Raw genomic sequence first — 72,089 nt, 5'->3', positions numbered from 1 at the left:
TAGGATTCCAATTCCCTTTCCATAACCCTATAAATATGTGGCCTGGGTTCACAATTTATAACGAGTTTCAAAGTATTCAAAGTGAGTTTTTGAGAGAAAAATTCAGCCACACATCTTGCTCAAAAGTGCCGAAAATTCTAGTACCTTAAGGGCGATTCTAGTTGGTCAATCTTAAGGCGGATCCGGACGTGCTGTGGACTATCTACGGAGGGACGACACTTGGAGTCCTAAAGACTTGTTCTGGTTCGGTTCGGGCGCAGCTAGGGAGGGCACGCAACAAAGAGTATGCATCTAAATTATGCTATATGATTATGTGTAAATAATATGTAATCCTGGGTTAATGGTTGTTTCCGCATGATTTATGTAATATCATATGTATCATAACCTAACAGTGGTATCACGAGCCCCTTATTATTTTCATAATCTAAATTGCATGAACATGGTTAAATATTACAAATTTGCATGAATTAAAAGGGGTGATTAATTTTCGTAATTGTTAATTAATTGCAAATTGCGTTTATTTAATTATACGTACGCAGTTTTTCGGCAGTTTCTTCGTTACTCATCCAAATCGAGTGATTTTTGTGTCAATTCCGCATGTAAAAGGCATTATAAAATTTTGACAAAAATAGTATTTTTTTGCCGAACCCAGAATTCTCAAATTCGAAGCCTAACTATGACTTTTCGAAGGTTTTAGTTTTTCGAATGCAAAATTTCGTAAATTTAAGATGTTAAATTAAATATTTGCGATTCTTGTTGATAAATCTTGAATTTTTGATTGACCTACTGCATATGTTTAACAAGTTTGAATGCCTAGTCTTGTTAATTATGCAATCTAATTTGTAATTATGATTAATTTGTTGAAAATTAGAATAATTTAGAATTAATTTGATTTTCATAATTAATTGTAATTTAATTAGAAACCTATGATTAAAAACCACCATAAAAATTGTAAATTTATGATAAATTTTAAGTTTTTATGACCTAGACTTGAATCCATGTAAATCGGAAATCAATTGGATAATAAATTTTCGATTTTTCGCCCTAAAATTATGAAATTAATAATATTTATTAATTTGTCATTAATTTTATAAATTTTAATTTTTTATGTGATTCGTTCATATAACTTGCACGCACAAAGCAATGGACGCTTCGTGTTACCCTTAAGGGGTGTTGTATAATGCGGGCATGCGACGACGAGCAAGGGAGCTCGTCGCCCGTGCGGCACGAATGCAATGAGCAAGGGCGTAGTGCACGAGCACAAGGCAGCAGCCCTGCCTTGTATCGTGGGCCACGAGCAATGGACGAATGGGCATGGGCGAAAGGCAAGCCAAGGCAGTCGCGTGTGGGCAGCAAGCGAGCTGCGCCACAACGCGCGCTGCCTCGCGCAAGCTCGCGTGCCACGAGCGCTGCGCCCAGCGTTGCTCGCGCGCACAGCGAGCGATGGCTCGCGCGCACAGCGAGCGATGTCGCGCGCCCAGCGAGCGATGTCGCGCGCCCAGCGAGCGATGTCGCGCGCACAGCGAGCGATGTCGCGCGCCCAGCGAGCGATGGCTCGCGCGCACTGCGAGCGATGGCTCGCGTGCGACGAGCGCTGGCGCGCGCGCAGCAAGCACCACAGCGTACGATGGCTTGCGATGGAGATGCAGCAGCTATGCGACGAGCGCATGGGCTGCGCGCACATGGCCAGCGATGGCTGTGTGCGTGCGGCCCATGGGCGTGCAATGCGTAGGGTGTTTACGTTACGATTAGATCGTTTTGAATGTTTAATTTGAAAATTTCAGTTCACGTAATTTTAATTAATTTAAAATTAATAATTTAAATTATTTTCTTGGATTTTAATTTTGAATATTGTAATTATAATAAATGTTATTTATTCTAATTATTTTACTAAAATTAAAATCATGAATTAATTTAAATACGACTGAAATTAAATTAAACTTTTTGGATTCAATTATAAATTTATATGAGCTTTAAATTTTAATTAAATTTGTATGTTTCCGGTTAGACTAGAAATACATTTTTATGTTTAAAATTAGTAAAGAATATGAATTTATTGTTTTAAGTGGGAGCACTTTTAGTCATAAACTCTTGATTAGGTCTACAAATCCTTAAGGTTAAAACAACTTGATTAGAATTAATAAGGACTGAATAATTGGTAGATTATTGGTGCCCTTGATTAATTGCTGCAAATGTTTACGTGATGCATAATGTGTTTAACTAACCAGCTATGTGGGCCATTCATGATAATGAATGGGTGAATGGTATATATTGTATATGTACTGTTTTTGCAGGTTATGAAGTGACTAGTATGGCCCAAATAGGATAGAAAATATGGTCTGCGTACCATTAATTTGAATGTAATTGGTCTGAAGTACAAAAGTTATTTTTCAATTCAAATATGGTCTGCGTACCATCAAATAGTTGTAATTAGTTATAGCTTATCCTATTTGAAGAAAATGGTGCCTCCCACGGAGATTTTCAAGACGGACTTTGAAGTCAAAGCTTCAAGATGAAGTCGGGCCATACTAGATCACAAATATCTTATGCATGTTTTAAGTTATTTATTGTTTTTAAATATGTCTTAAAATGCATGAGATCAAAAGCTTGATTATGTTGCATGATTAAGGATTTTAGTTCACTTAAAATCTAACCAACATAGTAAGAGCCTTAAGTTCCAAACTTAAAAAATTGAGTTAAAAGGTGCCATGCCAAAATATACACTTGCTTGGATATCCTTTACATCAATCTAGTAATAGTTTTCGCTCAGCGAGGTGTTACTTATTGGTCCTAAAGGGGCAAGGTACACAAATAATTGTGAGTACATGTTAGTTTTGGTGAAACTCAACGATATAAGTAAGGAGTCCTTTTATGTCGTGGCAAATTCGATAGGTTTACCTAAAAAGTTCTTAGACGTACCTATCAACCAAGAATAGTTTCTAGACTATTAGCAAAAGGCTTTTGCTTACCTAAGATGTTCTAGGATTAAGTCGACAAACTGTGCTTAGTTCTTCAATGATTTTAGGATCTTGGAATCATTTTATTCACACCTGCCGGAACACATAATTTGAATAAAATGCTTAATAAACATTGAATTATGCATGTATGCTAGAATTTAAGTTTATTAAGAGAAACTGTGAATGGTTATTTATTTGTTTATTCTTTTCAATTGTAGTTTTTAATATGGCAAACAACAATTCATTCAACATTCGATCAATTCTCGAAAAGGAGAAGTTGAACGGGAAAAACTTCCTTGACTGGCAAAGGAACTTGCAAATAGTTCTTATGCAGGAAGAAAAGGAGTATGTCCTAGATGAGGCGATGCCCGAAGCTGCAGGCGACGGGGTCACTCAGGCAGCCCTCAATCGTTGGATTGATGCCAACAAGGATGTGAAATGTCTAATGCTCGCCACCATGAGTGCAGATCTGCAGAAAACGTTCATCAACTCAGATGCTTTCACAATCATCAGTGAGTTGAAGAACATGTTCCAAGATCTGGCTCGAGTCGAAATATTCGAGACTCATAGGCAAATTCTTGAGACCAAACTTAAGAAAGGCGAGCCCGTAAGTCCACATGTTCTCAAAATGATTGGACTCATTGAGAATATGAGTCGGCTGGATCAGCAATTTTCTCAGGAAATGGCTATAGACACCATCCTCCATTCTCTTCATAGCGGGTATGATCAGTTCAAACTGAACTACGGTATGAATAGTCTGGACAAAACGCTCACTGAGCTTCACGGTATGCTGAAGACCGCTGAAAAGACGCTCAAAAGTGATAAGCAGGATGTGCTTATGGTGCGTGGGGGCAAGTTCAAGAAATCTGGAAAGAAGAGGAATGCTAAGAAAGGTGGCAACAAGGCCAGCCCAACTAAGCAAACTGGTGCCAAATCTGCAAAGAGGAAGGTCAGTCAACCCACTTCTGAATCCGAATGCTTCTACTGCAAGAAGAAGGGGCATTGGAAGAGAGATTGCTTGAAGCTAAAGGAAGATCAGAAGAACGGAACAGTCGTTCCATCTTCAGGTATTTTCGTTATAGACTGTATACTTGCTAATTCAACTTCTTGGGTATTAGATACAGGTTGTGGCTCACACTTATGTTCCAATCCACAGGGACTAAGAAGAAGTAGAAAGTTAAGCAAGGGTGAAGTCGACCTACGAGTGGGAAATGGAGCACGGATTGCTGCATTAGCTGTAGGAACTTACTATTTGTGGTTGCCCTCCGGGCTAGTTTTGGAACTGGAAGAATGTATCCATGTTCCAAGTCTTACTAAAAACATCATTTCAGTTTCTTGCTTAGATGCTAAGGGATTTTCCTTTTTAATAAAAGACAATAGTTGTTCGTTTTATTTTAAAGAGATGTTTTATGGATCTGCTAGATTAGTCAATGGACTTTATTTATTAGATCACGACAAACAAGTATATAACATAAATACCAAAAAGGCCAAAAAGGATGATTCAGATCTCACCTATCTGTGGCATTGTCGATTGGGCCATATAAACTTGAAACGCTTAGAAAGACTTCAAAAGGAAGGAATTCTGAAGCCATTTGACTTAGAGGATTATGGTAAATGCGAATCATGTTTACTTGGCAAAATGACAAAGCAACCTTTCTCTAAAGTTGGAGAAAGAGCAAATGAACTATTGGGTTTAATCCATACAGATGTATGTGGACCAATGAGTACAAATGCTAGAGGTGGTTTCAGCTACTTTATCACTTTCACTGATGACTTCAGTAGGTATGGTTATGTCTACCTAATGAAGCATAAGTCTGAATCCTTTGACAAATTCAAGGAATTTCAGAGTGAAGTAGAGAATCAATTAGGCAAGAAGATTATAGCACTGCGGTCTGATAGAGGCGGTGAATATCTGAGCTATGAATTTGATGACCATCTGAAAGAATGTGGAATTCTATCAGAATTGACTCCTCCTGGAACACCACAATGGAACGGTGTGTCGGAACGGAGGAACAGAACCTTGCTAGACATGGTCAGGTCAATGATGGGTCAGGCCGAGCTTCCATTAGAATTTTGGGGACATGCACTAAATACAGCTGCACTCACTATAAATAGAGCTCCGTCTAAAGCTGTCGAAAAGACTCCATACGAATTATGGTTTGGAAAGCCTCCAAATGTGTCTTTTCTTAAGATTTGGGGATGTGAAGTATACGTCAAACGATTAATTTCAGACAAACTTCATCCAAAATCTGACAAATGTATCCTTGTGGGCTATCCAAAGGAAACAAAGGGGTATTACTTCTACAATACATCTGAGAACAAAGTGTTTGTTGCTCGAGATGGTGTCTTTTTGGAGAAAGATCACATTTCCAAAATGACAAGTGGGAGAAAAATAGACCTCGAAGAAATTCGAGTCGAACAAAAAACTCTAGAGAATGCTCAAGATGACATTCAAGATGAAACTCAGAGATCTTTAGAAGAATCTGGTGAGAATCATGGTCAATCTAGAAATGTTACCCCGCGTAGATCGCAAAGATATAGATCTCAACCGGAAAGGTACTTAGGTATTTTGACGAACGAGAGCTATGACGTTCTATTACTTGAAAGTGATGAACCTGCGACTTACAAACAAGCTATGACGAGCCCTAGCTCCAAGCAATGGCAAGAAGCCATGCAATTTGAATTAGACTCCATGTCTGAAAACCAAGTATGGGATTTGGTCGATTTGCCAGATGGCTACCAAGCCATTGGAAGCAAATGGGTTTTCAAACTGAAAAAAGACAAGGATGGGAAACTTGAAGTTTTCAAAGCTAGATTGGTTGCAAAAGGTTACAGGAAAGTCCACGGTGTGGATTACGATGAAACCTTTTCACCAGTTGCAATGCTAAAGTCTATTCGAATAATGTTAGCAATCGCTGCATATTACGATTACGAAATATGGCAGATGGATGTCAAAACTGCTTTCTTAAACGGCGTTTTAACAGAAACTGTGTTTATGACACAGCCTGAAGGTTTTGAGGATCCAAAGAATGCTAAGAAGGTATGCAAGCTAAAGAAATCAATCTACGGATTGAAGTAGGCATCTAGGATCTGGAATATACGTTTTGATGAAGCAGTCAGTGACTTTGGTTTCATCAAGAACGCAGACGAATCTTGTGTATACAAGAAGGTCAGTGGGAGCAAAATTGCTTTCCTAGTATTATATGTCGACGACATATTACTTATCGGAAATGACATTCCTATGTTGAACTCTGTCAAGATTTGGCTTGGGAAATGTTTTTCGATGAAGGATCTAGGAGAAGCACAGTACATATTGGGCATCAAAATTTACAGAGATAGATCTAAAAAGATGATTGGACTTAGTCAAAGCACTTATATCAATAAGGTGCTTGATAGGTTCAAGATGGCGGACTCCAAGCGAGGCTACCTACCCATGTCTCATGGAATGACTCTAAGCAAGACTCAGTGCCCAAAAACACTTGATGAGCGTAGACGAATGAATGGGATTCCATATGCATCATTGATTGGTTCAATAATGTATGCTATGATATGTACACGCCCGGATGTTGCGTACGCACTCAGTGCTACGAGCAGATACCAGTCAGACCCAGGAGAGGCGCATTGGACTGCTGCCAAGAACATTCTGAAGTACCTGAAAAGGCACAAAGATGACTTCCTGGTCTATGGTGGAGATGATGAATTAATTGTTAAAGGCTATACGGACGCAAGTTTCCAAACCGACAAAGATGATTTCAGATCACAGTCTGGGTTTGTCTTCTGCCTCAACGGAGGAGCAGTAAGCTGGAAAAGTGCTAAGAAAAGCACCATTGCGGATTCCACAACTGAAGCGGAGTACATTGCTGCACATGAAGCAGCAAAGGAAGCTATATGGCTAAGGAAGTTCATAGGTGAACTTGGTGTAGTCCCCTCCATTAAAGGACCAATAGCCCTGTATTGTGATAATAACGGAGCTATTGCACAGGCAAAAGAGCCTAGACACCACCAGAGAGTCAAGCATGTACTTCGTAGATTTCACCTTCTACGAGAGTTCGTTGAAAGAAAAGAAGTCGAGATAAGAAAAATTGGAACTGATGACAACATATCAGATCCATTAACTAAACCTCTGCCGCAGGCGAAGCACAACTCGCACACTGCAGCTATGGGAATCAAGCATATTGGAGAATGGCTTTGATGTCTCTATTTAATGTTTTAAAGTTTTAGAGTTTAAATCTTTGTAAAACATTGGTTAATCATTCACAATAAATGAAAAGAATTCATTTTTCCATTTAATTTGTGGTTTATTAAATGATGAGTCCCTTCAATTTGACGATATATTCAAGATAGACTGTCAGGACCAGTCCTGTGACTAAGAAATGTCTATCAAGTGAACTTGAATGTCAAAGGTTGAAAATGGTCCCTAATCGGAGTTTTCTATAAAATTGGACGCATAGAAAACGTTAGACGATTAGAATGCAAGATGACTAGTAGTTCTGTTTCTTGAACTATGTGGACATGGCAATGTCATAATCATTTGCATAGATACTTACTTTGGGAAGACTAGTATCGGACAAGACCTATGAAACTTTACTGTAAGAGATGAAAATCTGTCATAAGTAAATTTCATTAAATTATTAGACACTAAATCCTCAATACCTGAGTGATTTGAGATTACTTGTTTGAGAACTGGTTGCTTTGACGTTGACCAACCGTCGCACCGTAAAAGGAGGCTATAAAGGCAACGCTCAGGTAATCACCTATCAAACGAAGTCTGAACTCAAGATCGCAAGATTGGGATTGTCCTCCCATAAATCGGGATGAGATGCTTAAAAATTGTACAAGGCCACTCGGAGAGCTAGAAACTGTGAAATGCATGGCCGTGCTCGGATGAATCATAGGCTATGATTATCTGTTTATTTGATCAGTTGAACTCTGAAACCGAGGAACACCTCTGGACATAATAAGGATGACAACTCTTACCTTATGTTCAAGAGCAAGCATCGAGCGACAAAGGAATTAGAAAATGCACACTTGTCCCTAAGGACAAGTGGGAGACTGAAGGAAATAATGCCCTTGGTCCAAGTATGCATTCTATGTTAAGTCTAATAAAAGCGGTTCAGTATTAATTAACAAGTTAATAATTCAGTGAGATCAAGTGAGCTGAATGCCTAGCTAGAGGCCGCTTCAGTTCAAGTGGAATTAATGATATTAATCCACAGCTTACTCTTGACTGAACCCGTAGGGTCACACAAATAGTACGTAAACGGATCAAGTATTTAATGGCATTAAATACTCTATCTATGGATATTCGGAATCGACGGATCTTGGTTTCAGTGGGAGCTGAGATCGTCATAGGCAAGAAATGAATACTCCGGAAACGATGATATTACCGGAAACGGAAATATGGATCGTATCGGAAATATAAATATTATCCAAGTCGTAGATGTTGCCGGAAACGGAAACATGGTACGTATCGGAAAATATTATCGGAAATGGAAATATTACCAGAATCGGAAATATTGCCGGAAACGGAAATATTGTCAGAATCGGAAATATTACCGGAATCGGAAAATAATTCCGGAAACGGAAATATTAAATATTTGTTCGAAACAGAAATTAATTCCGGAATCGGAAATGTTAAATATTGTTCGTATCGGAAATGAATTCCGGAATCGGAAATTTAATCGGAAGCGTATCGTACGAATAAGCATCGGACGAGGCCTGCCGGACGAGGCCCAGCACGAAGCCAGGCCATCGCCCAGCAAGCCAAGCGCGCCACACAAACAGCCACGCCAGGCCCAGCGCAAGGCCAGGCCCAGCAGGCCGTGGCAGCGCGCACAGCGCGCGCAGCGCGCGCGGGTGCTTGCGTGGGCTTGTGGCTCGCGCAGGCCTCGCTGCGTGGGCTGCTGCTCGCACGCACGCATGGGCGGCCCATCGTGGCTGCCGTGTGTGTGTGCGTAAGTGTTTGTGTTCGTGCACGTTTCCTAAAACGTGCAGAGTTCGGTTAATGATTAAATTCCTAATTCTATTTGATAAATTAATTAAATTAGAGTTCTTGTAGGATTCTAGGTTTAATCAATTTGTATCTGAATAGGATTCCAATTCCCTTTCCATAACCCTATAAATATGTGGCCTGGGTTCACAATTTATAACGAGTTTCAAAGTATTCAAAGTGAGTTTTTGAGAGAAAAATTCAGCCACACATCTTGCTCAAAAGTGCCGAAAATTCTAGTACCTTAAGGGCGATTCTAGTTGGTCAATCTTAAGGCGGATCCGGACGTGCTGTGGACTATCTACGGAGGGACGACACTTGGAGTCCTAAAGACTTGTTCTGGTTCGGTTCGGGCGCAGCTAGGGAGGGCACGCAACAAAGAGTATGCATCTAAATTATGCTATATGATTATGTGTAAATAATATGTAATCCTGGGTTAATGGTTGTTTCCGCATGATTTATGTAATATTATATGTATCATAACCTAACAGGTGCGTCACGGTTCTCAGAAAACTAACCACTTTGGCTTTGCTATTTCTCCTTTTATTTAACGAATCTCAAGTTTCCGGGCAAGGTTCCAGTATCTGGGCTTAATTCTTCAGCTACAAGGGTCAGGATACGTTCTGTTCGATTTTTGGATCAATTGCGACAGAACGCGGGATCAATTTCGCAGCGTGGGCTTAGGCTTAGGGGTTGGAGTCAATACTCGGGATATGAATTGTGTGTGTCCTTTTCACGTCAAATTTGGGGCTGTATTTATAGGAAAGAGTTCGTGGAAAGATAGAACTTTAGAGCACTAATCCAAGAAGAATTAGGAGAGAACACGTACCCAGGTAATTTCAGCGCCCAAGGCTGGGCGTTAAAGATTTCGGCGCCCAGCTCTGGGCGTTGAAAATGGGATCCAGGCAATTTCAGCGCCCATGGCTGGGCATTGAAAATTATGTTTGGGCCGAGTTCTTTGTCAGATTTGGAATCTTAGAATCCGGAGTGTTTGAGACTTATCCGAGTCTTTTAGTGCGTATTAATTTTATGACGGAATGCGTCTGGGCCCGTTACGAACTCTAGGCTCGTTAGGATTTTAATTAATACGTAACTCTTATTTTCGAATCATACTAGGAATAGGATTCCTCTTGCAAATTCTATCTCCTTTAGGATTTATGTTGGAGTGCAACACCTAATTCTGACAGGTTTCTATCTTTTATGTCTTGCCACTTTTAGCAACTACCCGTTACGGCAGTTACTATATTTAGCAGGTTTCTGTAAATAGCAGGTTCGGGTGAAATGAAAAGGGTGATCGAGATTCGTTATTTTATAGGAGATGCGTTGCCAAGTGGAGATTTATGTTCTCATCATCGAACCTTCCCTTTCGGGAATGGGGACAAAAGTAGGTGGCTACAGTTAGCCCCCACTTTGACTGAGTCTCGGGATGAGACGATGGTCAAAGTACTGGACGGAGTGCGTCACACAAGCCATAGTGTATGTGACTTGTTTTGCGAGGGTCTCACGAGCCCCCGAGTGATAACATTTAACTTAAGGGTTATCACTTGAAGTGTCGACATATCCCTCACGTGTCATTGGGATTTGTCAACGGATAGTATAGAAACTCCCTCACTTTGTCATTGGAAGTATCTAAAGATGCATAGAAACTCCCTCACTTTGTCATTGGAAGCAGCTATAGATGTTTTCGAAATCAAAGCTATAAAGTGTAATTGGGCCTGGCCAAGCCCAATCACGAGGTAAAATGTTTTTTAAAGATTCTCATTTTCAGGGTTTAACCAAACGAGAAAACCCCCTTGTTTTTATAGGACGTAAAACGAAGGAAAATCCAGCACATCGCTCTTTTTTGGAAAAAACGGAAAACCCAGCACATCGCTCTTTTTTGGAAAAAACGGAAAACCAATCCTTTAATTTTTGGCAAAAGGGGAAACCAGAAAAAGTTATCGCTGCAGCGACTAAGGACCTGCGCGGTTTGTGGCGCAGACCCCGCCGGTTAAAGAAAAGAGCCTGTCCGCTAAGGGTGGACACCCCGTCCGATAGGAGTGGACGAATCTGTTTTGAAGTTTGTTTGTTTTTTTTTGAAAATAAGGACCTACGCAGTTTGTGACGTAGACCCCGCCGGCTAAAGATGGCGAGCCTGTCCGCTAAGGGTGGACACCCCGTCCGATAGAAGTGGACGAATCTGTTTTGAAGTTTGTTTGTTCTTTTTTGAAAATAAGGACCTACGCGGTTTGTGACGTAGACCCCGCCGGCTAAAGATGGCGAGCCTATTTTGAATTTGAAGATTTTATTTTTCAAAAACTGAGGACCTGCGCGGCTAGTGACGCAGACCCCGCCCGCTGAAGGTTGGCGAGCCCTGTCCGCTGAGGGTGGACGTCCCTGAATTCGTTTTTTCGATTTGGAACTCGCGTGGTTCGTGGCGCGATCTTGCCCGATTGAGGTGGGCAAGACCCTATTTCTTTTGGTCATCGTGATTTCTTTTGAGAATTTTTTTATTCATTCTTGCAGGAGCGAATTCTTTCGAGGGATGCTCAGACTTAGTTGCAACCTGAATGTGGGTTGACAACGGGCTTAGACGGACCTTTGTCTTGTGGTCATCTTCTTTTGTGGTTTTGAGCTAATCTTTACGGCTCGATTTTGCCACCACTTGGTCTTTGATCAGAGGACCATGTACAAGTATCGACGGCGACCTTTACTCTGAGATCGAAATCCGTTTTTTCCTTGAGATTATCCAAACATGGGACTGTGTATTGCGTAGTCCGGGAATATGATTTTAACTTCGCCCACTCTTCGTTGGAGTATATATTTTCTTTCGAGCCCCCAAGCACTCGGGCTTGACGGTCAATTCTTGCCAAGAGAGGTACGTATTTTATAACGTCCTTTAATCATGTTTGGGATCGTGCTCGTATGTGCGAGCGACCTTTATAGTGGTATGCTATTTTGACGAAGTCGTGGAGTGCGACTTCGTTTTCCGGGCGACAAAGTTTATTTTTCAATAATACCAGGTTTAGCTTGGCCCGGATTAATCTTTTGACAAACAAACATTTTTTATTTGAGAAACCAACGACTTAATAACATTTTTTTGGTGTTTCGAAGAATGACCTTGATATTTATTTTGCTTATATTCGCGCCGAAAAAATGTACACATATATTCTTTGAGACGAGTCTAAGTTTCGACAAGTTTTAACATTCATTTTCACTATTTGGGTGCTAAAGGTGCTTTTGGGCTTGATCTTGATTTCAATAGGGCCTCGTGTCTACCAACACGGTTTTAAGTCCTTTCCTGTTCCGCGTTTTGCGAGATCTGGGCCTTGGGCTGCATTTTCGGCGCCCAAAGCTAGGCGTTTAATCATTTAGGCGCCCAGCCTTGGGCGCTGAAAGTTTCATCCTGGCAATTTTTGGTTTTTGGATTTCTTAACGCGTTTCCGAATGGGATCAGGATGTCACTTGATGTCTTCAGGTATATACAGGGGTTAGATACGTCCTTCTTTTCCATCACTCTCAATTTTCTTCTCTCTTGTAATTGTTTAGCTTTAATCCTTCCTTGCTTTTGTCATGTCAGTTCCTCCCTTCTCCCTCCAACGAGCTGTTAGGCGTTGGCTAAGAGCCCTTATTCCTACAGAAAAGGCTTTGTTGAAAGAATACCACTTAGAGGCACTTTTAGGCTTACAACAAATTAATATTGATTATAACTTTCTGTATGCAGCCCTGAGCTTTTGGGATTCCGATCACCATGTTTTTGTCTTTCGGGGCAATGAAATATGTCCTTTGCGAGATGAATTTGTTGCGATCCTTGGTTATCCTACTAATGCTACTCCTGCTACCCCTAGCACCATTGAAGAGGGAAAAACAACCATAGGGGCTTTCCTAGGATTAGATGCTAACATGCTCGCTGAGATTGTTGTGGGTGATGAGGTTAATTTGGCAAAGCTTGTAAAACATCACTTTAGACCTAGTAAAAATATGACCGAACAGAAATTGAACATTCGAGCCCTTGTATTTTGCTTGTTGAATCATTATTTGCTGTCGAATAACAATGGCGAGTCCGGTGACATAAGGTTGATCCCCTTGATTAGCCAGATGGAAAGTTGCTATTCTATTATGCCGTTGGTTGTTGCCGAGACTTTGCTGAGTGTGGATGAGTTGAAGAAGAATGCCAAATCTGAATATTTTAAGGGGAGCCTCTTATTGCTGCAGGTAATCGATCTTTCCTTTGCGCACACATATTTTTTTACATATTTTTGTTCGTCCTTCCTGGAGCTGATTTTCAGCGCCCAGGGCTGGGCGTTAGAACTTTCGGCGACTGGTCTTGGGCGTTGAAATTGCGCCCCAGGTTTTGTTCGTTTATTTATTATTTTTTTTTATCTGATCGTACCCGTGTTTTGCAGATTTGGCTCATGGAACGACTTAGGCTTTAGAAATTCCTGCCGATCCTAATTAAACATTATCGTCCTGTAGCCTTGGGTAATCGAAAGTATTTGCACCGAGGCCAGGACGAGGTCGAGTGGGCTTCCTTTTTTACTCATGTTATATGTTCTATTAAGTGGGTGGTACCGTGGTGGGGTTTGACGTACTACTATGACGGGGGGTTCTGATGTGTCAGTTTATGTATCTTTGTTGGGGCTATCTCGGCCCATTTACATCTTTCCTTACCGAGTCATGCGTCTATACGGCTTAAGGCAGACTATCCATTTTCTGATACAGTACCACCTAAAGTAGCGGCCTTTTCACAAGCACGGGTTCAAGCATGGGCTAAGTATTATGATGGTCTCCCGCGTTGGGCCGTGGCTGCAAATGGCTTTGTGGGTCTTTCTGAAAACTACAAGTTGTGGATGAGTTCCGATGATAAAGTTGTGAGGACCGAGGCCCGAAATGGGGAGCCGGCTGAGCCTTTGATACCTCGTATTCGGGTTAGGTATGAGGGCCGTGATTCTGCCAATCCTCGCACCCATGGTATTAAGACTGTGAAAGCTCGTCCTGATCGAAAGCGAAAGGAAATTCCTCCCCGTTCCAGTTCTAGGCCTAAGAAGATGCCTAACATGAAGGGGCCTGCCGTTGCTAAAAGAAATGCAAGCTCTCGCGGAGATCGTCGCCGGAACAATGTATGGGTTAGGAAAGCTCAACCGCTAGTAAAACCAGTGACTAATCCAGTTGATGTTGACAATCCTTCCCCCACCATTGTTTGTGCCCTTGAGGCTGAGCGGGCTATAACTGTTCAAACTGAGAATGTTTCTGAGGCCTTGGCATCTTTGGAAGTTAGTGTCCAGGAGCCGGTTCTTATGGAGGTTGATATAGGGGCAGCGCAGAAACCTGTGGGGGTGGACCCTGCGAACATTGCCCTCTTCAAGACTTTATTTGATGATCCGGAAGAACTAGAGTAGTGTAGTTCTTGCTAGGGTGTAGGTGCCCTTTATTTATTTCAGTTGTGTTTGTCTTTCATTCCTTAGCACCTTTGTTTTCCTTCTTGCTTCCAATGGCTTGGTAGCCATCTGGCAAATCGACCAAATCCCATACTTGGTTTTCAGACATGGAGTCTAATTCAGATTGCATGGCTTCTTGCCATTGCTTGGAGCTAGGGCTCGTCAAAGCTTGTTTGTAAGTCGCAGGTTCATCATTTTCAAGTAATAGAACGTCATAGCTCTCGTTCGTCAAAATACCTAAGTACCTTTCCGGTTGAGATCTATATCTTTGCGATCTACGCGGGGTAACATTTCTAGATTGACCATGATTCTCACCAGATTCTTCTAAATATCTCTGAGTTTCATCCTGAATGTCATCTTGAGCATTCTCTAGAGTTTGTTGTTCGACTCGAATTTCTTCGAGGTCTACTTTTCTCCCACTTGTCATTTTGGAAATGTGATCTTTCTCCAAAAAGACACCATCTCGAGCAACAAACACCTTGTTCTCAGATGTATTGTAGAAGTAATACCCCTTTGTTTCCTTTGGATAGCCCACAAGGATACATTTGTCAGATTTTGGATGAAGTTTGTCTGAAATTAATCGTTTGACGTATACTTCACATCCCCAAATCTTAAGAAAAGACACATTTGGAGGCTTTCCAAACCATAATTCGTATGGAGTCTTTTCGACAGCTTTAGACGGAGCTCTATTTATAGTGAGTGCAGCTGTATTTAGTGCATGTCCTCAAAATTCTAATGGAAGTTTGGCCTGACCCATCATTGACCTGACCATGTCTAGCAAGGTTCTGTTCCTCCGTTCTGACACACCGTTCCATTGTGGTGTTCCTGGAGGAGTCAATTCTGATAGAATTCCACATTCTTTCAGATGGTCATCAAATTCATAGCTCAAATATTCACCGCCTCTATCAGACCGCAGTGCCTTAATCTTCTTGCCTAATTGATTCTCTACTTCACTCTGAAATTCCTTGAATTTGTCAAAGGATTCAGACTTATGCTTCATTAGGTAGACATAACCATATCTACTGAAGTCATCAGTGAAAGTGATAAAGTAGCTGAAACCACCTCTAGCATTTGTACTCATTGGTCCACATACATCTGTATGGATTAAACCCAATAGTTCATTTGCTCTTTCTCCAACTTTAGAGAAAGGTTGCTTTGTCATTTTGCCAAGTAAACATGATTCGCATTTACCATAATCCTCTAAGTCAAATGGTTCTAGAATTCCTTCCTTTTGATGTCTTTCTAAGCGTTTCAAGTTTATATGGCCTAATCGACAATGCCACAGATAAGTGAGATCTGAATAATCCTTTTTGGCCTTTTTGGTATTTATGTTATATACTTGTTTGTCGTGATCTAATAAATAAAGTCCATTGACTAATCTAGCAGATCCATAAAACATCTCTTTAAAATAAAACGAACAACTATTGTCTTTTATTAAAAAGGAAAATCCCTTAGCATCTAAGCAAGAAACTGAAATGATGTGTTTAGTAAGACTTGGAACATGGAAACATTCTTCCAGTTCCAAAACTAGCCCGGAGGGCAACGACAAATAGTAAGTTCCTACAGCTAATGCAGCAATCCGTGCTCCATTTCCCACTCGTAGGTCGACTTCACCCTTGCTTAACTTTCTACTTCTTCTTAGTCCCTGTGGATTGGAACATAAGTGTGAGCCACAACCTGTATCTAATACCCAAGAAGTTGAATTAGCAAGTATACAGTCTATAACGAAAATACCTGAAGATGGAACGACTGTTCCGTTCTTCTGATCTTCCTTTAGCTTTGGACATTCTCTTTTGTAATGGCCTATTCCATCACAATAAAGACAGCTTGATGTGGACTTGTCCTGCTTTGATTTAGCATTGCCCTTGGACTTTCCACCTTTCTTGAACGGTCTCCTTCTAGCCTTGAGTAAATCTTTGGCTTCACAGTCCAGTATTATTTCAGCCTTTCTGACAAGGTGAACAAATTCCGCAACTGTTTCTTCTCTTGGTTCACTTAGGTATAGTTGCTTGAAGCGACCAAACCCACTGTGTAGTGAATTGAGCAAGATAGAGACTGCCATCCTTTCGCTTATTGGTGTTCCTAGTAGACTTAGGCGATCAAAGTATGAACGCATAAGATCCACATGGAACCTCAGTGGGACGCCTACCCTCTGTTTAGTGCGAAGGAGCTGAACATGTGTTTCTTGGACCTCCATCCTATAACACCTGTTGGGAGAACTAACCTTTAGACCAGACATTGATTCAATCAACTCATGAACGTTCAGGTCCCTGTCCTCCGTGCTTCCACGACAGGTATCCCTCAGATTCTTGATGAGCGTAAAAGGTTCATAGGCTACAAACCTTCTAGCCCAATCATCAGGGATATTGTTCAGCATGAGACTCATAACCTTTTTGAGATCCGCATCCCAGGCGTAAAATCTCTCAGGGGTCATGTCTCTGGCATAGTAGCTTGGCATGGGATGTGACAGTACATACTCAAGTCCATTGAGTTTGACTATTTCAACTAGCTTAGCTTCCCATTCAAGAAAATTTGCCAGGTTCAGCTTGACCATAAGCTCAGAACCTATGATGATGTTTTGATTGTTGTTTGCCATATTTAAAACTACAATTGAAAAGAATAAACAAATAAATAACCATTCACAGTTTCTCTTAATAAACTTGAATTCTAGCATACATGCATAATTCAATGTTTATTAAGCATTTTATTCAAGTTATGTGTTCCGGCAGGTGTGAATAAAATGATTCCAAGATCCTAAAATCATTGAAGAACTAAGCACAGTTTGTCGACTTAATCCTAAAACATCTTAGGTAAGCAAAAGCCTTTTGCTAATAATCTAGAAACTATTCTTGGTTGATAGGTACGTCTAAGAACTTATTAGGTAAACCTATCGATTTTGCCACGACATAAAAGGACTCCTTACTTATATCGTTGAGTTTCACCAAAACTAACATGTACTCACAATTATTTATGTACCTTGCCCCTTTAGGACCAATAAGTAACACCTCGCTGAGCGAAAACTATTACTAGATTGATGTAAAGGATATCCAAGCAAGTGTATATTTTGGCATGGCACCTTTTAACTCAATTTTTAAGTTTGGAACTTAAGGCTCTTACTATGTTGGTTAGATTTTAAGTGAACTAAAATCCTTAATCATGCAACATAATCAAGCTTTTGATCTCATGCATTTTAAGACATATTTAAAAGCAATAAATAACTTAAAACATGCATAAGATAAATGTGATCTAGTATGGCCCGACTTCATCTTGAAGCTTTAACTTCAAAGTCCGTCTTGAAAATTTCCGTGGGAGGCACCATTTTCTTCAAATAGGATAAGCTATAATAAAAACTAATTACAACTATTTGATGGTACGCAGACCATATTTGAATTGAAAAACGACTTTGGTACTTTGGACCAATTACATTCAAATTAATGGTACGCAGACCATATTTTCTATCCTATTTGGGCCATACTAGTCACTTCATAACCTGCAAAACAGTACATATACAATATATACCATTCACCCATTCATTATCATGAATGGCCCACATAGCTGGTTAGTAAAACACATTATGCATCACGTAAACATTTGCAGCAATTAATCAAGGGCACCAATAATCTACCAATTATTCAGTCCTTATTAATTCTAATCAAGTTGTTTTAACCTTAAGGATTTGTAGACCTAATCAAGAGTTTATGACTAAAATGGCTCCCACTTAAACCAATAAATTCATATGCTTTACTAATTTTAAACATAAAAATGTATTTCTAGTCTAACCGGAAACATACAAATTTAATTAAAATTTAAAGCTCATATAAATTTATAATTGAATCCAAAAAGTTTAATTTAATTTCAGTCGTATTTAAATTAATTTATGATTTTAATTTTAGTAAAATAATTAGAATAAATAAAATTTATTATAATTACAATATTCAAAATTAAAATCCAAGAAAATAATTTAAATTATTAATTTTAAAATTAATTAAAATTACGTAAACTGAAAATTTCAAATTAAACATTCAAAACGATCTAATCGCAACGCAAACACCCTACGCATCGCACGCCCATGGGCCACACGCACACAGCCATCGCTGGCCATGTGCGCGCAGCCCATGCGCTGCGTCGCATAGCTGCTGCTTCTACCCTTCGCAAGCAATCGCGCGAGTTGGTGCTCGCTGCGCGCGCGCCAGCGCTCGATGCACGCGAGTCATCGCTCGCTGTGCGCGATCGCCAGCGCTCGCTGTGCGCGCTCGCCAGCGCTCGCTTGATGCGAGCCAGCGCTCGCTGCGCGCGCTCGCCAGCGCTCGCTTGTGCGAGCCAGCGCTCGTTGCGCGAGGCATCGACGCTGGGCGCAGCACTCGTGGAACGCGAGCTTGCGCTCGCTGCGCGCGAGGCTGCGCGCGCTTGCGCGAGGCAGTGCGCGTTGTGGCGCAGCTCGCTTGCTGCCCACACGCGACTGCCGTGCCTTGCCTTCGCCCATGCCCATTCGTCCATTGCTCGTAGCCCACGACACAAGGCAGGGCTGCTGCCTTGTGCTCGTGCACCATGCCCTTGCTCATTGCATTCGTGCCGCATGGGCGACGAGCTCCCTTGCTCGTCGTCGCATGCCCGCACTATACAACACCCCTTAAGGGTTACACGTAGCGTCCATTGCTTTGTGCGTGCAAGTTATATGAACGAATCGCATAAAATTTTAAAATTTATATTTAAAATTAATGACAAATTAATAAATTAATATTAATTTCATAATTTTAGGGCGAAAAATCGAAAATTTATTATTCAATTGATTTCCGATTAACATGGATTCAAGTTTAGGTCATAAAAATTTAAAATTTATCATAAATTTACAATTTTTATGGTGGTTTTTAATCATAGGTATCTAATTAAATTATAATTAATTATGAAAATCAAATTAATTCTAAATTATTCTAATTTTCAACAAATTAATCATAATTACAAATTAGATTGCATAATTAACAAGGCTAGGCATTCAAACTTGTTAAACATATACAGTAGGTCAATCAAAAATTCAAGATTTATCAACAAGAATCGCAAATATTTAATTTAACATCTTAAATTTACGAAATTTTGCATTCGAAAAACTAAAACCTCCGAAAAGTCATAGTTAGGCTTCGAATTTGAGAATTCTGGGTTCGGCAGAAAAAAATTATTTTTGTCAAAATTTTAGAATGCCTTTTACATGCGGAATTGACACAAAAATCACTCGATTTGGATGAGTAACGAAGAAACTGCCGAAAAACTGCGTGCGTATAATTAAATAAACGCAATTTGCAATTAATTAACAATTACGAAAATTAATCACCCCTTTTAATTCTTGCAAATGTGTAATATTTAACCATGTTCATGCAATTTAGATTATGAAAATAATAAGAGGCTCGTGATATCACTGTTAGGTTATGATACATATGACAATTCATAAATCATGCGGAAAAACCATTTAGCCAGGAATACATATTATTTACACATAATCATATAGCATAGTTTAGATGCATACTCTTTGTTGCGTGCCTTCCCTAGCTGCGCCCGAACCGAACAAGAACAAGTCTTTAGGACTCCAAGTGTCGTCCCTCCGTAGATAGTCCACAGCACGTCCGGATCCGCCTTAAGATTGACCAACTAGAATCGCCCTTAAGGTACTAATAATTTCGGCACTTTTAGGCAAGGTATGTGACTGAATTTTTCTCTCAAAAACTCACTTTGAATACTTGAATAATCTTGTTATAAATTGTGAACCCAGGCCACATATTTATAGGGGTATGGAAAGAGAATTGGAATCGAATTAGGATACGAATTAATTAAATTAGAATCCTAATGAAACTCTTATTTAATTAATTTATCAAATAGAATTAGGAATTTAATCTTTAAACGAATCCTGTACGTTTTAGGTTTCGTATGTGAACACAAACACCCACGCACACACAGCAGCCCACGAGGGGCGCTATGCGTGCGCACGCACAGCCCGAGCATCGCAGCCCACGACTGCCGCAGCCTTGGGCGCGCGCTGGGCCTGCCTTGCGGTGGGCCTGGCGCAGCCTTGGGCTGGCGTGTTGTGGCGCGCGTTTCCCTTGCTGGACGTGGGCCTGGCTTCGTGCTGGGCCTTCGTCTAGCAAGCTCGTCCGATGCTAATTCGTACGACGCGCTTCCGATTAATTTTCCGATTCTGGATTTCATTTCCGATACGAACAATATTTAACATTTCCGATTCCGGAATTAATTTCCGTTTCGAACAAATATTTAATATTTCCGTTTCCGGAATTATTTTCCGATTCCGATAATATTTCTGATTCAGACAATATTTCCGTTTCCGGCAATATTTCCGATTCCGGCAATATTTCCATTTCCGATAATATTTTCCGATACGTACCATGTTTCCGTTTCCGGTAACATCTACGACTTGGATAATATTTATATTTCCGATACGATCCATATTTCCGTTTCCGACAATATCATCGTTTCCGGAGTATTCATTTCTTGCCTGTGACGATCTCAGCTCCCACTGAAACCAAGATCCGTCGATTCCGAATATCCATAGATGGAGTATTTAATGCCATTAAATACTTGATCCGTTTACGTACTATTTGTGTGACCCTACGGGTTCAGTCAAGAGTAAGCTGTGGATTAATATCATTAATTCCACTTGAACTGAAGCGGCCTCTAGCTAGGCATTCAGCTCACTTGATCTCACTGAATTATTAACTTGTTAATTAATACTGAACCGCATTTATTAGACTTATCATTGAATGCATACTTGGACCAAGGGCATTATTTCCTTCAGCAACTACATTCGATATTATCACCGCCATTGATAGTAATATTTTACTTAAAAAAAATATGTAACTTCCTTAAACATATATGCACAAAACTTGCGTAGTTTAATGTATATACTACTATACTACTATATTACTTAATTCCTCAATTTTTTAGAAACAACTCTTTGATTTTTGCACTATCTATTATATTCACACTTCGCTCTACTTTTTCTGTTTTGTTGGTGGTTGTTAATACTATATGATGAACATAGTCATGTATCGAGTACCCTGTAACAATTTTGTGGATTAGTATAAATAATTGCACAATGTTGTCATTTTTTAAAAGTAATTTTTACTTGCACATGGTCCTCTCTACTTAAAAAAGCTCCACCAAATTTTTTAGGCTAAACAATTGAATTATATTGTGGTCAATTTTTAACAACATCTGCATACATAATACTACACTACAATAGAGGCAAAACGATGTAGAGCTGACAAAATGATGTTCTCTGATGTGCCTCTCTTATAATATAAATAACTATCTTATGATAAAATAATTAATATACTTCAATTCGTATTTATTTTACCTACAACGTACCTTCTAATTACTTATGGTAATAATTGGTTATACTACGAATTACTTATTTACTTATGACCAATAAATGTGTGGAGATGCTTAAGTATTAGATGATTACTCATATGCTTAAGAATTAGTCATAATAATCAATTATACTACAAAGCACTTATTTACTTATTCTACCTACCAATGTTTATACTCTGTACTATAGTTTGTGGAGCTGACAAACTATATATGTGTTTATATCTATATATTTCTTACTATACCAAAAGAAAGTCAAATCTATGTGGAGATGAAAAATGTCGCTATATGATTTGTCTCTCTCTAGCTTATAACATAAATAATGACTAATTGTAAACTACTATATGCCTTATCAATTTTTTTTTAGAAATTATGTCATATACTTAGGGGTGTTCATCCGTCCAAACCCGGACCGGACCGACCCAGACCAGATCGAAGACCAAAATTTTGATGATTTAAGACCCGAAAACCGTACCGATTATGCTTGGACCGAACCCGGATCGGACCTAAAAAACCGGTTCAAAACCCGGACCGGACCTGTTTGGACTGGTTGTAGACCTATTTCTATATACATATTTTTTCGAAAAATTATGGTAAAAAAGAAAAAATATACTATAAAAAAACCAATTGTCTAAGGCCTTTTTTTTAAGGCTAAAATAAAATACCCCGCCCGTTTCTTTTTATTTGTTACGTTTGGACTTTTGCACGTTTATTAACGTATAATAAAGATTCTTTTTATTTTTATTTTAGATGCTTTAGATTCAATCATTAATCCTAATTCCATTTTTCAAAATATGACATTATTATCTCTTTGAATATAGTGCAAATCAACTTTCATTTTTATCAAAAAAATAAACCAAGTAAAACCTCAATCCACTAATCATTACAACAACCAATAAGATTGTTTTATTTATCAAAATGAACCAATAATGGAAAAGCACACAGATTGCTAGTTGGCACTTGGGAAATTGTAATGAACTTTAATGAGTTGAAAAAATTAATTAGACCAATAAAAAATAAAAGTTGGCACAAAAAATGATAGTATAATAAGTTTATGAAATGAAAGATTCTCCCATGTAAAAACATTGTGAAACACCCTAAAAGGAATAAGTAACAAACAAAAAGAAACGGAGGGAGTGTATCACAATGTAGTAACATTAACAACATATTAAAGGAGAGAATTAAAATTTTAAATAGATTATATTTTATTTTATTAAGGAAAAATCGGTCCGGTCCAAAATCGGCTTTTTGACCGAACCGGACCGGACCAGACCGAAGACCGAAAATTGATATTTCTCGACCTGAAGACCGGACCGATTGCCTTCGGTCCGGTTTGGGTCGTCTATTTTTCGGCCCCGACCAATTTTTGCACACCCCTACATATACTGGATGCGGATATGTGTAACGAATGTTTCCCTTTGATAATTTATTATTTGTAATCCAATAAATCTTTGCATGCATTTTTTGATAACCGATATAGAAAATCTTATAATAGTTGAACGTATACTATTAATTCTATTATTATAATACTATCATCTTTCTAAGAATTAGTGTCATATAATGAATACGAATATGAATAACAAACTTGAACTCTTGATTTTTATATTTTACAAGGTTGTCTCAAACAGTTTATATGCCCAATTTAATTAACAAAATGAGATCAATAGCCATATTTTTTTATGAGAGGCCCTAGCCTATACTTAATATAAAATATCAAATTTTTTTTGCCACATTCTCATTATTGTAATATTATTTCATATATTTAAAAGTTAGTTAAAAGGAAAAGTGGATTATTTATCGAATATAGTGATGTCATATTGTCCATGGGACAAGTTTTTTGGGAGACCCCGTGCATCTGCCTCCAAGTGGATTATTTGTCGAAAGTAGTGATGGGGACGAAGATAAATTTTAGATTGGACATGCACGTTAACCAAAACCTGAAAAGAACACTAATGTTTAAAAACTAAAGAAAAGGTACAAAAATGAAAAATAACATATTCTCTCTCTTGATAAACTATAAAAAAGAACAGCTATTTTTCAAAAAAAACATCATGTGAAAAATGCAACAGAAAAACAAAAAAAAAACATATTATCGATAATATTATTAAATATTAAAAAACAGTAAAAAAGTTAAAAAGAACACAACTTTCTTATAAAATACAAAGAACAAAATCAAAAGAAAATAACAAAAACTCAAAATAAAAAAAATAAAAAAAACGACAACAAAAAAGAAAAAAGAACAAAACACATGAAAAAGAATAACATTTTCTTTTTCCTTATCAAACAAAAGAACAGAATGAAAGGGACGAAAAGAACAACAAATCTATGTTCTTTTAATAGTTGTATTTGTTGTTTTCATGTTAGAGTAGTCTTTAAGAATGGTGAGTTTTTGTTGTTGGAAATTGTCCCACATTGATAGAATGAAGAACTAAATAGTTGTTTATATTAGTAGACCACCTCTTATGTTTGAATAGAAGTGGGCCTACTAGTTGGGCTAGTGTGTGCTTTGGGCTTGGGAGTGCTTGTGGTAGGCTATTAATATTACTATATATTAAGAGTATTAGTTAAACTTTAATTACGTTTTTGGGTTTATCACGTAATTAGCGGTTAATTAACTTCCTCTTAATCTTATTTTGAACACTTACGTTGTTTCAAGCCAGTTTCTCTGGCTATTTATATTACTAATTGTTCTCATTAATCTCTATCTTATTCTCTTCCTCTCTATCTCAAAAACTGCTTCTACGTTCATATTGAGATTATTGCTTTGCTACAATTAATCTCAGTTTAGGGAAATCTTGCAAGTATCTTAGCCGGTAACCCATAGCAAGAAATAGTGGGGGCTAATATTACTTTAAGGACAATGATTATCACGGCCCTAATTCTTCATCCCATAAATTATTTCTAACCTTTCAAACCACTTAGTGTTCTAATTAAAAAGACGAAAACGACGATATTTTGATGCACCTAATACTAGATCTATTATTTTTATTTAAATGTATTTTTGTTCTTGTCCCACGCATCAGATCTATGTTCTTTTATTAAGTGTTATTTGTTCTATTCAAACGATTTTATGTTCTAATTAAAAAGACAAAACGAAGATTTTTTGATGCACTTAAAACTAAATCTATATTTTTTTTAAAAGTAATTTTGTTCTTTTACCACAAATCAGACTATGTTCTTTTTATGTTCTTTTTTAAGTGTTATTTGTTCTTTTCAAACCATTATATGTTCTTTTTTTAACAATCTATGTACGTTGATATAAAAGAACAAACTATGTTGATTTAAAAGAACAAACTATATTGATGACACAGTAAAAGTAAGTTTGTGAAAAGAACATAACAACTTGAAAAGAACATTAGAGAAAGAACAAGGAAACGTACCTTAATCACTTGATCAACATTTATCAGGAACATCAATATCTTTTAATAAATCTTCAAAAACTGATCTCAATCCTCGGAAAATATCACGCTCTCCAGAGGTTCTCTTGCTTCGAAAACTAACCAAATTGAACTAGTGTTTTTTTTAAATTCACTCATTTTGAACGAACAAGAAACATTTAGAATGAATTTTAGAGAGAGAATAAGGAGAAAATGTTTTTTTTACTCTATCACTCACCATCTCACTCTTTCTCTCTCAAAAAATCTCTCTTATGTTGAGTGAATATAAATCATCTCTTCTTTCTCTCTCTAAAATGTATTTCTAAAATGACTAATGGTTATGATTCATGAGTACAATTATTATATATATAATTGCTGAAAATTAGAAAACGAACAAACAGGAAGTAGAATCAAATAATTGAAGAACAGAGAAGGAGAAAGGAAAATTTGTTAAAGAGTGCATAATGAGAACCGTGCACGTGTTTGTATTTTGTTCTTTTAACGTAGTATTATAAAAAGAACAAATGAAAAGACTAAAAGAACAAATATAGAGACTAAAAGAACAAGTCAAGTACTTTGTCCCACAAATAACATATGATTCGGAATCATCATTTTCATCATTCTGTTATGAATTATCAAGCACATTATTAATAATATCTGAAAAAATAATAGGTTAACATGTATAAAAACAAGAAAAAGAACGCAATCAAAAGAACAAAGGATAAATAAAAAGTAACAAGAAAAATAACACAATAAAATAAAAAGAACAAGTTATGAAACGCTAATGAAATCCTATATAATAATAAAAAAAAGTCAGTGGCAATTGTGAGGCCTTTAAAACTCTAATCCAGCAATGTCACGCACTCCCGCCAAATTCAATCAAACCCACGTAAACTGCTCCTCCTATCCAAAACTCAAAAACAAATGAAAACCCACCCACGTAAACTGCTCCTCCTCCTATTTTTGATTTGCTTTGGTATTTATTCCAGAATTTTATCTTATTCTTTGTTGATTTTCTTCGTTCAGGGTTGCCTGCTATCGGATTATGCTTCGCTACTTCTGCCTGTTTTTATCCAAGGTATGATGAATTGATGATTCTTCGCAAATGCAACAAACAAGTTGCACCCTTCATCCCATGCTATTATCACGTTAGTAACATGATAACTAAATACAGACGAAGGTAGCATTAAATTGTTAGTATATGCCAAGTGTTCTTCAACAATTGGGTAGTTGAATCTAAATTTGTCCAATATGAACCTTAATTTCCCCCTTTTGTAATTAATGGGTGTGCTAAGAATTTTCTGAGGTATGTGCATTTTGTATTTGTTCAAGTTGAACCATGGAGAAGGTCTACTTCTAGGGAGGCCCGGCTCTAGGCATAGGCGAGGGGTGCGACGACCTAGAACCCAGGGCCGAAAGGGGCCCTAAAATGATTCGGACCCCAGTTATTTAACATTAATAAAAAATGACGCAATAAGAGTTAACAGAAACATGGGTATTCCAGCGGTAATGGTTGTAACATGGATGCAAATGACATGGGATCAATTCCTCTTGCTATCATTTTCCGAGATTCTTCCTTTTTTTTTTACTTATTTCTATGTCTTACAAAGTAACCACTCCCCTTTTCCTTCTTTTTAAATTTTTTAGTACATGAGCTATGTTTTTTTTGGGGGGGGGGGGGGGGCAAATACAGGAGTTGTTTTTAGATATTCTTTCCCTAATAATAGGAAGTACTCATTTCCTTTCGTTTTTTTCTTTTCATGTTTCATATGTTTAAGTCTTTCTCCTGTACATTATTTTTTTTATAGTTTTATGTAATTTGATTTTTTAGGTTGTTTGTCATCTTTAATTCAACAAATTAAATCAGCTTATAATAAATAAATAAAACCTAAAATGAATATCTATGAAGTTTACTTTTAAAATCATGTTACATAGTAAAAACAACTTTGCCATACTCTTATTGCACGATCTACTATCAATTTCGTTCACATTCTTAATTACTCTCCGTGAAACACATACATAAAGAATAAAAAAAATCACTCCTCTTTATTATAACAAAAGTAGTAGAAAGAAGATTTTATAACAAAATCATGCGTATTTTTTAATGAAATTATCTGTCAAATAGATTTTGAAACTTAAAATTTTACGAGTATTTATTACGAAGGGGGCCCATATCTCATTTTTTTCCTAGGGCCCATTAAATGCCAGGATCGGCCCTGCTTCTAGGCTTGGGAAAGGGAAACTAGAAGTGGAAACCACTGACTGCAGATGATGAAGAAGGATTTACTAATATAGAATACCCATTAACAAAAGGTGTTATGATCAATTTGATCGGCGTCATCGCGATGTCGGCAACACATCTTTTAAGATCTTACTACCAATGGTTGTGGTTGCTGGAAGGGGATAAAGGGTGGGGATCGAGCGGGCCAGTGGTTGTGACTTGTGAGACAGACGCTGGGGTTGACGGTTGATTGTATGAGAGACGGTAGGATGATGGTGGGGTAGGTCAAAATAAAAATTGATAAATAAATACTTTTTAGTCAGAATATGAAAGTTTTGTTTTAGTTTTTAAAATTTTTAAAACTAAATCTAAAATCAGTTTCCGATTTTTAAAAGTTAAAAACAAAATAACATAAATGGTGTCGAACAAGCCCTTATGTGTTGGTTTTGTTTCAGGATTTTATTGTATTTAGTTTATGATTACCTTCGTCTTCCATAATCATACAAGGCCACTATGTATTTGGGTTTCATGTCGAAGTGTCGGAGGATCAGACACCCTCTGTCAACCAAGGTGTTGAAGTAGCTTAGGTACAAAGTATGTCATATGCGATGGTTTTCTTGAGTTGGGTTAGTTCGGCTTAACCGTTTTCATGTTTTTCACTTCTTTCTAGCTATTGTGTGTTCTAATTTATGTTAACTAGTATTTTATGCACGCGATGCGTGCGTGCATTTTAGAAATTTTATTGTGCCTAATATTTCTTGCGTGCGGAATTTTAAAAAAAATTGGCACTAAAAATCATTCGCAAAGTCCATATTTTGTGATATTGAGGTCATATAATACTCGTAGCTTTACATGACGAATGATCGAATCTTATGACCAATTAAAGCTATTTAAAAAACTTAACATTATTTTGATACAACTAACACATCCCATCGAAAAACCAAATTTGAAGTACTAAACTTATAGTTATTAAACATACAAAATAGCGAGTATCACTTTCTTCTTTTGCTCGCAATATATTTGTTTAACCACATGCACTCCTCCGCCCAATCGATATGTAACACATAACCAACCGTATACGAATGTTCAGGATTAAAAGCTCCAGTTGGTGGATGTAGCACCCATGAAAAAGCTCTGTTTCCGAAACATGCAAATACTTTTTCCATCACTCGATTACGTCCGTTAGGCTGCATGAACGTTAAAAAATATATTGAGATGTAAAAACAACATGAGTTAATTATATTAAAAAATCATGTTGTTAGAGTATTAGATTGAAACCTGTTGAAGTACTGATTTTACTTCAGTAGCTAAACAACCTAAAAGGTATTGTGCAAGATCGTGTAATATCGTGACTTTCAAATTACCACTTTTATCAAATATGGTAAGTCGAAGCAGCAACCTATAAGAAGAAATTAAAAAAAAATACTATTATAGATATTTACCAATATATAATGTGTGTTTAAGTATAATAGAGATTTAGATAGTTACCTTGGGATAGTTACAGTGTTGTTGATATTGCAAGATTGACATTTTAATAGTCCTTGAAAAATGGCAACCTTTTTTAGGCAACGATTGCATGCTTCATAAATGACGTTATTAACATCATCAACACGACATGCATATGCGGCAACTCGACAGTATTGTACCTACAAAAAAAAAACAAAGTTAGACAATTAAGTACATAATATCGTATTTAATATATTGACAACACTCAAACTTCAAGGTTAGAAACAATACATTTCTCACAGTTGGAAATTGAGATAATCGGATACGGGGAGTATTAGAAATATCAATCGATGACTTTAGCGAAAAAGTCGATGAACGAAACCAATCTCTCCTTATCCTTGCCAGTTTTTCCGATGTATACCTGTACGTGAAAAAAACTTGTGAGCATAATACTTAAGGTTATGTTGTACATTAATATTAAAACAATATTAAGGTTATGCGAAATTGTGCATACCATGTAGATAAGGATGTTGTTTTTTCATTAACTGGGTTAACATAAATCCTAGTGTAGTATCCCGTGGAAAGATATGTACCTGTTTGTAATTATCAATTAGAAATATTATCACATATGAATATTATACTTTGAACTACATATTAAAAAGACTTTACTATATAATTTAATTTGAATGATGTACCATAGAAGCTCTTGACATGCAGACCACATGCTACAATGATTGGACAAATCTCAACATGATTAAGATTTTCATCAAGAACGTGCGCAAAAGCATTCCAAAGTGTTAATTTAATAACAGTCCAGCTGCAAGTAGAAAGTAAAACAATATTAAGACAAATTTATCGAAATATAGGCAAATTCGATAAGTAATTAACATTTTAATAATGTAGGGGACTTACGTTGTATCCATTATTGCCACGTCTCGCTTGAATGAATCTACACCAATATTCTCAATTGGTGAAACGTATAGGACCAATCCCATTGCATCTAGAAGATCATCAATGTTTCAATTAATAAACGACATATGCATGATAACTATATATTGAAAAAAGGCCAACAAAAGTACCATAAACTCTACTGGTACAGTCGATGTGACAACTTAATCTGTTCAAATGAACCAAATTATAGTGGAATGAAGGTATGGAAATGTCATCCTCCTCTTCACGTATCACATTTGTTTCTTCTTTAATGATCATCTGTTTCCAATTGGGGACAATTTTGTTTTTCCCTTCAGCAAATATCACTTGTACAGCAAGGAGTATATAAATGAATCCCTCTTGAAACCGTCCTATAAACTTTTCAATTGCGGGCTCGTAAATATTGCACTTTATGCCCTCACCCTACAAAAGAAAACACATGTAAAAGTTATGATATAGTTCAGATTCAATGAAAAAATTGAATGAAGTGTATGGTCATTTACCTCAACATCGACAAAAAGCATTTTCCATGCTTTCTTAGTTGTTCCTTTGTGGTTGTAGTTGAAAATATCATAATTACGAATTAGTCGGGCTCGTACATCATATCGTTGTACCCCGCTAGGATATAAATGTTCAAAAGTTGGATAATGGTACTCTGTCATCCTGTAAAGTTAGTTCAGAATAAAATTAGAATTACATAAACCGATATTCACAATGTATGAATATGGATATCACATGATATGAAAGCTATGTACATGAATAAATTTAATTACTCCGATATATAAAAATCACATCCCTCAATTCGTCCGATATATTATAAAATTCATTGGAAAAAATACGGCTAACGCTGACGTAACACACTACTCAGTGTCAAGAGTACAATAACGTTTATTACAAAACTGGGAAATACAAAATAATACTCTAGTTTCGTATCTCTAATCATAAGACAACAAAACTTCTTTGTACACAATATTTTTAGTGAATATGCCTTCACAGCCTTGGACCTTTCCCTTTTCTATCACGATCTTTGTCGTGTTTTCTGAAATTCCTCGTGATAATGCCACATATAGCTGGCCGTGGCTAAATACATGATCAGGGAGGTATATGCCAACATGTGGAATAGTTTGTCCCTGAGACTTGTTGATAGTCAAGGCAAAACTCAACTTCACAGGAAATTGCTTTCTGACCATCTCGAATGGCAATTTTATATCTTCAGCAGTTTTCAAGGGAATTCTTGGCAAAAACACTCTGTTTCCCCTAGAATGTCCGGTTAATATCTCAGCATCAATGAAATTTTCCTTTAATGAATGGCAAAGCAACCGTGTTCCATTGCAAAGACCATTTTTAGGATCAATATTTCTCAAAAGCATTAAAGGTACCCCAGGTTTCAGGGTGAGAGCATGAGGAGGTAATCCCGACGCAGAAATCGAATTCAAAAACTCTTGTTGATACAAATTTCTCTTATCTTCAGGAACAGAGTCAAACGAATAGTACGTTTTTCCTTCTCCGAGAAACTTTTCGACAACCTTATTATTTATCCTATCAGCGTCTTCGTTTAGAGGTGTGATGATTGCCCTTTCAACTATAAAATTTCCATCACCAACGTGCTCACTTAAACTTGGAAAGACCTGGTCGATCAAAGCCTCGATCGAACTATCTGCCACTGTTGGTATAATCATGCCAGTCGGTAACCTTATCATCTGATCTGAAACAGTAGGTTCATTACCGTTCCCAACAGAGAGTAAGAAATTAGCAAAGCCGTTATCATCAATTGATCTCATATTTTCTCTCAAATGCAAAATACGAATGTGTCTCCACATAGGGGACCTGACAAAAGATGCGTCAATCATTTGAGCTCTAGTTCCATTTCGAACCACCGGTAAAACCTGTCTGAAATCACCACCGAACACAATAATTTTCCCCCCAAACGGCAAGTCGTTCCCCATTAAATCCTTGAGTGACCGATCAACAGCTTCAAATTGATATCTGTGTGTCATTGGGGCCTCATCCCATACGATAATGGAAGAATTTTTTAGGAGAATTGCAGTTTTAGAACGTTTGGTGAATGAGCAAGTTGATGAGCTATCTGGATTAAGTGGAAGCTGAAAAGTTGAATGTGATGTTCTTCCCTGGTGCAACAACGTTGCTGCAATTCCAGATGTTGCAGTGGGAATAGCTATTTCGCCTCTACTTTTTACAGTAGCAAGAAGGGCTCTGTATAAAAATGTTTTTCCGGTGCCGCCAGGACCATCAACAAAGAAAGAACAACCAGCCTTTGAAATGACAGCATTCATTATTGTATCGTATGCAATTTGTTGGTCACTATTGAGAGTGGCAACACATGCTAAATCCTCATCTGGAACCGGAATAGAAAAGTACTCCTCTATGATAGAAGGAAGCTCGTCTATGTCATCAGTACTCTCAGGTAAACTTGGTAACTCCGTGTAGTCAGAAATCTTTTTTCTTAGCGGTCGTAATAACCTATCCAAGTCTTGCAAAAGTTTGTTAGTGAGAAAAACACAATTGTTTGTTGTGTTGGAAGTTGGATAATCCTCAACCATGTAAGGGAAAAACTCATCCCACAGTGAACGCAATCCTGTTGGTTGACAATATATCAAGATGGTTGCAAATAATCGACGTAATGCAGTTGGCATTCGTACCGAACATGCCTCTGAAAGACATTGACGAATGCTTTCATCATTTTCGATTAGACCGAGGGCTTCAGCTGCAGCCCTGAATGTTGGGTGTATGACACCATTGACCGTTCTTAAATGTTCAAACGACGTAGGCCCCCTCACATGATTGAGTAACATTCTCATATAAAACCGTTCTCCTTCCAACGGTGAAGCTACATACAATCGACCCAAAACCCGTTGTGAACTTTTTCTCTTTTGCCATTCACGTGAAGTCGATAACCACCTGTAATGCTCTAGAAATTCTCGATAAAGATATCTCCTTGCATTTGGATCAATCGAATTCATCTTGAAAAATTCAGTGAGCATCGTCTTAGAGTTTCTTGGGTTCTCTAACACGCTTGAGATTGGTTGGTTCGCTTCAAACCTCACTTGATGCATGTTTGGCAAATGAAGCTGCAAACGGTCTACGGAAGGACACATTCTAGTCATGGGAAATTTGTAAAGTTTCCACATAGCTTCGGGTGCACAAATCCACCGTGCATCAACATATTGTGCAATCTCATCTCCGTTATGAACTTCCATAGAGACTCTATCTGAACCCTTATGGATGTACTTATACAGATATTTGACACACTTGATGCTGCTGCATATCTCAATATTTATGTGGCAATCATATTTTAGGAGCAAAAATGGATTATATGGGACTACCCACCGATTATCTACACGAACTCGTGAATTTTCACGCAATGGTACTGCTGGACGATCTTGTGGACGTCGATAAAGAGGATATGAGTCATTGCCTTGCTTTGTATCATTGGAGAATTCCTTGGGGAATCCTTTCTTACAACTTCCTTGTTTCATACATGGGGATTTGTGGTTGAGAACACCACATGGGCCATGAATCATGTGTTTAAGAACTGCCTTATACAATTTTGGTTCCACTTGTTCATCGGGAATTACTGCTCTCACAATCTTGTCAAAGTCATCCGGAGTGGTTAGCTTGTCATTCTGATCAAGAATCAATAACATATGAACATGCGGAAGACCCCTCTTTTGGAATTCAATCACATATACATAAGCAACAACCGTTCCGAGGATGCCCCTTTCTAAAACATCCTTTTTCAACTCTTCAAGTTTAGCATGAAAAACCCGTGTCAACAGGTCTGGACGATCGTTTGGTACTTGTCCGGCCAACAATTCTGATTGTATCTCTGGCCAAGACGGATTGCATGTCATTGTAAGAAATAAATCGGGCTTGCCGAACTTATGAACCAATGCCATGGCATCTTGATACCTCTGGTGCATATCTCTTGGACTTCCTACGAATGAAGATGGTAGTATGGTCCGTCGTCCAACATTTTCTGCAAATGGACATTATACACACAAACCTTATTGCATGTGAAACAATGTATGAACTATATTGAGTGTAATATAATCAATTTAATTAATTAAATGTGGACCTGTGTTATGCTCTCCAGCATGTAAAGAATCCTCTAAACCCTTGTATAAATCAGCACGTATCTTATCTTGGTTGAGTGCAATCCACCTCAAATTATTGGCTTGCATTTTTACACAGTTATCGACAACAAATTGTTGGAGTAGACGACCGCCTCTCAAGATTAGAGAATCAAGATTTTGACGCATCTATATCACAAAATACTTGTTTTGGTCAGAAAAGGTATAAGTATACAATTTTTAGGATAAGGCTTAAAAAGAGTTATTAGAAATATGCACCTGAAACATGTATGCATAGAATTCCCGGCATGTCAACTTTTTACCAGTGGAACTTCGACTGTTTAAATCCCAGCCGTAAGAACCATAAGGAAAAAGTAGAGGATACTGCAATGGGTCATAATAACCGGCAGTGTCTTTGATATAACTCAGTTGCCCAGTTACTGACTCTATCATGATATCCCTATCTTTCAAGTTGGAAATGTCATCACCGCCAACGACAATTGCTGCTACTTGGGAAGCTGTCGGCATTGAGTATTGATGTTTATTTGTAGGTTGCTCTTTGATGACAAATTTGCAATCATTTAAGTCACTACGCTGAGCAAGATGACGAAGATTGTGGACAAAAGGATTGTGAGCATTCAAAATATTCTTGATTCTGTCGATGACTTCGAGCCGCAATGATGAGTTCTCGGCTGCACGATTTTCATTTTCATGCTCAGTATCGTAAATGTAGAGTTGAAGAAACCGGGGACGATCTTCTGCATTCAAAGGTAAGAAACCTCCAATGCGATGGTAAATTGAACCTTGTGCACGAAATGTGTACACGCCTTGACGTGCATTTGCTAGTTCGTCATCTAAATGAACTCCCATTGAAGTGAATGAAAATACGTGGTTGTATTTACGAATATTTTGCCTAAAATGAGTCCCATATTCCGATTGATCAGAATATAGATCAAGCATATCAGCGGACAATGGAAAATCAGGTAAGTTAACCTTCCCGCTTAAGCAACATAGTTCAGTAGATTCACAATGGAAAAGGCGTGCCTGGCAATGTGGACATGTTTTCATGGATGGCAAACTGAATATAGGAACCCCATGACTCTCGTGGTAATTTCTTGCACAATTTCTGTAACCAGTTCTCCCTACTGTCCAAACCCTTATATCATCAGAGATAGGGTTTGATATGTTGTTGGTTTCGACTGCATGACATTCACCGACATTGAATAATAGGCCCGGAATGCGTATTTCATTCTCCGCCTCAACAAAATGCGGCATGTCTCCATCGTCTGAAGTAGGGTCTGGTATATGTGCATTGGCTGTACTGCTCTCGCCAACACAAAAGAATCGATTGGGCATATCTCTTGAGTTTGATGTTGGGTATGATATTGTCAGATTTGTTGCCCTACCTTCACCGACGCTAAAAAATCGATTTTCTAGATTTGCCCGAGTATCGAGTAAACGAAGTTCATCAATAGGTTGCACTGCATTATCAAATCGTGTTTTTGATTAGTTAGGTAAGTGGTAATTTTTACATACTTAAATGAATCTTTTATGTTCGGATTACTTACGTTCACGTCTTTCACATCCTGTCGTGACATTATTGGCACGATTAGTGATGTCTGCCATAGCCCTTCGAGCTCCCAAAGTGTTGGGAGTGTTGTTAACAATCATAGGCCCTTCTGAACATGGCCTTTGGGGTTGACTCTCAGGGGATGCTATAGCATTTGATTCGTTTTCAGAGGCATAAGTGAGTCTTCGTTTGGTATTTAGACGATCTATTTGTTCTGGGGTGAGCGATTTTCTCTGTCGTCGCTTTTGATCCCTCCATATGGATCTTTGATCTTGCATACATTGATCTTCGTTCTCGTCCATTACAAAAATCTAAAACTACACGTATTAAAATTCACGTGTTGTACGAAGTATATCGGAGAGTGAATAATGTAAGTTATTTACTAAATAATGTGCTTTTTTAAAAAACAATTACTTTAAAGTTTTTTTATGGTTATGTTGATGCCTTTTTGTTTTTCTTGTCTACTTGAACGAATGTTTTAATTTAAATTACTATAAATATTTTATTGTGTTTCCTTTTGATTTTTCTTTTTTCTTTAAACAAAAATTTCAATTTAAATTAAATAAAATATTTTAGTTTGATGCTTTTTATTTTTTATTTTCCACGGAATTAAAATCTATTCACTACAAGAAAATGACCATTTAGCGACGGATTTTTGTAACCGTACAAATATTGGTTACTAAATTACTACCGGACAAGTGCCAGTCGCCAATTTGGTACGGAAGTATTTTCGATCCCTATTTAACTTCGGATTATCATTCAGTCACAACAATTGGTAACAAATTACCTACCAACCATACGTTGGTTACTAATTATTTACCGAAATAATTTTAGTCACTATTTAATTACCAACAAAATTTCAGTTTCAAATTTCAGTCACTAAATAATTACAGAAATACTTTTTAGTCACTATTTTGATACAAAACAATTCCAGTCCCCATGTAACTACAGACACGATTTCAGTTGCAATGCGTTAGTCAAAAAACAAGGACTGACTAATTTTCTGTCACTTATTAGTTACAGTTAATTTTCTGTCACAAATTCCAGTCACAATTTTATTACTAACTAAATTTCAGTCACTAATTAAACACTGAAATACTTATGGTCCCTATTCCACTACGAACATAATATTGACTATAAATTTTCGACTGAAATAAGACATGAGTGTGCTTGTATGTGTACAATCAATACAAACATGAATTTAACCAAACAATGAACGTATGACACGGCAAGTTAACTATATGTAATCTTGTACTTCTCTGTTCCTGAAAGTTTTCCATTTCCTTGGGCACGTACACTTGCCAATGCATATTTTGTAGAGTTAATATCTCTAATTACATGTTAGGAAAAATATAAAATTTTGATATTGTTAAAATACTGGCCAGACGAAATAAACAATACCCCAAATGATTATATTTTTTTTCTTACATATTGGAAAGAAATTAAAAGAAATTCACCTACTATCTCACTTTCATCTTATTTTAATAAATTTAACTCGCTCTCTGAGCTATAACTAAATGTCGGTCAAAATATATCTTTTAATTAAATAAGGAGGGAGTAATTTTCAAACATCTATATATACTCACTCTTAAATATAAGCTATTTGTTAATTTGTTAATGGTTATATATATATATATATATGTATATGTAGTTCGAAGTATCATATTTAACTCCTTCTTAATTAAATTATTTATATTAGTTCTCCTATGAGATCGCTTACGCATAAGACTACTAGTCATATTATCATTAAGAAACATGACTATATAATGATAAAATGTAACCTTCATCCATAATATAATGTTTGTCATGTTTAATTATCATTAATTTATATGGTCAAACTTTTTTATGTTTAATTATTAGTATAAATCCTAGAAAATTAATTTGTGGGATCTCATTGGAATTATTTCAATGTAAATTTTCTAAATTTTTATTATTTTTGTAATTTTTACTAATGTCAAATTAAAATTATCGATGGTCAAAATAGTGCATTGGAGACCACATATTATAAAAAAGTGAGGAACATTATGGAATGTAGAGATTATTTGATTAGAAAGTATAACTAGTTGATAGATTATGATTATTGAACATAACTATTTAATCAGTATGTGTAATTAATTTGAAAGTATTACTTGGTAAGGTTGATTTATATATAAAACCATCAGAATATATAAGTTAATTTTTTTAAAAAATTCTTTAATATGTAAGTATTCACAAGTAATTCCTCCATTCGGTAAACTCTTTGTTTAATATCTAAGACCAAGATAATATTTTTATACTTAAGGAATATATGTTAAACTAATACTCCCTCCGTTCTTAATACTTGCACTGCGTTCCTTTTCAATTCAGGTCGTTCCTTAATACTTGCACCGCTTCTATAAATGGAATTTTTTACCAATATTATATTATTTCTCACACTTACCTACTAACCCACTCCCTAAAAAAATAATTTAAAAATTCACACTCCCACTACCCCTTACACATTTTCCACTTACTATATTAAAAAAATACCCCATTATCAACTGCCACCCATTAAATTAATAAGTCAATTCAAGTGTTTTAAACTCCGCACCGGTCAAACCAGTGCGAGTATTAAGGGATAAAGGGAGTATATGTTTTGCTACATAACCTAATACTTCATCCGTTTCGCATAGATGCATCATTTCTTTTTTCACGCATCCCAACATGCTTTTTTGAACATTAATATCTCTAATTGCGTGTAAGTAAAAATTATAAAAATTTGATATTTTGATGCCTCGCCTTGATACGAATTTAACAAGATCTCACTTGACTATGTTTGTTTTTACATAATGTGAAAGAATAATTGCCAAAGTTAGTTAATGAATAGTGTCTAAAAGAGAAACGATGCATCTATTGCGGAACGGAGGAAGTATATTATTGTTTATCTTATTTTTTTAAGTGAAATGACAATTGATTCAAGTGATCAATTTATTTCATTAAAGTAAGAAATGGGGATAAATACCACCTCGTATTTAATCACCTTTTAAGAAGGGGTTTGTTTTCTTTGTTCTACCTACTTAAACTTTGCTCTATTTTTAGTACTTCATATATTTATTTCACCATGTTACTCCTTTTACCTTAATAATTACACATTTCTGTCATATATCTTACGTTACCCACTATTGTCCATCATTTAACTACCTCTTTTTATCATATAAACACGAGACTATAATAATTGGGTACATAAAGAACCCGAAGGGAGTATAAATTTCAAAAGGAATTTTTTTTCGGGTAGGATATATGAGTCAAATCAAGACCATAGCTAACACAAAATATTACTACAAAGTACTCCGTATAAAGTAACAATAAGAAATAATTAAATACGAACTTCACAGATAGTCAAAACCCCTTAAAAACTACTCAACATAATTCCAAAAAGGGTAGCACATGATTTTTTTAAAATTAAAAATAAAAAGGAAACAAGCAAAGTTTCCTGGAAGGTGGAACGCAATCACTCATCGGAAACAAACAGATCAATGCTAACCCACCCAACTTCTGCTAACTCATCTTCCTTCTTTGGCACTCCTACTCAAGCAAGGAAGTAAAAAAATCTCATATCCCGTATTCTTCTCCACATTCAGTTGGAGATCTCCCGTAATCTTCTCCACGATTCTGAGAGAGAAACCACCAATTTTTTCCCTCCAAAAACTCTCTCAATATTTGCGTTTATCAGGTTATGGAAACTGCAATTAGGTTTTATTATCTTCCCTCAATTAGTCTATCTCTCTCCTTCTACGCATCTATTCCCAAAATTATTCAAAGAAAGCACAAAAAATCACTCCGAGCAGGCGGCGCCGATACGAAGAACAACTCACGCATTGAAATTCAGGTACGTACTGTCATCTTTCTTAAAATTTTGCTGTAGTTATTTGTAAACCGATCAATTGGATGTTAGGATTAATTTCTCTCTGATTTCGACCATGTTCTTGTTGTTCTTGTTGTTATTGTTGGTTGTTATCTCACTAATTTAATCTGGGTAAGGATATTCATTGATTTTTTGGGTTTATTCAACTGGAGAATTAATCAAAATTCGGGAGTATAAGGCTCTTTAATTTATTGAAGTAATCGGCATTCAAGATTATTTAATTTTTGGCTGCATAATTAAAATTTAGAATTGTATAGAATAGGAATAGAGGGTTTTCAACTAGTATTAATTTCACTAATCTTAACTAATCGGATAGAATAGGAATATATGTTTTTCAACTAGTTTTGTTTTCAGTAGCAATTAGACCAAAATACGAGAGTCTAAGTTCCTTTAACCAGACAAACTGAACATATAGTTATTCCTTGGCTTAGTTGGTTTTGATGCTTTTCTTTTTTCTTTTGCTCTATTTTGTTGTATGCCTTGTATTAGGTTGCTTTAACATATAGCAGCTCTAACTCAAGTAATTTCTTTGTCGTTATTGTCATTTTGTGATGGTTGGTTATATTATCTCTTGTACTATTCTGCAATCTTGTGACTTTTATTGACTTAGGGGGTGTTTGGTTAGCATTCCGGTATCGGTTTGAAACAGGAATGAGACTGCTAGACCAGGTGGTATGGGTCTGGAAATTTATACAGAAAGAACACAACTTTGTTTTATGTCAAAATTGCAAAAATAGACCCAATGTTTAGTGTTGATAGTAAAAGAATTCTGTTGAATATACTTAATGACTATTTACATGAATGATTTGAAAGATGAATTTATTCTTAATAATATAATAAAGTAAAGCTTTTAACTTAAATTAAATTAGTATGTGGCATCTATAATGTAGAAACTGACATTCTTATTATGTAGTATATGTTAATAAAGTTTGTGTCTGACGGACAAATTTCCCTGAATCTTTTTTTGTTGTTGGTGTTATAATGTTCTGCAGGTTCTGACATCCTGGTATGCTTCTATACAGCCTTGTTTGTATCAGTGTGTATCACCATTGGTTGGTTTTGTGTTGACTCATTAGCTTGTTTGATGGTGTTTCACATATATGTGGGCTTGTAACAGGGGGAAGAAAAGGATGACAAATTCAATCATGTCATCTGCGATTTACATGGATGATACAGAGGTAAGATATGGAACATAGCTTGATTCAATATCTCGTTATTTTCTTTTATTTGTTAAAACAAAAGGACTTTTTTCTTGATTAATTATCCATCATGTTACAATGAAACTATGTATATAGCCAAGGTCCAATTCTTGAGTGTATATATTGATGAGCTTTGTACTTAAAAATTTAGCATCTGATTTTATTTAAACTTACCTATTTTATCAGTTGATAAGTTAGTGAATTTGTGAGTTAGAAATATGGGATTTTGTTTTGATCTGGATTTTTCAAGTAAAGGCCATTGAAATTATGTTGTCATTACCATTCTGTGGAATAATTTTGATTAGTTCGGTTCTTTTCCCATTCAGTTAGCTACATGTAGTGTTATCCCGAGTTTGCTAGGTTCTATTCCTCCAAAAAAGTAGAAGTCCCAACATGTTGGTTTGGTTCAATTTGTCTTGGCATTATTGCATTATCCTTTTCAAAGTGTGGAGTATAGTTCCTAGCCACAGTAGCCAAGAACTAATTTCCATCTTTATTTGTTGTGATTTTTCTATTGGGCTCTGCTGGAAGTTGTAATTACCAGGTATCTAACTGCAACAATGTTTTGACACTCATGGGGCTCATATAGATTCATACTGGTATTTGTAGCATCAGTTGTAAGTGTTTTGAATTCTGATAGCTAATCCGTATAGATAGTCATCTAAAATCCATAATTGATACTAGTAACATTTAGATTACCTGCCACCGAAGGTACTTCAGGAAAGACTTCCTGGTATCTCTGACTTTTGCCAGTTTTTCGGGGTTGATGTTACGTAGGAACCCATCGCAGTCTTTCTAACGACGTTTGATGGGGTAGTTTCTAACTTTAGGTTTTAAAGAATCATATTGTGTTTCTTAGTAATATTTTCTTATTTTTATGCTAAAGACTATAGTGAATCAGTTGGTGAAGCTCTAACCACAAATCCTTTCTGGATTGGAAAACTACTGCACTTGTTGTGAAGGAATTTGTAACAGTATGCGCCCCTTGGCTGATCATTCAGTAAGTGCTGGGTTGTGGCTCTATTGATTATGCATTTGAGTTCTTTGCTGCTGGCTAACGTGCATATAAAGTTCATGATATTTATTCTAGAATTCTTTTCACTTCATTTACACGTCTACAACACTGCGATTATTAGTTTGTTATGGAACATAATGGTCTAGTTTCTTTTAGGAACAGAGCTGAGGAAGAAAAAATGTTGATAGACGCAAATGGGAACCGACAGGTCTCTAGAATCACTCCCTTGACACTTTACTAGATAAGTAGGCTCCCACTCTTATGACAAAAAAATGTTATGAGGAATGTACTTGTAAGTTATACCATTTATTTTATTGCAAGTATCTTCAATTATCTTTCTATATGCATCTTCATATTATGGGCAGCTATTGCCTGATACACTCTTCGGGGACTTCTTTTGGGAACTCTGCATGATTCTACTTGCTTGTGCCTCTTTATGTCAACCAAAGACTTCACATGTATCAAAGGTATAACCACTTACCATGTTCTCTGTTGCTTAGTTTTGATTGGACAATAATGTTATTACTCCCTCCGTCCCTTAATACTCGACCCGTTTTGACTTTTTGCACTATTCACATAATTCACTTTGACCCTATTTTATTTATAGTGTATGAAAACAAATGTTAGTATACAATATATTGTTGGTTTCATCTTAATATATATTTTCAAAATATTAATATTTTTATAAGTTTTTATAATATGTAGTTAAAGAAATTGGTGGTCAAAGTTATGCGTTGGCAAGCGTGTCCGGTCAAAACAGGTCAAGTATTAAGGGACAGAGGGAGTAATCATTTTCATTAATAAACAACCAAATACAAAGCAGATCAAACATACAAGATTTTACCTGATTTAAATTCAAGTTGGTAGCAGGACATCTTATCAAGAACAATATGATGACAATTCTATCTATGGCTCTTGGGTTAAACCTTACAGTCTCTAGGTGTTCTTAATTACATAATAGCAGTAGTTACACAAGTGTAGTAGTGGCCCTACGCATCATGATTTGAGGTTAATTTAGTGGGGTTTTTGGTGCATTTGCAGGTCTGTGTTGTTCTCTTTGCAGGAGATGATACAGTTGCTAATATGTTCCCTTTAGTCTGTTCGGTGCTAATACAGTTGGTATACTTTCAGTTACCCATGAAATTTTTTTAACTGGTAACTTTTCATCATAGTTACCCTAATGAATTTGAGAGCACACAAATTTTTTAACAGGACCAAATGCCGAGTTCAGAACAGGAGGGTTAAAACAACGACAAACTCTAAATATCTGGCCAAAGCTCTCAGTTCCAACAGTGAAAAATATCTCTCTATTTGTTTCAGGAAGTCTAGCTTCTCGATCTATGGAGTTTCTCAAAATTTTCTTTGCAGATGGTAAGGCCTCTTCAAGTTGTCAAACTTTTAAACTGTTCTTATCTCTCAATCAGTATGCTAAAGTTAATTTCTGTTGTACTTTAGGAAAACAGTGAACCTCTAAAGTAAAAGGATGGGGATTTCAGCTTTATACACTCCATTCACACTACTACAGCCCTATACTGGTTGTTAGCTTTGTACTTTGCAGCTGAAAGAAGAAGGCAACTGGTGGTGGAAGAAACAACATCCAAGAGTGGGCAATTTACTTTCTTGAATTGATTCAATCTAAGCACAAGTACATTAGCATGCCCTGTTAAGGAGAGTGTGAAGCTCTATTCTAACAGCTTTTAATTTGCTCAGTTAGCCAAATTAAAGCAATTCCATAGAGATTTTAAGCCAAATTAAAGTTGCAGGGAAGTAGGGAATTCATAGTAGTTGTTGAAGACTTTATATGTTTTCACAGTAGCTGAAGACCTTAGTTGAAGACCTTATCTTTTCTGTTTGAACTCAAGCATTTTTTTCACCATAATTGACTATGGTTAACTTTGCTAAGAGTTGTATTACCTTTATGGCTTTCAAGGTGTCGTTCTCTAGGTGTTTGTTTGTTTTCGCTTGTACAAACACCATTTTCTTTGAGTTTAATACAATGATTTTTTCACAACAAAAAGTAGAATTCATTGGGTTATATAGAGTAATATATATTGCAAATGTTATTATCCTAAAAATTCTTCGTCACCAATAAATTAAGAAAGTGGCTAATTTGCAACTGACTTTTTTAGTTAACACATTTAGTACCAATTAAGCGACTAAAATCACTTAGTCACTAAACTACGACGGAATTAGCCAGTACCAATTTAGCGACTTCTTAAACGTTGTTGGTAATTTGTCACTATATGATACAGTTACTAAATTGTCACGAGATCGTTGGTTGTTAATTTGTGACCACATGATACGGTCACTAAATTGCCGCGAAATTGGTGGTTGTTAGTTTGTGACTGCGGAATACAGTCACTACATTGTCACAAAATAACCATCACAAATTAGGCACTAATAAAGTGTCGGTCGCTACATAGTAACTAGAAAATTCGGTCACAAAATAGCGATGATTACAAATCAGTCATCAAAAAAGCACAGATTTAGTGGTTACGATTTGGTGACTGATAATATTGTCGGTCGCAAAACAAAGACAGTTAAAATTTTGCGACCAGGTCTTTAGCGACGGATCAAATCAGTCACAAATCCGTCGCTAAAGACGTTTTGTGACTGAATTTTGATATTTAGCGACTGATTTTTCCGTCACTAAATGCCTGTTTTCTTGTAGTGATTCATTTACCTTTTAATAAAGTATGAATAACGGGTCTCTAATCAAACATAACTTGTCAAGCTAATAAGCAGAGAGGAAAAAATTTAATTATATATATATATATATCTCGATATATTTAAGGGATAATAAGAGATATATATTCATTCATGTTTGGCCATGGCAAATAAGGCAAATAAGGCAAATAAGGCTAATTCATTTCTTTTTCGGAGAATGGGCCTGGCCATTTCATTCTCAAAGATAAAAAAACAGAATAATCGTGTTGCCCAATTTCATTTTTGTTGCTCTTATCTCCTTAAACCTATTTGGATTTGTTTTCACTTCTATCTCCTTCTCACCGCCGCTCATCTTCTCTCTCTTCTCTCTCTCTTCTCTCTTCTCTCTTCTCTCTTATCGCCGCTCATTTTAGTTAGCTTTCCCCTTCTCTTTTCTCACCACCGCCGATGAAATACAGCAATCTTCTCTCTTTTCTTCATTCCTTTCTCTCTTTAACTTGGTTCTTCTTTGATCTATCTCAAAAACTCAACAACACCTAAAATGGTTTCTTTTTATGTTTTGAGGGGAAAAATGGCGAACACTATGAAATCGAAATATCAGGAGGATCTCTCCCTTCACAGGTATATTACCCTTATTTTCGTCTTAAATTTGCCTTATTTGACATTGATTTAGAATTTTAGGGTTTTGATTATTTAATGTTTTTGGGTTGATAATCAAACTTTACTTCATGCACAATATCGATTTGTAGAATAGATAGGTTATTTAGTGTTTGCTTAACTAATTTATTTCATGGTTTGTTTTCTCAATTTTTGCTTAATTAATTTTTTGGGAATCTTGATTTGCATGTCGTGTTGGAGAGAAAGCCGTCGAGTCGCTGGTCGAGGCGCTGGTCGAGGCGATGGGGCGCTGGTCGAGGCGATGGGGCGGCGCATCAAAATTTCTGGTGAGTTTATTGTAGATTCGTTTGATTTTCTGGTCCCTGATTGTTTTTGTGTAATTTTTGTATGATGTTTCATTGAATTTTTATCCTTGTTTATTCTGCTTGTTTTTTTGAATTGTGGATTAATCAATGTTGTTGGGATTTTGTGAATTGGTGTGGCATCATTGTTGGTGTGGTTTTTTAAATCAAAAACTTGAATTTTGCCAGGGGTTAATTTACTGGAATGACCTCGGGAGCTGGCTTATGGAATAGATAGATTATTTAGGGTTTAGGGCCCGGATTAATTGTTGCTTGATTTTAGTTGTATTTGGTTTTCTTAATTATTGCTTAACTCAGTTGTTTGCACTTTTGATTTGCATGTGCTGTCCCTCCATGGCGAGAGAGAGCGCTGGTCGAGGCGCTGGTCGAGATAGTTCTATGGCCTCTAATATCATCCAGAGGTAAATTGGACAAAATTTTAATCTAATATGATTATTGATTACTTTGATTGGATAAAATGATCTTGGTTATAAAGTTGTTTTATTGAATTTGATTAATTGGTTTGATTTCTCATGTTAAAGGTTGATTTTTTAATGTTTAATTGTAGGTATGTTTGCTCTCTTTTGAGATGTTGTGTCAGAGTACGATTGGCCAAATTTTGTAGTTATCTCAGTTAATTACAATATGATATGTAAAAATATAGTTTAAAAAGTACAATTGGGAGAATGTGACTGAAAAGTAGTTGATAACCAATATCATTTACCTGGAATTGGCCATGATTGGTATTAAATGTTGGTATTAGCTAGAAACCCAACCTAGTTGTAGTTGTAGTTGGCCTTCCTTTCCCATCCCTTTTTCATTAATTGATTTCACATGTTTCTTTCATAATACCCTTGGAATTGGGCATTGATGAGAAATTGAATTATGCTTCTGCTCAATTGAATTATGGTTTATTGATTCAAGTTTTGATGAACACGTTAGTACTACTTGTAATGATAGTTGTAGTGATTTTGAATTATAGCAGGAGTAGCTGAAAATGGTAAAAGAATTTAATTTCTAATCAAAAGTGAACTTCCACGTGTCTTTCTGTATGGTTAATTGTTTCTATGATGTGATTTTCAGTTACTTAAACCGTGAACATTATGAGGTTGTGAAAAAGTTGTGATTTGTTTAAACTGGAACATTATGAGGTTGTGAAAAAGTTGTGAGCATTGCTGTTGGTCTTTGTTTATATTGTTGTTTTGAATCAGTTTTATATTGTTGTTGTTTGTTGTTGGAAATGTCCTCATTTTTTAGTACTGTGGAATTTTCAGTATTATTGTGATTGAGAATTCTTATTAATTCAATTCCCAAAAAATAATAGTAATCTCTATTATATTGAATATATGAATCAGTTTATATTGTTGTTGTTATTTGTTGTTGGAAATGTCCTCATTTTTCTGAGTACTGTGGAATTTCAGTATTTTAGTGAGTGAGAATAATATTAATTTCTATAAAATACAAATGTCTTATGTGCGCCAACAATCTCTTAAACAAAAATTGAATCTGATTTAGTAATACTGATCTCAACAATAACTTGTCAATTCTTATTTGTAATCTGATTTGTATAATTCTTAGTAAATCAAAAATTATATTGTAATCCTAATCAGTCAGATTTGTATAGGAATAAACTGTTTATTATTGGCTATAAAAATCAAATAAATAACATGTTTAATTAAAAGCCTGAACATCAATCTGTAATAATTAATTGAAATAAATAAAATCATGCATATTACTTATGTTTGAGAGTTTGATGAGTGTCCTACCTTATTCTGTTGGTTATTGTGTGCCTTGACGAACTTAACACCCAACTTAAAATCGAACCTTAAAACGAAATTATAATCTGCAAAAACCATTATCTATATCAGATTTCATGCTTTATTTTCCAATATACATTATTCATGCTTTTAATAAATAAAACCATGAAACTTTGGCAAGTACTTTTTTTATCAATAAAATATGAAATTAGAGCAGAAATTAATATCTGAAATAATTAATTAAGATCGGTTTAAAGCATGCCGATTACTATTATATTTTGTTTAGGAGATTGTTGGGGTACATACCGTATGTGTTTCGTAATTGTATATCGTTGCAGATTTCAAACCCAACTTAAAATCTGCATAAAAACCTATTCAAGTCAATTCTTTTTCAATTCATAATTCTAATAAAACAGATTTACAAAGAAGTGTCTCTTCAGAATCTATTGCACACTCACAAACACATAAGCATACCTTATAGTTTGAAATCTGCCATTAGAGATTAAAAAAATATAAGAGACTATTGTACTAAAAGCTTGAATTAAAATATGTAATAATAAAGTTCAGTCCATAAAAGCAGGGGTATTATATACCTTGTATTTTCAAATCTGCAAAATAAATAATCTCAAGTGTGTTGGTTAGACATACTGAATTTACATAGCAACAATATTTTAAAAAAACTTTTGTTTATGCATGAAATTTCACGAATGATTATTTATATCTAGTCTTATATACATGAAAATATAATTGTTATGTGTATTTTTATGCACAAACAGGTTTGAATCCGTCCATTCAAGTAAATTAAAAAATTACTAATTGTTTAATTTCTGTTTTTCATGAGTTTGCAAAAACATTCACGAATTATTATTATTTAATTAAAAGCGTGAATTAAACCGAAATAATTAATTAAAATCCATAAGACCTCATATTTTATTTAATAATTTCATTACTGTTTTTATGGTTATGCATAGAACACGGATTATTATTTTTACAAAATTGTTTAATATCTGTTTTAAATTTCTTGCAAGGAATCGTGAGAAAAATGGTACTTACGTGTGTGTGAGAGCGACTTCGCGAAGAACGTTGCTGGAGGTTTGTGTGGAGCTTTCACGAAGAACGATGATGGAGGTTTTACAGAGTTTTGTGGAGTTTTTGTTTTGGCAATTGAAATAATTTGTAATAATTTCGTTTTTTGTATTAATTGTGTTGTTTTGGTTATGTGTTTGTATTATATTCCCCTAATTTTAAGTGTTTCCTTTTCTGATTTAATTGTATTATATTCCCCTAATTGATTTCATTTCCTTTTTTGTAACAATGAATATTTTAGGTTATTTTGGCAGTAAAATAAGCTGCACAGTTGTGGTTTGGGCCCACTAAAAATATTTTGGACGTTACTGAATAAAAGTAGCCTTGTAAATGAGATTGGCTGTTGAACAGTAGAGGGTAATTTTGTAATTTAGCAGATGGACACGAAAAGTTAATTTACTGGATTGACCTCAGGAGCTGGCTTATATAATAGAGATGATTAAACTTAGAAGGTAATTGCTTACTTATGATAATTTCGGTACTCAATTTGAAGTATAAAATTTTATCAAATTGTTTATATATTTAGACTGCATTTTTTGTGTTGTTGTTGTCATTTATATTTCGTATATCCCGTGCTAATGCACGGGCACACACTAGCACGAGATATATAGAGTGTTGTAAATAAAAGTAAAGGTATATATACAGTAAATTTTGAATTGATAATAATTACAAATAAAAGTAAAGGTATATATACAGAAAAACACAATAAAATAAAAGAACAAATTATGAAACGCAAAAGGTCTATTTTTCTACTATAATGAAAATGTCATTTTAATACGAGCATAATGAAACTGTTCTTTTAATACGAGCATATATATGTTCTTTTAATACGTAAAAATGTTTTTTTTTCTGGGAAAAAAATCGTAATTACATAATCAAAATCTTCAAAATCAACGATTTCAACAAAATCAGCGTGTTATTACATAATTTGATTCATTAAAATCATCAAATTCATCAAAACACGATTATTACAAAATCAAAATCATCAAAAACACAATTAATACAAAATCAAAATCATCAAAACATACTATTTATTATTACAAAATTGAAACATTACCTCCCAAAATCAGATTATCAGCTGCAGAATTCCGATTTGAAGAAGAAGAATCAATTTAATTTGATGTTGAAGTAGAAAAATCAACGAATTTTTGGGGATTTTCATTACTTTCTCTCTCTAAAACCCATTTAAGAAAACCTAGTTCACACTTTCTCTCTCCTCTTCATAGTTTGAATTCAAACCATAAAACCCAGAAGAATATATATCGCAAAAATAACAGTGAATCAAATAAAAACGCGATAAACATAGCTGAAAAGAACAGAGCCTTTAATGTTCTTTTGTTCAGGGGAATTGTTCTTTTGTTCAAGGGCATTGTTCTTTTTTTTTGGGAATTTAATGAAAACGCGCGTTTTGTGTTTAATGTTGGTCGTTTTGATCCCGGTGAACCTAGAGCTACGTGCACACGCGTGCACCATCAAAATTGCGCCTGGATATAGCTAGAGTTGGCTATATCTCCATCCAAAACGAACATTTACTATTATGAAAATGAACATTTATTTAATTATTTGGCAATGAACATTTACTATTCTGGAAATGAACATTTCCTGTTTTGGAAATGAACATTTATTTATTTATTTGGAAATGAATATTTATCTACTCATTCGAACGTTTATCTAATTATTTTGCAATCATCATTTATTCAACCAATTTAGAAATGAACATTTATCTACTGATTGTGAAATGAGTAGTTACTAATTTTAAAATGAACTTAGTTATTTCATTATTATGTTATTATTTTGAACATATACTCCCTTTGTATTTTAAAAAGAGATACACTTTGTCTGGCACGTACGTAGTTTTAGAAGGGTGAGTTGAATTTATTAAAATTAGATGAAAGGGGGTGGTTGGTGAATTATTTGTTATATAAAAAAAGATGATGTGAGTAAGTGTAGGAACCAGAAGAAAGAGAGAAATATTAATATAATTGGAAGTGGGGACCAAAATATGTCCAAAAAAAAGTGCATCTCTTTTTAAAATACGACCGTTTAAGGAAAGTGTATCTCTTTTTAAAATACGGAGGAAGTATTTACATATATTGAGTATTTAGAACATGTCAAATAACATATTTTGCCAAAAAAATAAACATTTTAGGCATTGCCTATGTAAGTTTGTACTTGAATTACAATATATTGGTAGAAATCATTCACTTATTTTTCTATATCTTCAATCTTGAATCTTGATTTTGATGTAATCTCGAGTTCTAATACTTTTGAATGTGTGTATGAAGTGTGATTTGGACACAATATTTGACTTTCACGGATTCAATTTCCTCATTGTTGTAGATTGAAAATGAAAATAGTAAGTCATTTGATATGATGATCACAACTAAATAAAAATGAGCATTTACTGATTTGAAAATGATGAGAATGCAAAGAAAACAAATAGGTTATAAAGATACACGAGTTCATAAGATGCTCAATAATAGAACAAGAAATAACAAAGAATACAAAAGGTATGAACAAATAAAATAAAAAGTATGAACAATTTCATTATGAACATTAACCACATGAGTATTATGAACAAATAAATAAACAAGAAAGAACAAACCATTCAACAAAAAATAACAAACAATATAAAAAAGAACATAAAATTCCAGAAGAAAGAACAAACAATACAACAAATATGAACAATTTTATGATGAATTTAAAAAAACATGAAAAAATAAACAATACAAAAAGAAAGAACAAACAATACATACGCTTGTAAAAACATAAAAGATCAATGAAGATCTTAATTTCATTATAAACATTAACCAGATGATTATTATGAATAAATAAATAAACCGGAAATAAAAAATAATTCAACAAAAAAAAAACAATATAAAAAAGAACATAAAATTTCAGAAGAAAGAACAAAAAATACAACAATTATGAACAATTTATGATGAATTTATAAAACAATATGAAAGAACAAACAATACAGCAAGAAAGAACAAACAATACAGACGCTTCATTTTGGGGGGGGGGGGGGGGGGCACAGCCCGAGTTGGCTGTACTCAGGTATAGCAGTTAAGGGTTAGAGAAAATGTGTAAATTCTGGACCAATTGGGCCGCATCACACATAGAAACGGGGGCCTGTTACCCGTGGGTAGTTGGAGTGGGCAGATGTGTTTGGGCCTTAGGTGGGTTAAGTTGTGTTTACCCTGAGGTGGATTGGTAGATATCGAATCCAATCCAATTTTTTTTTTAATGTAAAGTGTGAATAGATTTTGCTTTTTTAAACTCGGATCTGGTTCAGTTTTTTTGTGTATAGGAAATTTTTGTATTAGATTTGGATGACATTTCCCGAACTAATTCTTTTTCGATCGGGAAAAACAATTAGTTCTCATTAGATCCATAATATTTTAGGAGTACAATAATTTTTAAGGTGATAAGTACGAAACATATTATATCATGCCAGATTACTACGTAGTATCTCATGTCAGTACGACACTTGGCAACACTGTTTAATGAAATTGTTAAACGTGTGTACATATTTCACTGGTTTAAGTTAAAAAAATGAGGAAAATTTTCAAAGATATTGTTTTAGCATTGCATCAATTCAGGGTAGCCCCTAACTTGCTAGTGTACTCAAAATTTGAAGATTATATAATATAGGAAATTTTGGTATTTACTACCTTAAAAATACACCATTTTTGTATTTACTACCTTAATTTTTATTTTAAATTACTACCTTAAACTTCCAATTTTTTTTTATTTACTACCACTTTACAGATTTCTCATTTTAAAATTAAGATATCTCTTTCGTTTTTTAATCGTTTAATGTGATTCAAAGTTCATTATTCTCCTTGCTCTACAGGGATTTCATTGAGAACGATATTTCAAAATAATTCGTTTGATAATTCATATATATTTTAAACTTTTACATATAATATTTAAATCGTTTAACCTTTTGCAAAATTTTAAAAGCAAGATCTCTATGGAATCCTTACACATAAATGAGAAGAATGAGCTTTGAATCACTTAAAATGATTAAGAAACGAAAGAGATATCTCAATTTTAAAATGAGAAAATTGTAAAGTGGTAGTAAATAAAAATAAATTGGAACTTTAAGGTAGTAATTTAAAATAAAATTTTCATAAGGTAGTAAATACAAAAGTGGTGTATTTTCAAGGTAGTAAATACTAAAAAATCCTATAATATATTAGTTCAGATTTTGCTAAGGGTTAGATATAGTCTTCAATAGTGTTTGTTGAAAGAGTTGACCGGATGCAAATATCAACTAACGGAAGAAGTACCGCACAAATTGTAGGATAAAGAACTCGTAATCAGCAAAAAGTGAAGCATTATAAAAGAGCTTTGGAGCAAATCTTTTTTGAAATAGCACCCTAACAAAAAGTGAATAAAAAAACGAAGGTACTCCCTCCGTTCTTAAATTTTGTTCCCGTTTTTTTTGGCGTTCCTAAATGTTATTCTCATTGTGAATCTTTACTATATTTGGTAATTGTTTTTTTTTTACCAAAATACCAGATTCATGGAAGGTGGACAGTGATGCACATAGAGGATTGTGCACCTCTTCCAAAATGTAGAACATTGTGAACAAAACGCAGATCAATTTATAAGAAAAATATCGGGAAGAAAGTCACTTAATACTCTATGTACACGAAATTTAGGTGGGAAAAAATTCTGGAAAATAAGACTTCTAAAGTTCCGCTTGTTCTTCGGTCAAAGATTCTCTCTCAATCCTCCCTAACAACCTTAATGTTCATCCCTAAATTCTCTCCAAACTACCAGAAAATGAATCTAGGCTCAATTTTATCCCAGTAAAATCTTTTTAGCTTTCCTATACAAAAGCAGATTGGAAATAGGGGGTTCATTTTGAAGAAATACACATCCCGAATTGAACTCCATGGCTCAAGAGGACGAACACGGCGAACCCAGAAGAAGAACACATTCAAAAATCGTATGTATATACTACTTATTTATAAACAATAGTTCATATCTTCGTGTTTGTAGATTGAAGTTAGTGCTAGTACTCCAATACTCCATATACACGAAATCCTACGAAGATTGAAGTTAGTGCTAGTACTCCGTACTCCATGTACACAAAATACCAATATAAAAACAATAAGAATAATATACACCCTTAGTATTACTTCTACCAAGCATTATAGAAAGTTATTGATTTCCATTTAAAGCAATTACGTTTAACATGAAAATTGTGATTTTAAAAATTAAAAGATTATAAATCCATGTTAACTGGACATATTAACTTGTTTAATAATTGACCTAATGTTATTTTTTGGTATACATTATGTTCTTATAAAGTCACTTCATGTTCTTTATTAACTTGTTTAATAATTGGCCTGATGTTCTTTTTGGATTACGTTATGTTCTTATATATTCACATCATGTTCTTTTTTTAACTTGTTTAATAATTTTCTTGATGTTCTCTTTTGGAATACATCATGTTCTTATATATTCACTTCATGTGTCTTTTTTACAATTAACAAATACGGAAGAACACACCTATCTTGGCACCAGCAATAACCATTCAAACAACAACTAGTTTTTTTTTTTTTAATAAAGTTTTAGTTTTAATTTTTTTTTTTGGAGGAAAAGAAAGATTTAGTTAGTGAGGGGTAATTAATTGTGCAAAAGGTCTTGCGCGCACAAGGTGTACAATAAATTTATTGTACACCAAGATAACTTTTATGCAGTTTTTCATAACTTTAACCTATTTTTCTGTAACTTTTATATTATAAAATAAAAAAGTTGATAAACATTTTAAAGGGTTAAATGATTAATTTATACATTATTAGTGATTTTGAAGAAATAATATTTATTCAAATGAAAAAATTTATCATTAAAAAATAGATAACTTTTACATATATAAATGTAACTTTTAAGCATTTTGAGTCAACTTTTACTTCGGTGCACAATATTTATTGTACACCCATTATAAACAAGAATTTGTGTTAATTGTGATAATGGGTCAAAGTTTGTTGGCTGTCAGTTAGTTAGACGCAATCTTTTGGTTTTTTTTATAATTATAAAATGTAATTCTATCTTCTTTTCAGGTTTTTTTTTAAATGCAAAAAGTATCAAAACGGCATAGTTTTGATAGTTGTGCATGTAGAGGACTATGCAACACGATCCACCTTCTAAATTGCGCAAATACCCTAATATTTCTTTATAATTACAAAAAACCCTAATATTCTACCCGTTTTCCACCATAAATTTTCCAACCCCCCTTATTTAATTCATTTATCATTCCACATACACCCACCTTCTCCTTTCCCTTATTTCTTTAATATTTTCTCTCTCGTTACTTAATTCTTTAAATGTAAAATCTCTTACACTCAATCATTTCTCATATCCTCATACAAACCAAAATTCTAACTTTCTTAATTCCCACCCACATTCTTTAAAGAAACAACTTAATTAAAGGAACAATGGGAGTACTCCCTCTGTTCCTATAAGTTCTTCCCGGTTGGAATCGGGGAAGGGATTAAGAAAACTAAAATCTTAGTTTGTTTGGTTATATGTGTAATGATTGGATGTAAGAATAATGATTGTGTGTAAGAGAATGGAATAAGTGAAGGAGAGAGAGAAAATAATAAAGAAATAAGGTAAAGAGAGAAGAGTGATAAGGATGGGTGATAAAGAAGGTGAGAGGTGGGTGTATGAGGAATGAAAATGAATTAAATAATAGGTGATGAGAAATTTAGGTTGGAATTTGGGTAGAATATGTAGGTATTTTGGTAAATAGAAGGGAATATAAGGGTATTTTGGGAAAAAAAATATCCAAAAATAGTATAGATTCCAACTGAGAAAAACATTTAGAAACGTCCGAAATAGAAACGGAAAGAACATTTAGAAACGGAAGAAGTACTAGAGAAGCAAACCGGTAGATATAGACATAGAGGCTAATAACTCTCCAATAGACCTATATAGGGTGTCAAACAACATGCAATAGGATGTCAATTAGGACCATGAGAGGGACTTCTCCATGCATCCGCCAAAATACTTAAAAACGGGGGACCAAGTGTTCCAAATGTTTTGGATATAAATTATGGTTACAACTAGAATTTGTACAATTGTATAAATCCCAATTATTATTTTACCGCCCCGACCCAACGAGGTCGTGGCCAACCAACATTGGTTGGTAGAGAGTAGGTGAGAATTCACCTTGTGACTTGGAAGTCATAGTGTTGAATCCTATTAGCTGTAAAATAGTTGAGAGTGGTTTAACTGTACACATGTGTAGTTGGACTGGTTAATCTGAAAAATTGATGTTAATTTAATAAGGTCCCCTTTTTTCTACCTAATAAATAAAAGAACAAGGTCTTGACCTAGTGAATAAGACAAATGATCTATATACGATAGGTTTCAGGTTGAATATCCTTCATTTGTAATTTGTGTTTCTCAAAAAAATAAAATGATTTTACCGCCACAATGATGTAGAATATGCGCAAATCATTTACTTCCTCGATTTCAATATTATTGCACCATGAAGTTTTGCACAATAATTTAAATTTAGGTAGGGGGTAAAAAAAAAAGAGATATACTAGTATTAAATTAGGCCATATGATTATAAGTATTTCGTATTAAATTGAGTTAATATAGAGGCTCTGTTTTGTTCACCTTATTTACACTTATTTCAGGAAAAATAAGTTCAGTTAAGTTCGGATAAGTTCAGTTAAGTTCAGTTAAATTCAGATAAGATAAGTTCAGGAAAAATAAGGGTTGGCCAAATATAATTTATAACTAAAATAAGTTTTGATAGGTTCTAATAAGTCCAGATAAGTTCAGGAAAAATAAGTGAAAATCAGGTGAATAGAACGCACCTAGAGTATTTGTATGGTAAAATTAACCTTTTTTTTTTTGAAATGGGAATAGTGTATTGTGAAATAATATCAAAACGGAAGAAATATAAAAACTTTAACTTTCTTAAATGATATAGGCCTTTGCTGTTTTCTTAAACATTTATTTAAGTACGAAGTAGTTTTTTTTTTTTTTTTTTTTTGACAGCTATAGCAAAAAAACTAAGAACTAAGGCCCCTTCTCTCTTGCTGGGCAAGATTATGGGCCTTACTTACAACCTCTCTACTAACTTTAATGCATATGAAATAATCTAGCTTGTTGGCTTCCCTTCTTATGTCTGTGATGATCGGGGCAATTGTTGTATTTGCACGTTGAGGTTGTTGTATAGCTTTCACTGCCGCCTTACAGTCTGTCTTTACAATTACATTCCTTGAAATGCAACCTGCCATTTTTATGCCTTCCAAGATCGCATAACATTCAGCTTGGAGTGCATCTTGTGCGAAGATCCTCTTAGCCCCATTGCATATATCAGGTTGGTTTATATCTTCTGCCCATGCTATTGCTGCTTCCCACTCCCTCTGCTTGGTTTTCTTCTTCCTTTTCCAGGCTGCATCAACAACTATTGAGAAGAAATTTCCAGAGCAGCAGTGCCCTGTTTTCCAAAGGGTGATGTTGTGAATGGGTGAATGAGGCTTAGGCTGTTGTTGGAGCAGGTGTTGTTGCTCCTTCATTTCTTGTGCTTGTAGCCACCTTTGGACGTGTGTCTGTGCAAGCCCAATTATTCGATTTGGGTCCACACTCACGCCTCGAAAAATGATTTCATTGCGGTGTAGCCAAATAGCCCAAAGAGTTGAGACTAGATGTTGTACGGGGTCATATCCAGAGAGGACAGAACATTAATGACAGAGCAAACTCTGACACCCAGGACACACCCAAGTCAAAGAAAGACTCTAAGCCCCAAGCCAAGCATACGCAACCCAGGCAGATCAAACCTCCCCAGATCACATGTAGGACATAGAGCAGAGTCAGATAAAGTTGCATCAGTCCAAGAAAGGACCCGCAGGCTAAACGACAACGACAAAGAATAAAGTACATCGCCGTCATACACGTGGCGGCATCCAAATAGGCCAAAGTACAGAATAGTACGCCTATAAATAGCACCCACATCACTCCTGATGGGACACATTCTTACACACGGTACTTGCTCCACCTTCTCTCTATATTCCCTCTCTAAAGACTTCTTATCTATTTGCTGACTTAGGCATCGGAGGGGGTTTCCTCGGTTAAACCCCCGAGGTTAGCTCACGTTTGCTCTGCTTGACAGGACCAAGGTGCTTCGGAACGTCCTCCCAGTTCCATACCCGGAACAAGTGGCGCTAGAAGGAGGGGACTTCCCAGACCTTGCTTCTAAAAGACCTACCCTCTCACACAATGACTGAGTCAAGCGAACCGATAATCCAGCAGATAGAACCACCCACCTCAAAAAACAACCAGAGAACCACAAATGTACCCTTGTTCGGCATGCCTCAGAGTCTTGGTCCGCCAAGAGAGACACCACAACCCAGAGCTATGGCAACCCCTAGCCAGGGCCAGGGTATCCCAATTCCAACCAGTGCCTCACTAGCACGATTGGGGGCACAGTTCTCACCCGACCAGATGCGCATAGCCATAGAAATCCTGACCTTCCTTACTCAAACAACACCACAAGCCCAGGTCATGAGGACAGCCCTAGAGGTTGAGGTTGAGCAGAGGAGAAAACGTCCCAGACCCCAAAACAGTCCGAACGTCTGGAGGAGGAATCTGCAGCAGGAGATGGAAGGGGCTGACAGCCAAGAATATGAGGCAGAAAGTATCACGCCTAGCAGAGCTCAACCCAGAGCAAGGACCGAACAAGCACCCAGTCAGAGGCACCACTCCGGGTCAGGTATGCCAAATCCCACCCGAGCAATAGTTAAACCTGATAATTCCCCCTTCTGTGATGAGATACTCTCGGAAAAAATGGAAAAGATAAAAATGCCCACCTGCAAATATTCCGGAAAGTCAGACCCAACGAATCACCTCTCTGCCTTTGGGGGACACATGATGCTATATACCAACACAGACTCTATGTGGTGTAAGGTCTTCCCTTCCACTTTGGAGGGGATAGCACAGAGCTGGTTTGGTAAAATACCCAAAGGCACCATAACCTCTTTCCGGCAGTTAGCTATCTTGTTTCGCACCCAATATGTGGCAAACATTGCCAGAGAAAGGATGACAGGGGAGCTGATGTCAGTCATCCAAGGACCTCAGGAATCTCTGAGGGAGTACATATCCAGATTTAATATGGAGGCATCGAATATACCCAAGTTACAGCAAGAGGTAGCAGTCCTGGCTATGATGACTGGTCTGCGGGATGGAGAATTCAAGAGCTATCTGGGCAGAAAGTCATTCACAACCATGGCAGAGGTACTGGGGAAGGCAAATGAATTTATAAAAAGTGAAGAGATTGGCAGAGAAACCTCACGACGATATGTGGCAAGTGAGAACAATTACGGTAGTCAGAGCAAGAAAGAGCCATACAAAAAAGAATACCCAGACAAAAGAGAAAATCAGCAGCCCAGAAAAGATTGGCACGGGCAGGTCAGAGGAAGAGGTAGTGAGTTTAAAACTGAAAAGCGAGGCAAATTCAACGAATACACTCCTTTGGTTGCATCCAGAACCCAGATTTTTGCTATCAGCAAGGAGGATGAGAAATGGCAGAGACCACCGAAAATGTACAACAAATACAGGGACACGAAGAAGTACTGTGATTTTCACAAGGATCATGGTCATCTCACAGAGGAGTGCACTCATTTGAAAGATAACATTGAGGACCTGATCCGAAGGGGGTACCTAACACAATTTAAGGCAAAAAGCTCGTATAGAAGGACCTACGAAAACAGGGATGATGATGGTCGATTTGATAACAGAAAGACAGAACAAAAGCAGAACCACCCAGCAGATCAGAAGAGGTCGAATGACATACTGGTCATAACAGGAGGACCAGTTTACGCTGGTACTACAGCCAGCGGTGCTAAGGCCAGTGTGAGCGAATTTAAACACCAGGTTAATTACCATAACTCAGGAAAATGGCCTGCCCCTCCAAAAATCCCACAGTGCACCTTTACGGAAGATGATTGTAAGGGCATAATTTATCCTCATGATGACCCAATGGTGTTAGCTCTGGATGTGGCTAACAAAAAAATCCATCGAATCCTGATAGACGGAGGCAGCTCTGCAAACATTCTATTCTGGCCAGCTTTCCAAGAGCTGCAGATCGAAGAAAAACATGTAAAACCAGTTAACTACCCAGTAATTGGCTTCACAGGGGCAACGGTAATACCAGAAGGAATAGTCGGCTTACCTGTCCAAATTGGGCAGGGGAAAGATATCAAGGATGTCATGGTTGATTTCATGATAGTGAAAGTACCTGCAGCATACAACGCCATTCTGGGCAGACCATTTATCCATGATGCAGGAGCAGTGGTGTCTACTTATCTCCTCACCATGATGTACACAACGAATGATAACAGATCAGCTAAGGTCAAGGGAAACCAAGAGCAGGCCAAGAGATGCTACCACACAGCCCTGAAACAGCCACCCAGACCCCCACCCATGGCAGAGGCAGACATTCCCTTGTCCAGAAAGAGAAAGAGAGCAGAGCGTAAAAAAGACGCACTACTGGACATGGAAAACTTTGAGCATCGTGAAGAAGGACTGTTAAAGCCAGCCCCAGCAGAAGAAACAGAGGAGATAGAATTGGAAGAAGGAGTAGAGGACAGAACAGTCCGAATTGGCACAGATATAGACCTCTCCCTGAGGGTAAATATCATCGATCTGTTGCGAGAGCACGCGGACATATTTGCTTTCTCTGCTGACGAAATGCCAGGGATTGATCCCAGCGTCATGGTCCACAGGTTGAATGTTAACAGAGAAGTCAGGCCAGTAAAACAGAAGAAAAGAACTTTTTCGACAGAGAAAAATGTAGCCATCCAGGAAGAGATCAGCAAACTGTTAGCAGCCAAATTCATAGAAGAGTGTGACTACCCAGAGTGGTTGGCTAACGTTGTGATGGTAAAGAAAGCGAATGGTCAATGGAGGATGTGCGTAGACTTTACAGACCTAAACAGGGCTTGTCCGAAGGATTGTTACCCGCTACCTAGGATAGATCAACTGGTGGATTCCACCAGCGGGCATGCCCTGCTGAGTTTCATGGATGCCTTTTCGGGCTATCACCAGATCAGCTTGCTAGAATCAGACCGGAAAAAAGCCGCCTTCATTACGGACGCTGGAGTTTACAACTACAGGGCTATGCCGTTTGGTCTAAAGAATGCAGGGGCCACATACCAGAAACTGGTAGACAAAATATTCGCAGGACAAAAAGGCCGAAACGTGGAGGTGTATGTAGATGACTCCATAGTCAAGAGCAAAAAGGAGGTTGATCACATTGAGGATCTGAAGGAAACCTTTGCAACATTGAGACAATTTGGTATGAAGTTAAACCCAAAAAAATGCTTGTTCGGTGTTAAGTCCGGAAAATTTTTGGGGTTCCTGGTCAGTGAAAGAGGAATTGATGCCAATCCAGAAAAAGTAGAGGCCATACTCAACCTACTAGAACCAAAAAACATACGAGACATCCAGAGGTTGACTGGGAAAATGGCAGCACTCACCAGGTTCATCAGCAAGTCCGCGGATAAGTCTCTTCCCTTTTTCCAGGTGCTAAAGGGAAATAAAACGTTTAAATGGGGAGAAGAGCAAGAGAAAGCATTCAAGGAGGTGAAGAATCACTTGAAAAGCCTCCCAACCATAGCCAGACCAGAAGTGGGGGACATATTGCAGCTATACATCTCTGCCTCCAAGAAAACTGTAGCAGCAGCTCTGGTAGTCGAGAAGAATAAAATCCAGCAGCCAGTCTACTTTGTCAGCCACATCCTCAACCCCGTAGAACAGAGGTACCCCCTGATTGAAAAAATGGCCTTTGCAATCATGATAGCTGCCAGGAAATTGAAACCATACTTTGATGCACATAAAGTGCAAGTGTTAACCAATCAACCCTTAGAGAAGTCATTGCAAAGGTTAGATACTTCTGGTAGACTCCTGAAATGGGCGGTGGAACTCTCGGAATATGACATCGAGTACAAACCTAGAACCGCCATAAAAGCACAGGCACTGGCAGATTTCATAGCAGAGGCATCATACGAGGAGGAGGAAGAGCCATTGGGGACTTGGCAGATCTCGGTAGACGGCTCCGCTGCAGTCACAGGGTCGGGTGCAGGTATCATAATGGTATCACCAGAAGGCAACGTTTTCGAATATGCTATAAAATTCAAATTCAAAGCTTCAAATAACGAAGCAGAGTATGAGGCGGCAATCGCAGGAATCCAGATGTGTAAAGCAGCAGATGCTAAGAAAATAGTGCTCAAAACCGATTCACAGCTGGTGGCCAGCCAATATAGAGGTGAATATGAAGCCAGAGAACCGTCTATGCAGAGGTACTTGGCCTTGATGAAAGAAGCAGTAGCCCAGCTAGAAAGCTTTGAGATTATACTGGTTCCCAGGGCAGAGAACAATCAAGCAGACGCCTTATCCAAATTAGCAAGTTCGACGTTACAGGACTTGGAAAGAACAGTGATGGTAGAGGTCCAGGAAGAAAAGAGAATTGACAAAAAGCTTGCAGTTAACTTCATTGACACTGAGCCACAGTGGTATGACAGTATAGTCTCATACAAGCTGGGAAGGGGCCTTCCCACAGCAGAGCAAGAGCAGAAAAAAGTAAAACGAAACGAGCATTGGTTCGTCATTTACCAGGGTAAGCTGTACAAGAAATCCTTTTCCTTGCCTCTGCTGAGATGTGTATCAACTAGGCCTGGTTATCGGGCGGGGCGGGTTAGGGTCGGTGCGGGTCAAAAGAGGGTCGGGTATTGAAAGGGTCATTTTTAGAGGGTCGATAATGGGCGGGTCAAAAGCGGGTCGCTGGTCAATAGCGGGTCATTATTGGGCGGGTCAATAAACAAGCAATGAAAAATGAAAAACAAAAGAGCCATGTGCAAGTACAAGTAAATACGAAGCTATGCATGTAATTTTTTGTATCATTACTATTTTTATTTTCAAAATAATTGTAGTATAAGTTTGACCCTATAATGACCCTGTCCAATAAAGGCCCTGTCCAATAAGATCCCTGCCCAATAAAAGCCCTATTAACTTGACCCTAACCCTATATCCATTGGACTACCCTGTCCAATAACCAGGTCTAGTATCAACAGAGGAGTCGCAACGAGTCATTGAGGAAATACACGAGGGAATATGTGGAAATCACATAGGTGGCAGGACATTAGCCTTGAAAGCTCTCAGAGCAGGATATTATTGGCCAACCATGGTAAGTGATTCTCAAGCATATGTTAAAAAGTGCGACAAGTGCCAGAAATTCGCCCCAGTGATCAACCAGCCCTCTAATGACTTACAGCCAATCGTCAACCCTATACCATTCGCCCAGTGGGGAATGGATATCCTGGGGCCATTCACAGCAGCAAGCGGAGGAAGAAAATTTCTGATCGTGGCAGTTGACTATTTTACTAAGTGGATTGAGGCAGAGCCCACTAAAAGCATAACAGCCAAGCGGATGAAGGACTTCATCTGGAAGAACATTGTGACAAGGTTCGGCATCCCAGAAAGTTTAGTCTTCGATCACGGAACACAGTTCGACTGCACTCCTATAAAGGATTACTGCGCTGAACTAAGAATAAAATTCGCATACGCATCTGTATGCCATCCCCAGAGAAATGGTCAGGCAGAGGCAGCAAATAAACAAATCCTGGGAGCACTGCGAAAGAAGGTAGAAGATTTTAAGGGTGCATGGGCCGACATTATTCCAGAGATCTTGTGGTCCAACAGGACCACTGAAAAAGAAGCAACAGGAGAAAGTCCTTACAAACTAGCTTTTGGGGCTGAGGCGGTCCTGCCTGTCGAAGTGGGTCTACCTAGCTTTAGAGTGCAGTACTATGAGGAAGGCACTAATGAGCAGCGTATGAGGGAAGCATTAGATCTCTTACCAGAAGTCAGGCTGCAAGCAGAGCTCAAGTTGGCAGCAAACAAAGAAAAAATGAGCAGGGCATACAACAAGAGGGTAAAGCACAGACCTATGCAAGTGGGGGATCTGGTCCTCAGAAGAACAGCTGCCACTGGAAAGGGAAAGGCAGAAGGAAAATTCACTGCCAATTGGGAAGGACCTTACCAGATCACAAAAGAGGTAGCCCCAGGCTCGTACCATCTAATGACGATGGAAGGAAGAGAATTGAAGAACAGCTGGAATGCCAACATGCTAAAGAAATACTATGTATAGACACAAGAAGTTAATACTATAACAAGGCAATAGAAGCCAGAGTAGTTCTTTACTTTTGTAATTTTCCACGTTTACAAGCATAATAAAAATTGGCCCAGCTACCTTCGATAAGAAGAAAGCGCGTCGGATCTCTTGGAAAAGTAAAAGGTGAACGGCTAAAACTCGTAAAAAAAAAAAAAAAAGAGAGAAACGCTATCCACAAATAACTTGGTCTGATCAACCAAGTTATTGGGTAAGTTTTTTCTCAACGAGATTTAGGCGAAAACGTTTCTCGAGTTTTGTCCTGGCCAAAGCCAGGACAATTCAATAATGCGCAGCCAAAATAGGCTGGAGTAAATACGAAGACACTTCTTGAGTTTTGTCCTGGCCAAAGCCAGGACAATTCAATAATGCGCAGCCAAAATAGGCTGGAGTAAATACGAAGACACTTCTTGAGTTTTGTCCTGGCCAAAGCCAGGACAGTTCAATGATGCCCAGCCCAAAGTAGGCTGGAGCAAATACGAAAACACTTCTCGGGTTTTGTCCTGGCCAAAGCCAGGACAATTCAACAATACGCAGTCCAAAACAGGTCGAAGTGAATATAGAAATACTTCTTGAGTTTTGCCCTGGCCAAAGCCAGAACAATTTAACAAAACGCATTCCAAAATGGGCTGGAAGGAAATACGGCAATACCCCATAAGCAGTAACACCTCATAAGCTCGGACAAGGCAAGAGCCAAAGTGAAAGTGACAGTGCGCAGCCTAGAATAGGCCAGAACAATCAAACATGCAAAGCAGGTCAAAAGGAAATATGGGGGAAACAAAACAATAAAAAATAGCAAGCAGAAAAACAAGGTAAAACGCAACATAAGCACGACGAGTTAACAAACAATGGGACCGGCGGCTATACCTCAAAAACTTATGCAATGTACAACCTTACAAAATGGCCACTGTCGATCAAAACTAAAAACGATAAATATTATTTCCAGAAACAAATTTTTACTCTCCACGCAGGGAGGACAAAAACAACTAGAAGAAATAAACTATGCATTGGCTGAGGTAGTGCAAGATGAACATGGGGACAGCCGCCTGTGCCATTATTGCCCAGCAGCATCTTCAGCATCAGACAGAGGCAATTCCCCAGGGTGGACATTTTCAACACAATGATCAGGTACCCCATCATCCTCTGGCACCGCACCGCCTGCAGCCAAAGACGCTTGCTCGGCCTCCCTCTTCTTTCTCAGAAGCTCAACATGGAGCCCAGCCAACCAAGCAGCTTCGATAGGAGACCAGTCAAGATCAGGATGCTTTTCTTGCACTATTAGCGAAGCAGCCTTCCAACCGCCATCATAGCTCTGAGTGCGTAGAGCATACTGCTCATCTGACCGACGGAAGTCGCGAATGGCAGCCGCAAGTTGATCTTCGATGGAGTTCTGCAGTTGGGCCATTTCATTGTCATGAGATTGCTCAACAGAGAGAAAATCTTGCTGAAGAGTCTCAATTTTCTGCTACCCGGTAACCAGATCAATTTGGGCCTGGGAAAAGCTAGCCTGCAGCTGATCACGCTCTTCAGTAACAAGCCTCAATTGATCATTGGCCGAAGTAAGGCAGGTCGAAGATAGCTCCAGACTATCAGTTAGCTCCTCAATTTTTTTCTTTTGGGCCTCTATATGGGCAGCATTGGCAGCAAGCCGTTTCTGATAAACTATGCAAACTTCTGTCAACTCACGAACAGCGTTGCCACACTAAGAACATAGAAAAAGAGGCAAGCATTGTAAGTTAGTGCATAGCAAAAGAAACGAACCAATGTACCAAAGGAGAAGAGAAATAAACCAAGTATACCTCCATGACCTTCTGGCAAGCATTCGCCCCAGGGGTATACAAACGCTCTTTGGGCAAGTCGCTGGGCAACTGCAGACCTCTCAACATCCTCAGGGCAAGCGTCCCGCCTTTCTCAGGGTAGTTCCCATATAAGCTTTCTGATTCGGATACGTCCCAGCGCGGAAAAAAAGTACGATCCGAAGCAGAAGGACCAGAGAAGATAGCAGCCAGCTCAGGGTCGGCCTGGGGACGAATGTCGAGAAATTCTTTCTCAACAAACTCCTTATGCCGACCTGTGATATGCAGGTCAAGATCATCAGCAGCCAGATCATTTCCTTGAAGCTCTTGCTCCAAAAACTGTCGAAGAGAACTACCAGAATTGTTGCTGCGATGGGGATCAGCCGCAGAAGGGGAGGCTCGGAGTAGCTCAGCCCCACCATCAAGCCTGGGTTGTTTCCCAGGACGCTGAACAAAAGGCGGCTCTTCAGCTTCGATGTCCACAGGATCCGATGCAGAGCCCGAACGACCTGGCTGGTCATATACCTCATCAGCCACTCCCCAAAGTCATGACCTGCATCCTCTGTTGGAGCTTCGAGCCCAGCCTCGAAATCAGCTCGGTCACGACGAGAGCCTGACAGGGCACCGCGATGGGAAGCTCCACGAGAGGTCTGCCCTCGGCGAATAGGAGTGCTCGCAGAGCCAGTGGGTGTAGAGGAAACCACCCGAGACACCCTAGGAACGATCCCAGAACCGCCACCCCAACCAGATCGGCGTGTAGAACTTCTCCGGCTGCCCTCTATTTGGTCAGCCAAAATTTGATACCCATTCGCAGCGGGATCGGGGGGAGCAGCGCAGATGAAAGAACCATCAGCCCGAACACCCAATTCCTCAAGATTCAAGAATCGACAACCTGGAAATAAATAAATAAAAAAAAAACGCAAGGAAGAGAAAAACAACTCGCACAAAGAGAAAATAAAACACGAAGTGAGAAAGTAACACAGAACTAACCTTGAGGGTGAGTAGAACAAAGAAACATAGCGGACAACACGTCATTCCGCAGAACATAACTTGAATGCGGAAGCCAAACACGAGGCAACCGCCCAACCTCTTTACCAGCAGCATTAAACTTTGGCTCAGATGAAAAATGCTCAAAAGCCCTCTCCTCCAGGACAGCACCATCTACAATCTCGACTCCCTCTAGCCGAGTCCGAGGTCGAACAAAACCCCGAGCAACAGGAAAGTCAGCAGGGACAGCGAGCCAGTAAAACCTATCCTTCCACTCCTTTTGACCGGTAGGCATCCCATGGCAGGTCAATCTTCCACGATTGCAATAGATGGAAAACCAACCAATCTTGTTCCCAGTACCACTGTTGCGCAGATGATGGACTCGCTTACAGAGAGAAAGGGTCTCAGGGAACTCCAAAAACCGACAGACCCAAATATAGCTGATCAAAGTACGAACAGCGAAGGGGTGGAGCCGAGCTAAGCAAACATTAAACGCACGAAGAATCTTCACCAAGGTAGGATCCAGAGGAAAGCGCAAACCAAAGTCCAGACTATAGGCATAAACGCCTATGCACCCCTCTGGTGGATGAGTGATCCGAGCATCGTCGTCTGGCACGATAAGTCGATAACCATCAGGCAGACCATAAAACTCTTTACCAACAACAGCGTGATTCTCTTTTCGCGCATCATCAGTCCACTTAGCATTCAGCTTCGCGTGTAAAGGACCAAAAGTAGAGGCCTTAGAAAGGAAGGGCGTCGAATCCCCAGGAACGACATTCTCTTCCACGTAGTTCGGAAAAGGCCTCATCTCATTTACCTGGGCCAAAATATCTTCCCCACCAGCTTGCCCACCCACAGAAATAGTGACATGGTTGGCCATCATAGAACGAAAAATAGATTCCCGGCGTCTGTAAACACGTAAAGACAGTTCAGACTCATTAGCTCCAGCAAGCTGCTCAAAATCATCTAACCAGGCCTGTTCAGACGGAGGCTGAACATCAAGCCCTGGGGGGACATTGGACGGCGGATTTATCCTAACTATCCGCGACAGATAGTCATGGCGCATCTCCCTAAGAGTTTGACGTAAAGATGGGGACAGGTCGGCTGTAGAGTCAAGACACCCAGAATCACCCGCATCTGGGGGGGGGGGGGCGGCTCCTCCCCAGAGGATTCATCGTCAGAGGAAAAAGGAATCACAGCAGGCACAGAGCGAGACAAAACATCATGCATTGATTTGGTTCTGTGCTCAGCAGAAGCTCGAGTCTCCTCATCAGAAGATAAAGAGACAGAGGAGGGAGAAGAGGTAACATAGGAAGCAGAGGAAACGCTTTTAGCGTCTGAGCTACTAAGGTTTTGGCTATCAGATGCATCAGACATTATGAACTGAAAGTCACAGGACAAGGGAAAAGGGCACAAAGGTAAATAACAAAAAAAAAAAGGAAAAGCTACTCAACAATGGCGGAAGTTCAAAAACGACTCAACAATGGCGAAAAATACCAGAAATTGAAACCCAAAAACCTCCAGAAACACTAAAATCAAGCAAACAACAAACAAAAGTCGCACAAAAGAATCGGAAAAACAACAAAAGATAGAAACTTACCGGAAAAGGAAGATAGGGTTAGAATCAAAAGGAACACAGCAACGGAAACCTCCCTTCGCGAAATGGCAAACGAAAACACGAGGGGCAAATGACCACCACAAGCAACGAAAACACTAGCAATTGACCGGAAAAGTGAGGACAAACACAAAAATGAGCAAAAGATCGAGTTTTGAGAAGACTTTTGCAAATAGCAAGCAACGGAGAATGAGAGCACTCGAGTATTTTTCTCAGAAACACCAAGGAGAGAGAAAGTAAGAAATGAAGATGAAGAAGAAAGGAAGTTACCTTTTCTTTTTAAAAGCCAAAGAAGAACGGCTAGGATGCGAGCAACGATACAGTTGCACAAGCAGGATGAAGGACACGTGTAGACCTCAGTTCAACTAAACTTAAGCATGATGAAGGACGGTCCAGATTAAGCGACGATTCCAATTGACTCTTCAGATGGGCAACGCGTGGCACAAGGAAAAGCCGGTTAAAATCCCCAAAGATTTCTTACCATTCACCCAAAAGAAAGCCCGCCCAAAAAAAAACAAAAAAAAAATTAAAAAAAAGACCTAATTCGAAAAATTAGATCTACTCTTGAGGGACTGGTAGCAAGAAAATACACAACCAGGACAAAAGCAAAAAGCCAACAAAACAAGCGTTGCAGCCCCAAAGAGGCCAGATCAAGGACAGAAGAGCAGACCTGACTTAAAAAGGTCAGCTCTACTCTTGAGGGACTAGTTGTACGGGGTCATATCCAGATCAAGGACAGAAGAGCAGACCTGACTTAAAAGGTCAGCTCTACTCTTGAGGGACTAGTTGTACGGGGTCATATCCAGAGAGGACATAACATTAATGACAGAGCAAACTCTGACACCCAGGACACACCCAAGTCAAAGAAAGACTCTAAGCCCCAAGCCAAGCATACGCAACCCAGGCAGATCAAACCTCCCCAGATCACATGTAGGACATAGAGCAGAGTCAGATAAAGTTGCATCAGTCCAAGAAAGGACCCGCAGGCTAAACGACAACGACAAAGAATAAAGTACATCGCCGTCATACACGTGGCGGCATCCAAATAGGCCAAAGTACAGAATAGTACGCCTATAAATAGCACCCACATCACTCCTGATGGGACACATTCTTACACACGGTACTTGCTCCACCTTCTCTCTATATTCCCTCTCTAAAGACTTCTTATCTATTTGCTGACTTAGGCATCGGAGGGGGTTTCCTCGGTTAAACCCCCGAGGTTAGCTCACGTTTGCTCTGCTTGATAGGACCAAGGTGCTTCGGAACGTCCTCCCAGTTCCATACCCGGAACAGATGTACTACTCGAGTTTCATCCTTACCATCTTGATTGAAAAAATAGTTGAGGAAGTTCATGAGCCATTGTTGCATAGGATGTGTTCTTGTGTGGAGTAGTTAATATTAATTGACTTGTGGTTCCAATTTTTTCTTTTTCCTTTTCGTGTTTTATTTTTATATTTTCTATCTTTAATATTATTTTCAATAATGTGTTTTTTTTAAAAGAAAAAATTATCAGTTGAAGCTTTGGTTCTTGGTTGGTGTTTTGCATGGCTCTCATTTTACCACGGTGTGTGAATTATAGATGTCGTATTCAATTTCTTGGATGTTTAATACGAGCTGAGTAGTGTGAAATTTACATGTTAGGTTGTCTGAGAATACGTTCATTCAATAATTAATGTTCTATTACTCCTTCCTTATTATTAAAAGTCACATGTTAACCATGGACGGAGCTAGGTGGTGGCTGGTGAGTAGACCTGGCAAAGTCGATCCGGACCCGAAAAATCGATCCGATATGTAACCCGAAATTGATCCGAAGCAACGACCCAAAATTAACCCGAAAACCGAATAAACCCGACCCGAAACCGACACGGAAGAGATTTGACCTGAAATGACCCGATACCCGAACGGCCCGAACCGAAGTACCCAAACCGATCATCACCCGAAACCGAATTAACCAGAACCGGAAATAACTGTAAATTTTAAATCAACCCGAACCGATCCGAACCGAAAATCTAAAACCGACCCGAACCGAAAAACAACTAAAATTTACCAATCCTAACACTTATAAAGCCTTGAACTTCTATTACTATTCACCCAATAGTGCAATTACCTATACACCCCTAATTTCCTTCTTTGTTTTTCTTTTGTCTTATTCTTATCAATAGTGTAATGTCTATTTTCACCCTTCTTTTTGTCTTTTCTTTTCTATGAGATGCTCCCAATTCCATTTTCAACCTAAGCACGTTGCTAATGTTTCATGTGGAATACTACAATAACAATTTCAGAGAGCTTAATATTGCACGTGGAATGTTAAAATATAAATGAAACCTCTTGTAAACGTATTTATAATCATATATAATCAATTACGAGCAAATCGAGCTTTAGCTTTGTTTTCCTAGAGTTCGCCATAAATTTGTAAATGTCCTTTTACGAAATAATTTTTTTATACCTTGGGGGATTGTGCGCGTTAGCACGGCCCAATAACTAGTTAGTTTAAATATAAGTTCTTTTTAGCTTTTCATATTATTATTATTATTATTATTATTATTATTATTATTATTATTATTATTATTATAAAGAAACGATTACACAAAGTTGGATGGGAGCCTAGCCACTAATTGGGCTCCAACACCCTTATTCAAAGCAAAACACAAACGATGAAAAAGAAAAGAACGAATGTTAGCAGCAGCCGTGTCACTCTGAGCAACCCGAGAGACCCTAGCCATGAACTCGAGGGCATCACACCCCAGTTCTCCAAAGGTAGAGAAAGCAAAAGCGATAAAACCATACCCGTTGTCTATGCACTTCGCCTCATACTTCTTCTTCTTCCTGGCAACAGCGTTAGCGACAGCAACCCCAGGAGCAAAAGCATCAACTCCTGGCCCGGTGAATGGGGAGATCCCTGTGACATCTAAGCATACATTTTCCCTTTGTCCCAGGAGTAGACAAGAAGGTCTGCAGGACGGAGGTCTCTCCCTTCCTCAGACAGAAATCCCAAAGGCACCTCCTTCTGCACAACAACCCCAGCCTGCGAACAGATATCCCCCAACACATCTCGAACCAAGTTATTATTATTATTATTATTATTATTATTATTATTATTATTATTATTATTATTATTATTATTATTATTATTATTACTCCCTCCGTCCCAAATTAGTTGTTACACTTACCTTTGCACAAAGTTTTAGGTGATAAGTGGTTGTTTGGTTATCAATTGTTATTTTATTGGAAAAGTAGATGTGATAGGAGTTAGTGTGGTATTTTTTTAATTGAATGAGAGAGGGTGTGGGGACAAAAAGAAATTGAGTGGGAAGAGAGAGACAATATAATAATTGTGGGGTCATTCATGATTTAGAAGTGTAACAACTAATCTGGGACGGACGAAAAAGGAAAGTGTAACAACTAATCTGGGACGGAGGGAGTATTATTATTATTTTCCTTTTATTAATTTATACTCTCTTGTGTTATAGGGAAAAAGTTTCAATATTAGGATAGTGTCAATGTAAAAAACCATAGAATAATGATATGTTAGTTTCGTAATTCTTATCTTCTTTTTGGCTCATATAAATAAGATCATTTAACAAATGATAAGAAAATAATGGAAATAAAACCAACATTAGCACATGGTAAAATAGATTTAAAAATCATATCTTCAAAAATTCAAGACTTCTATTTTGACATGGAATATAACTTATCAGATAAAAATTGATAAGTAACTAAGCAAATGGCCAAAGTCATAGGCAATGTTCTATTCTAACTAGCTTATATTAAAATATTATGTCCAAAAGTTATACTTGAGTAACTAGGGAGTATTATATTTGTACATGTCTCAAGTCTCGTTTTCTCGATCGTAAATTAATAGTAGAACTAGTCTCGTGTTCGGTGTATTGTTTACTATAACTCTCATACCATAAACCATTAAACTTCAAATCGTATACACTTAAGTCTAAACCCTTAATTTTTTTTTTGTAATAATAATAACATTATAAATAAAAATAATAATGTTTGACCACAAAAACTAAAGAGAAATAACCTAATCAAAATTCGAAACCCGAAAAATCTGTTCCTACCCTAAAAACTCGATCTAACCCGAAAAACCCGATCCGATATGAACCGATCTGATACGACCCGATCCGATATTGAGCCGATCCAATATTGACCCGAAATTTTGACCCGAAATAGACCCGACCCGATTATAAATACCCGAAGTGACTCGAAACCCGAAATTGACCCGACCCATACCCAAAAACGACCCGGAAAAAAATAACCCAAAATGACCCGACCTGAATGGACTCGACCCGAATCCGATCCAAACGACCCGTTTGCCAGGTCTACTGGTGAAGGTCATGACCTCCCCCATAATATGGTTAATTATGAAGGAAATATGTCCTTCACCCTGTGAGGGGGTCGAAAAAGCGCGAGGCTAATGCGTGACCTTGTCCCTCGTGGGTGTGACGATTCTTTTTATTCAATCAAGTGTAATTGGATTCCGTGTGAGTATACACCCAATTGACTAGTAATATAGGAGTCGCCATTCAGTTTTTAACGACAATG

At 37.3% G+C, this 72,089-nt stretch overlaps 1 protein-coding gene across 1 annotated transcript; it reads right to left on the bottom strand.

Moving 5' to 3' along the window:
- Positions 1-28,118: 28,118 nt before the first annotated feature.
- On the bottom strand, positions 28,119-35,671 carry LOC110799600 (uncharacterized). The gene is made up of 14 exons (XM_056839811.1): positions 35,368-35,671; positions 34,079-35,280; positions 33,805-33,988; positions 30,797-33,705; positions 30,555-30,568; positions 30,212-30,371; positions 29,858-30,131; positions 29,691-29,778; positions 29,474-29,595; positions 29,293-29,371; positions 29,070-29,199; positions 28,821-28,978; positions 28,611-28,731; positions 28,119-28,519 (listed from the first exon to the last, which is right to left on the bottom strand). Exons 1-14 carry the CDS (start codon positions 35,669-35,671, stop codon positions 28,325-28,327), a joined length of 5,940 nt encoding a protein of 1,979 aa, XP_056695789.1. The 3' UTR covers positions 28,119-28,324.
- Positions 35,672-72,089: the final 36,418 nt, after the last annotated feature.

This window comes from Spinacia oleracea, chromosome 3 (genome assembly GCF_020520425.1).
Source record: "Spinacia oleracea cultivar Varoflay chromosome 3, BTI_SOV_V1, whole genome shotgun sequence".
Taxonomy (NCBI): Eukaryota; Viridiplantae; Streptophyta; class Magnoliopsida; order Caryophyllales; family Amaranthaceae; genus Spinacia; species Spinacia oleracea.
Note: the sequence above shows the minus strand (reverse complement) of the source record. Positions and strands in the feature narration are given on the sequence as shown.

What these genes read in the sequence shown, in the direction of transcription:
- LOC110799600 (XM_056839811.1), bottom strand. Translation starts at nt 35,671, where the DNA reads ATGGACGAGAACGAAGATCAATGTATGCAAGATCAAAGATCCATATGG. An exon ending in AATTTCCAACTGTGAGAAAT is followed by an intron (nt 28,979 to 29,069) that starts GTATTGTTTCTA and finishes TTTTTTTTGTAG; the next exon opens with GTACAATACTGTCGAGTTGC. An exon ending in AACACTGTAACTATCCCAAG is followed by an intron (nt 28,732 to 28,820) that starts GTAACTATCTAA and finishes TTCTTCTTATAG; the next exon opens with GTTGCTGCTTCGACTTACCA.